The following is a 72,089-nucleotide window of genomic DNA, read 5'->3' as shown; positions in this document are numbered from 1 at the left end:
GAGAGAGAGAGAGAGAGAGAGAGAGAGAGAGAGAGAGAGAGAGAGAGAGAGAGAGAGAGAGAGAGAGACAGAGAGACAGAGAGACAGAGACAGAAAATACAGAGAGACAAAGAGACAGAAAGAAAAAGAGATGAATTCATTTAATAAAAAATAGCAATTGAAGTGCAGAAAGCCCCAGTCAAACATCAGGGGAAGCTCAAAGATTCCTGTGGGAGAATGGGGAGGAGGATTGAGTGAGCCAGAGGGGTCAAGGACACAGAGTCAGCAAACCTGGAAACATGGATCTCACAGAGACTAAACCACCAACCAAAGAACATGCAGGGGCTGGACCTAAGGGCCTATACATGTATAGCACATGTGTAGGTTGGTCATCATGAGGGTCCCTAACAATTGCAGCAGAGACTGTCTCTGACTCTGCTGCCTGCCATTGGATTCCATTCCCCTAAATGAACTGCCTGGTAGTCCTCAGTGGGAGAAGATGCATCTAGTACTGATAAGACTTGGTGTCCCAGGGAAGATACACTAGGAGGGGCTTCACCTACCAAGCAGAAAATGGAGGCAGTACTGGGAGAGGTATTTGCAAGGTTGGGACTGGGAGGAGAAGGTGAAGGGGTTGCTGTTAGCAAAAAAAATTAATGAAATTTTCAGTAGAAAAAAATCAAAAAAATACCCAAGAACAACCAAGATCCAAGTGTTCCTCAGTGTAAGAAGAGTAATAAAAAAGAAGATGGACATTAAAAAAATCACTCAATCAATACTGTGGCCTTCAGCACTACAAATTTTTATTTTTGCAACTGGAACCACAGAATACAGAAGACCTCAAAACCACAGGCACATGCATAGAAATGCACACCATACTCATTAAGCCAATATCAGATAATGATAATTAATATTTACTGTCCTGAGCACTTTGCCCACATTAGCTAATATCATTTATTCTACAATCCTGTGAGGGACAGCTCTGTCACGGGATACCAATACATGCCCCAGATAATAAATGATTCAATCAAGTTAATATAATAAATCCCTAACACAAAAAGGATCCAATATTTCACATAGCTCTAATGTTCAAGATCTACATCCCCTTTTAATTATTAAAACAAAACAATTACATTTTTTGTTTTAATTAAACAAAAATAAGATGCTACTGTGCCTGATGCTACTCAGCGTGCACCAACTGCAGACTCAAGGGGAGCCCTGATGGGGGATACTGTCAGTATTCCTGAGACCCATACCAATACGTCATGATGCTAAGTTGTTCCCTCATCTTTTTAGTTCCAATAAAACCTTTAATGTGCCATATTTACCATTAGATAGAAATATAGTCAGTATTAAAGAAAGCAGAAATATATCTTTTCTTTGAAGCCTATGCTTTGTCTTTGAAAATAATATAACTCAGGAGAATGATTCTTGTATAAGGCTATATTCTCAAAATGCAACCTGGAATTATTAAGATTTGAATGATTATTGTGATTCAGGTATTACCTTCTGGATTTTGGGTTGGTGGCCAAAGGGAGAATGGCTTAATGGAAGTGCACCTCCACAGCCCAGTTGGGCACCACACTGTTAGAGTCAAGACTGGGGACAGTTGTGGCCTTGGACAGGGGGGTGTCAATCTAAAAAGATAATTTAGATTAATAATTTTTTACATTTTCTCCAGGAGCAAAGACTAGACAGTGGAATTATACCATACTTACTAATATAATTAATAATGCTATGTTTTTAGGATTCTCACTCTCTGTATCAGCAAAATGACAACCCAATATAAAGACTAGAGTATATTTTTCTGCTAACCCTTTTGACAATTGGCTTCTTTGTGGGACTAATGGCAGTTGCATAAATTTAGAACCTATGGCCATGATTAAAGGAGGTGAAAACGGCGTTTCTAACTCCGGGCAAGATGGGTCGACTTAACACAGTGTGCCCACTCCTATGTGTGTGTCTATCCTCCTTTTGTGTTTATTGTGAGTAATGCTAGTCAGGTGTTTCAATGGTTCTTGTTATGCTCTGATAGTACCTGTTTTTACACACAATGCTGGGATGCAGAAGAGTTTAGTACTGCTGTGGTTGCTTGCATGCCCAGATGGGTGCCTGTCCCTGTGGATGCACCTTATGCTATGACCTTGTTTTGGCAGAAGAGGGATTTTGGCATTATTGCAGCTATTATTACTGCCATATCTCTTGCCACTGTGGGAGCTACCGCTGAAGCTATTGCCATGAGCCAATCTGTGCAGACCACAGCCCATGCCTTAAACAATTTATCATGTAATGTTGCTCAGACTCTTGATGTACAAGCAAGCATTAGTGCCCAACTTAAGGGAGGATTGATGGTGGTCAATAAAAGGATTCACTTTGTGCAAGAACAAATTGATACTTTGTGGCAGTTGGCCCAATTGGGATGCCAATGGAAATATTCTAGCTTGTGCATTACTAGCATTCAATATGAAAACTTTACAAGAGCTACAAATTTGTCTAAACAAATCTCCAAGGAAATGGGACTGGTGAGTTTGATTCCCTGATGAACCAGCTCTGCATAGCCATTGTGAGCATGAATTCCACCAGCGTAGATGCCTCCCTCTTAGAAGGACTGTCATCCTGGATCGTTTCTGCTATGAACCATCTGAAAGAGTGGGCGGAAATGGGGGTTCTTGTGGTTCTCTTATTGCTAGTAGCCTTTGTATGCCTCTGGTGCTTATGCTGATTAAGGTTTACCCAACATCGCCATGTGGCCATGGTAGTACAGGCATTTTCAGCCATTGAGGCTGGACAGTCCCCACAGGCTTGGCTGATGGTCTTGCAAGACAAATACCGGCCTTGGCACATTTGGCATAAAACATTGTCTCTGAGCTTTGAAGTGACCCTGCCCAGTGATGGGCACCTTCCCTTTCACCTAAGACAGGAGACGTGAGGAAAACATGGCTATCCAGAGACAGGTACAATAAAGGGATGATCCTAAGACGGGGGTGGGGGTGGTAGCCGCACTCAGCTTATGCTATTAAGGCCAATCACCGCACTCAGCTTATGCTATTAAGGCCAGCCTAATAAAACAAAAAGGGGGAACTGTAGGGAGCTGCACTGTGCCATGCCCCAAAGATGGCGCCGTCCTCCACCCTCCGCCTTCCCTATGGCGAGCACTCACTGTATATACACAACTCCTTATTTGGACGTACTTGCCTGGCTCCTTAACTTCCATATGGTTAAAACCTATCTGCATTGCTCACATGGCAGCTTATGGTTTGCCAGTCTAGAGTATTTAGCCTGCTCCCTTCCCTCCCCCGGGAGCAGAGACAAAGGCAGAAACAGAAGCAGAAGCTTGTTCAAGGATCCTGAATAAACTGCTCGAAGAAGATCTTTCCTGGGTCATGTCCTCCTTGCTGGTCAAGGTGGGGCACAACACCCACAAACCTTTAGACCCAAAGTATGATATGTGTACAAGAAATACAGGGACAAAGATGGAGCAGAGACTCAGGGAATGACCAGCCAATATACTGGTCCAACTTCAGACCAATTCTATGGGCAGGCATCAATTCCTTATGTTATTAATGATACTCTGTTAATCTTTCAGACAAGAGCCTAGTATGGCTATTCTCTGAGAAGATCCTCCAAGCTGCTTGTTGAGATGGATGTGGGATGCACTGCCAAACCATGGAAGAGACTCAGAGACTCTTAGGGGAAAACTGAGGAAATGATTGACGGACTTCGAATGGAATAGGCGCTCCACAGGAAATCCTATGTACTCAACTAACATAGACTCTAAGGTTTTCACTGAACCACCAACCTAAGAGCATAATTGGGCTGGACTGAACCTCCCAACCTCCATACATATATAAATAAATGTGAAACTCAGTCATCATATGGGTAGAAAAGGTTGTTGGAGAACCTGTTGCCTGTCAGTTGTGGGTAGTTTTATACCATACTCTACCTTTGGCTGGGAGCTTTTGCCACAGTCTGGCCTATCCCAACTCCCTTTTCTTCTATCTGTTTTCCCCTGGCATATGTCACAACTAACCCACTCCTGGATTCCTTTCTTCCCACTTTTACTCCTGGAGGAGTCCAGTAAACAGCCCCATTCTGAGACTTTTGAATCCGTGGATAAAATACATACACACTTTCCCTTTAAATTAAAAACCTGCCTCTAGGCATAATTTCCGAGATGATATATCTTGCTTGAAAATGCTTGCCCTTATTAATTTATTATCCTCATTTCCACTTCAGGTCTAAACTTAGTGTCTTGCATCAGCTAGTCCCTGCCAATATCCTTTGACCCCGATTGCAGCAGAGGGCACAGGAACTAGCTGTCCCAAGACCTTACATAACTTCTGCTTTCAACTCATTCCAAAGAAAGACAGAATAATGATCAATCTCTTTCCCTGAATACTCTTTTCCTCTTTGGACCTGAAAGTCCTACCAGTACCTTCCTTCCAGCAATTAGCCCCACAACCTTCTTTATTAAGAAGTCAAGAACCAACTGGGGAACAAGATCTTAGAGACAGGAATTCCTCTGTTCCCCTAACTGGTCTGCTTTTTTCTAACCTTATTAGTAGAATAGCACCTAGCCAGAAAAAAGACTTGATGTACCAGGATGAGGGTATGTAAAGCTCTATCTTCTCAGAAAAGAAGGGGACGAAAAAAGGAAAGTAACTATGGTAGCAGACCAGGATAAAAGCAGCAACCAGGATGCAAAAGGAATGTGAATATTAATTAAAGTAGAGAAAATGCATAAAAGGAATATAGGAGTACCACCAAGACTACCCAGAGGCTCATAGCTACTTTTAAACATTAGGTGCAATGGAGGATCGCTTTTCTGGCATCTTTACACACACATACACACACACACACACACACAAACACATAAACACACACACACACACACACACACACACACACACACACACACCACAAGAAACACACAGAGAATGAGTCTTTAAAAAAAAAGAAAAAGTCATGTCTTCTCAGAAGTCTGGAAATAAGTATGATAGTTAAGGAATGTTTGTGTAGAGAAATACTAAACTATTATATGTCATCAACCTAACAAAAAGGTTCACCAAAAATAAATGGAAACATTCTTTCTTTTACATTTTTTGAGAATGTTATATAAGAATGTTGTATTTCCATAATTTCAATCTTTTTCTACCCCCTCTAACTTCTCCTATTACCCTACCACCTCTCAACTTCATATACACATACATACACAAATATGTACACATGGCAAAGTCCATTGAGTGCTGAATGTGTGTACATCAGTTTAGGGATGACCATTTGAAGGCTGTCAATTCACAGCCCACAAGTCACCTGCACCCAGCATTATTCTGAATATAGCCCAACACAAAACCAGAAACTAATTTGAAACATTTAAAGTTCATGAGTTGGTAGAGAGATTCAAATTTCTTGTAACTCAATTTACTATCTATAGCATGAGTTTTTTAGATAGCAACACTTTGAAACAAGGTCAAACAGTTGACTCAACTGTCTGATAATTTTAACATTAGCACATCCAACTTTTTTCTCTGAAACTCCCCCATCACAAAACTTTACAAAACAGGCACATTATTTCAGAAGATGGTCCTTCCACTGACTTTTCACTGTTGACACATCTCTTTCTTTCGAAAGACCCACTTGTGCATCATGCAGTAATCAGGAGGCAAAGGTTGAAGATAACGTAGGAAAATAAATATTTGTTCGAAATCTCATTCAAGTCAAAAGATTTCAGGGGTATCAAGGGGAGGGGATATAAATATATGCAATGGTTCATTTGCCAGAATCAAGTGAGTCCGCAAGTTAGAGCTCTAGAACACTAACTGAGACAAGGGTTTCCTCAATCACAGAATGAATCTGCTTCTAGAACTCAGTAAACACTAATCACTTTGTGTTTTTTTCTATAAATTACATTTTTGTGTATTGGGATGGAACACCACAGTGTGTATGAGGCTGTCAGAGAACAATGTGGTAGAGCTAGTTCTTGATTTTCACTATGTGATTTTCAGGAACACACTTAAAGTCCTTATGTATGACAACAAGTATCTTTACCCTTAGAGACATTACCCCACCCTTTTGTTTGGTTGATTGATTGATTGATTGGGTTGGATTGGGTTGTTTTGGTTTGGAAATTTCTTTTATTTTTAAGATTTGTTTATTTTAACTATATGAGTACACTGATACTTTTCTTCAGTCACAACAGAAGAGAGCATAAGATCCACTTACAGGTGATTGTGATTCACCATGGAGTTGTTGGAAATTGAACTCAGAACATCTGTAAGAGCAACCACTCCTCTTAATCACTTAGCCTTATATCCAGAACCTGGTTTGTTTTTTCCAGACAAATTTTCTCTGTGTAACTTTGCTTATTCTAGAACACTGTCTGAGGACAAGGCTGGACTCGAACTCGAAGATCCTCCAGGCCCTGCCTCCAGTGAGCTGGAATTATAGGCATGTGGGTTGATGCTAAGGTGATACATGATTGGACAGTGTATATGTAGGGAGGGAAAGGGCTAAGAAAATAGAAGAGCAGGAGAGGAGGAGGAAATTTGGGGAAGAACAAAGATGGAGGCTGAGATGTTCATTGCATCTCTTCATAAATAAGGTTGCTATGAATATTTTATAAGGGATGGACTTGTACACGATCATCTGATATATCTAGGTTGGCAAATTATATCTACTGTATCAGAGTAGTTTAGTGTGTTCTTTAATATGACTACTTAATTCAGTTCAAAGGGTATAGTGGTGGAACAACCACAGTGTTAGGAGGTGTGTATCTAAGGCTTGGAAACAAAACGCCAAGGGCACGTGAGTGAAAACAACTCACAATTGCAGTCATATCTACCCAGGACAGAAACAACAGAGGCAGTAGAGTGAACCATGCCTGAGTTATTTGAGGTGGCATAGAGTACCAAGATAGAGATCCCCACAGTGTCAAATGGCTCCGGGTGGGAACCAGCAAAGATCCAAGAATATGATTGTTAGGAAGCCACTTGAATGATGAGAGTTTCCTCATGCTCAGTTGTCTAATTATAAAACAAGTGTTATAATGCTTATTCCTTTTTCTTCCAATGATACCAAAAACAGATCATTAACTGGTCTGTGACCTGTAATGGACCTTGGGAGTTAGATCCATAAGCCAGGCCATGCCACCTTTACTGGAAATACAGGTGAAACTACTGGTCCTTTAACCCTTGGGAAGCAAATTCATTAGGTAGTTCATAAAGGACAAGTTATCCAGTAACATTAAATTGCCTAATAGGTTTTATTTACCAACAAAAACAGATATGGAAGCTGAAGAGATGACTTGTGGGATTGAAGGTCCAGAGTGGAATTGTGAGAGGTTGAGTTCAGTCGAAGCCCTGAAGACAGGTAACTGTCAACTGGCAGATGCTTCCTGACTCCCGATTGCAAATCCACTTTGCCTGGATGCACCACAATGGGGCAGATGTACAAGGCTCTAGGCAAGCCCCAAACCCCAACTTCACAGGAGAGAGTGACATAGATTCTAGCCAAATCAGCCACTACCCAATTCCCTCCTATGCACGCATGCGCGCGAGCGCACACACACACACACACACACACACACACAGCATTAGAAAAACTATTATGGCCAATATCAGAGACAAATGTATGGGAATCTGGTGGTTGGATCTCGGGCTTTTTAAAAAGAACAGAACAGCGGGGAGAGGCGCGTGAAAATAAAGACACACGTTGAAACCTCCTTGGTTCTGGCTCCATTGTGGTCCTGACTCCTAAATCCTCTGTGAACGCTTTATTCCAAAGCCTTATCACCGGCTCTGCACTTTTCTAACATCAGGCAGGGCTATAATCTGAGCACTGGACTGAGTCTTGGCCTGCCAGCGTTTACAGGCCTGGCTGCATCCCGCTGGCATTCTTTCCCATGCTTTCAGCCCGAACTCTTCTGGGCCTAGCAGAGCGCACCAGAAGCAGCCTTCCCTAGGCCCTGCAGTGTGAGGAGCTACCTTCCCCCAGAGGAGCAGAGTGGGGAAAAGCCCTACCTGACCGATAAATACAACAACTAGAGTCTGACGTGGGGCAGGACAGCGACCCAAATGTTCAGCACCCAGATGTCTAAAGAATGAAGGGAAGCTCCCTGCAACTCCAGAGACTCTCCCTAGTAATCAAAGACAAAAAATCCAAAAACCCCAGGCAGAATAGCAGCTATAGACCATAAAAGACCATAAAAGGAAGCAGCTGTGAGCCTGCATTGAAGGGAAGGCTTAGTGCTTCTGGACCTCTGAGGAATCCCCTCAAAAAAGCCAAAAGCCTGAGGGAACTTTCCATATAGAGAAAGTGTGTCTTCTCTTTTCTATAATAGGCAGTTCACAATCATGTAAAAACGTTTCCCAAGCTGGGGGGATTCACACCTTACTAAAGTCACGTGGGATGAGCCTATCCAAAAAGCAGGCCTCTTTGTTCTGGGAAGAGGTACTCCGAATATCACCATTTATGGCCGATGAATGAATTTGCAGCCCCAAATCATGGGCCCAAGTAGCTTCTTAGTTAGAAACAGAGATAGCAAAGAAGAAAAACTACTTTTCCGTGAATTTTTACCAATTTTAGCTGCAATTGGACAATACATAAAATTGCCCAAAACAAATCAGCCTGAAAACAACGCAGCCTCTCAGCCCCCCCCCCCCAAGTTAGATGAGCAAACAGACCAGGATTCCCAAAATCACCCCAACTCGGATCTTGCAGTCATCAACCAGTTAATAGAAATTAAATCCATCTACCCATGCCTACCTCCTTACACTCCAGATGAGATAACAAATAAACCATAGGCTCCTCTGGTCCCTCCTCCCATCCAGCAAGAGATTGAGACCTCTCCTCCCCCTATCCTGAGTCATAATAATTTCCCCAGTCATAAAAATGACAAGAAGGCAGCAGATAATGCTCAACCAGACTTCCTAGTCCCCTGTATTCAACTATCTACCACCCAGCAACTTTGTAACTTTAGGGATTCTTTTGCAAAAATAAATACCATCTTCCAAGTTACTGAGGCGTATGATACAGAAACAGAACCAAATACTTGAGCTTTCCCTGTAAATGTCAATCCAAGTCAAGCTAGACCACTAAATTGGTATCCACTACAAGCTTCATATTTAAAAAAAATTTAGGCAAGTGGTGAAAGAGGATGGCATTCATGCACCCTGGACAAAATTCCTTCTGCAGAGCCATATGGCCAGCCTAAATACCCCTCAAGCCTGGAGAGATATTTGTCGCTCTTCCCTGCCTGGCCCCATGTTTATAGAATGGGAAACCTTATTTTGAGATGAATGCCTCCAGCAAGTCAGGCTAAATCAGGACAAAGGTGACACACCCTGGGGATTTAATGAACTCTTTGGCCAGGGAGACTTTTCTACAGGAGCCCAGCAAGGTAACCAACCTGCTTTTTATGACCAAGTAAGAATCTGTGCTATCCAAGCTTGGGATGGGCTTACCCCACCTTCAGGATCAAAGAACTCTGCCAACTCCCTACTATCTCTCCTACAAAAACCTGGAGAACCCTTATCTGATTTTATTCTCAGAACCAAAACAAGTCTAGAAAGAAAAATTTTCAGCTCCACTGCCAGGGACCTCCTCCTTAAAAATATTGTATGGGAAGGGATGACTTCTGAATCCAGACTAGCCTGCTAGGGTCTTCGAGAGAAACACCATGATAGGTGGATTGTGGCAACCAAGGACATGGGAACCACATCACACCAGACTATGTCAGTGGCTCAGACATTTGCAGCAGCAGTAAAGACAAAAGGAATATGCATTAAATGTGGAGAGCCAGGACACTGGAGAGACGAATGCCCACAAAATTCTTTCTTCACAAAAGATTTTAATCCCCTTAAAAAGTTTGTCCCTGCTATAGAAAAGGTTTCCATTGGAGGAGACAGTGTACTGTCACATATGATAAGGATGGTAAACCACTGGAGTCTTTAAACTTCAACCAGGGCAGCCCTCAGCTTTGGCAGTAAGTGTAGCAATCGCCTATCTTTGCCAGCAAGAAAGACTCGCCACAACAGGATCCTTCTACAGGCGTTTATTGCAGGTTTGATTGCAGTTGCGAAAGACCCTGAGCCCAGAAATCAACCCTCTTTATATATGCTTAGGAGGAATGTGTCGCTACCTGATTTGTGCATTCTGTGCATCCTAATTAGCATACTCGGGACTAGAGGATGACTCAGCATGAGTCAGCAAAACAGGCATATGTGCATGCGCACTTAGGTTGTTTATCTCAAAACTGGTCAACCTCCCTTTGGGCTGGCCACCATCTTGTAATAGCAAATGCGGTGGCTCCCTACATCTCCTCCTTTTTTCTTTTTTATGAGGCCTCTGGGGAGAAACTGGGCCGAGGAATACTTGACTGACCTGTTATTCAGGATGTAACCATCTCTGTCTTAGGATCGACCTCTTGAACCCAAGCCTTACCAGTAGTCAGTAGTCAGATTACCTTGTTTTCCTCAAGGCTCTGTGTCTTAGGTTGGTCAGGGGCTAGAAGAAGTTGCTCATCTTAAACATGGCTAATTTGGGTCATTTTTTTCATTTCTCCCAAGGACCCAGGTAGGAAGGGTAGGGCCTAGATGATATTACTTTAGGAGATTGAGGAAGTTGACCATTTTGGGAAATAAGATTCTTTAAGTAGGGATAGCCAGATGTCTTGGGAAGCACTACCTTCAATGGCCATAAGAGCCTGAGTAATAATGACCTTATCTTGTCTTTGCTGGGCTCTGAGTTTGCACAACAACCATAGAAGCAACACACCTCCATAGCATATTAGTGCACCAAAAATAACAACTCCCACCCACTCTTTAAAGTAAGAAAATGCAGAAGAAAGCCAAGAAGTAAAATCTCCAAGGATAGCTGGTTCTACTCAAGTGCCATTTAAGGTCAGGATCTGCATTTGAGTCTTTGTTGTAGATCTTCCAATTCTGCACACCATTCTCCTTTCAAATAATCTGAAATATTCTCACTAGAAAATCGAGAATCAGAGAGACTGGTGAGTGGGGGATTTGGGCAGCCAGGGAGCAGAGAGATCTCTGCGGAGTGCGCACGCGGAGCGCGCCCTCCAACCTGCCTGATCCAGGGACCAGGAACAGAACTTTGGAACTTCTGTTTCCACCTGGCAGCGACTTCAGAGTGCAGAACAGAGGCTGGCCCATCTGCCATGCGGACCGCCAGCCCCTAGGAGTTGAGAATCTGGTGAGTGGGAGATCTGGGCAGCCAGGGAGCAGAGAGATTGCTGCAGAGTGCGCACGCAGAGCACGCCCTCCAACCTGCCTGATCCAGGGACCAGGAGGAGAACTTTGGAACCTCTGTTCCAACTCTGAGGCATAGAACAGGACTGGGCCCATCTGCCACCTGGACCAGTGGAGATCCAGGGACACAGACCAGATACAAGGGAAAGGCGAGAACATATCACTGACAACAAAATGGCAAGAGGAAAGCGAAAGAGTATATCCCAAGGAAACCAAGACAACCTGGCAACACCAGAACCCAGCTCTCCCATAACAGCAAACATCAGAATTCCAAACACTCCAGAAAAGGAAGACGCAGACCTGAAATCATACCTCAAGATGTTGATAAAGATACTTAAAAAAGAACGGGAGGAAAAGCAAAAAGATTCAGAAGCTTTTAAAGAGGAACAAGAAAAACACTCAAAGAAGTCAAAGAACTAGAGGAAAACAGAACCAAAGAAATGAAGGAATGGAAGAGGGAAATTAAAACGGAAACTGACACAATAAAGAAAACACTAAAAGAGATAACCCTAGAGGCAGAACACCAAAAAAAGAAATCAGGAGTCACAGAAGCAAGCATTTCCAATAGATTACAAGAGATCGAAGAAAGAATCTCGGGGGCAGAAGACAACATTGTAAACATAGACAAAACAGCCAGAGAAGATGCAAAAAACAAAAAGCTCCTAACCTAAAATGTCCAGGAAATCCAAGACACAATGAGAAGACCGAACCTAAGGATAATAGGAATAGAAGAGGGAGAAGAGTATCAACTAAGAGGCACAGTAAATATCTTCAACAAAATCATAGAAGAAAACTTCCCTACCCTCAAGAATGAGATGACCACGAGCATAAAAGAAGCCTTCAGAACTCCAAATAGGTTGGACCAGAAAGGAAATACATCCTGACACATAATAGTCAAAACATCAAGTGCCCAAAGCAAAGAAAGAATACTAAAAGCAGTAAGGGATAAAGGTCAGGTAACATATAAAGGCAGGCCAATCAGACTCACACCCGATTTCTCAACAGAGACTATGAAAGCTAGAAGAGCCTGGACAGACATCATGCATACCTTAAGAGAGCACAAGTGCCAGCCCAAGCTGCTATACCCAGCAAAACTATCAATCACCATAGATGGAGAGATGAAGATATTTCAAGACAAATCAAAATTTACACAATATCTGACCACAAACCCAGCACTACAATGAATTATAGGTGGAAAACCCATTACAATGAGGGAAAATGCAGCCTAGTAAAAACAAAAAAACTCCTAAACAAGAAAACTAAAAGAAGAAAAAGACAGAGACACAACTCAACCCACAAAAGCAATAATGGCAGGAAACAGAAACACCTATTCCTTGATATCTGTTAACATAAATGGACTCAACTCACCAATAAAGAGACATAGGCTATCAGACTGGATACATAAACAAAATCCAGCCTTTTGCTGCATACAGGAAACTCATCTCAGAGACAAAGACAGACACTATCTCAGAGTAAAAGGGTGGGCAAAATTCTTCCAAGAAAACAGCCCCAAGAAGCAAACTGGAGTGGCTATTCTACTATGGAATAAAGTAAATTTCCAACCAAAAGTTATCAAAAACGATAAGGAAGGACACTTTTTACTCATTACCGGGGAAATCTGTCAGGAGGAACTCTCAATTCTTAACATATATGCTCCAAATAAAAAAGTACCCACATTCATAAAAGAAACCCTACTAAAGCTCAAAAAATACTTTTCACCCCACACAATAATAGTGGGAGACTTTAATACCCCACTCTCACCAATGGACAGATCATGGAAACAGAAACTAAACAAGGACACTGCAAAACTAGCAGAGACTTTGAACCAACTAGAATTAATAGATATATACAGAACATATCATCCTAAAGTAAAAGAATACTGGCTTTCAGCATGCAAAAGAATGAAAATAGACCCTTTCTTATCTCCTTGTACAAAGCTCAAGTGTAAGTGGATCAAAGATCTCCACATTAAACGAGATACACTGAAATTATTAGATGAGAAAGCAGGGAAAACTTTAGAACATATAGGCACAGGAGAATATTTTCTGAGCAAAACAACAATGGCTCAAGTTCTAATGTCAAAGATTAACAAATGGGACTTAATGAGATTGCAAAGTTTCTGTAAGGCTAAAGACATTGTCAAGAAAACAAACGGCAGCCAACAGAATGGGAAAAGATATTTACCAACTCCACATCAGATAGAGGCCTAATATCTAAGGTATACAAAGAACTCAAAAAGCTAGACACCAGAGAATCAAATAACCGTATCAAAAATTGGGTACAGAGCTAAACAAAACGTTCTCAATTGAGGAATATCGAATGGCTGAGAAATATCTAAGGAAGTGCTCGACATTCTTAGCCATCAGGGAAATGTAAATCAAAACAACCCTTAGATTCCACCTCAGACCAGTCAGATTGGCCAAGATCTAAATCTCACATGACAGCAGATGCTGGCAAGGTTGCAGAGAAAGAGGAACACTTCTCCACTGTTGGTGGGGTTGTAAACTGATACAACCACTCTGGAAATCAATCTGGCGATTCCTCAAAAAATTGGACATAGTACTACCTGAAGATCCAGCTATTCCACTTCTTGGCATATATCCCAGAGACACTCCAATATACAACAAAGATACATGCACCACAATGTTCACAGCTGCTCTATTTATAATAGCCAGAAGCTGGAAAGAACCCAGATGTCCTTCAGTAGATGAATGGATACAAAAATTGTGGTACATTTACACAATGGAGTACCTCTCAGCCATCAGAAACCATGACTTAACCAAATTCTTAAGAAAATGGTTGCATCTAGAGAATATCATCCTGAGTGAGATAACCCAGTCACAAAAGAACAGACATAATATGCAGTCACTGATAGTGGAATGCTAAGCCCAGAGTCTCGGACTGCCCCAGAAGCAACTTACAGACTTTGTGAAGTTCAAGAAAAAAATAAAATAAAACAAAGAAAAAAAAAAAAACATTATTCTCAATCCTTACACACCAAGGAAACATTGACTATTTCCGTGTTACATCCTGTTTTACATGTACTTTTTGCTCATTGTAACTAGTAAGACCTTCATGCAGAGTATCAAAATTTAAAAAAAAGAAAAAAAAAAAAAGCCAAGCACTGACACAATTGTATTTGTATACATTTATGCAAAAAGGTTTAATTTTTTTCTTTTATCTTTGTTCTTTAAAATAAAGTTAAAAAATTAATATTAATAAAAACCTTAAAAAAAAAGAATTCCCAATTGATAAATACAAAGTAGTTGAGAAGCACCTAAATAAAGTTCAACTACTTTAGTCTTCTAGGAAATCGAAATAGAAACAACCATAATATCCCACCTCAAACCAGTCAGAATACCTAAGATCAAAAACTCAGGTGTCAGCAGTTGCTGGTGAGTATGTGGAAACTAGGAACTGTTTGATCAAAAAAAAAAAAAAAAAAAAAAAAAAAAAAAAAAATCTGACAGGATCAGATCTGATGCAACACACAGCAGGGTCTTTATTCTATTCAAGCTATTTTCTACCTTTTGGCTCACCTCCAACACACAGGACAGTTTTGGTGGAGAGATGAGCCCCAAATATTCTTCAGGGCAGGGCTTTATAATAAGCAACAAGCAGGGACTACGTGTGCAAGCATCTAATTGAAAAACTACTGTGGCCTTTAACATAATTGGCTGTTGCTGGGAGATATCATACACTTAGTATCTGCTCTTCTCTGCATTGGTGGTCATTGGGCAAAGGGTTGGCTTATAACCAAGGGGCTAAAGATCTGATTCAGTGATAACCTGGAGATGCTGGTTTTGTTGGGAATGAGCTTAGAGACTAGAGCTAAGCTCAGGGTTTCTTGTGCAGGATAACTTGGAATCTAGTGCTAGATACTAGCCTGTTAATTTTATATGCGTTCAAAATTAGGACTCTGAATTTAAAATGTTTGGCTTCTCACCAAAATGTCCAAGAGACACTGTACTCAGATTAACTAGACATTAATATGTACACAACACTTCATTGCTTCTAAGTGTCTACAATTTCGTTGTGGTCCACATGGCCAGTCGCTGAGATAAATAGGCTATTCTTGTCCCCATGATGGAGCAGAAGCAAGGGGCTCAGCACTTAAGGAACTTCGTTGCTGTTGTATAAGATCTGGGTTCAATTCCCAGCACCCATATGGTTGCTCAAAACAATTTTTAACTCTTGCTCTATGTGGAGAACACTTTTGGGGCCTCTGGAAGGTTGGTGGCAGGGTAATATTAATATTAGTATTAATTTTCCAAGACATATTAAAGCTAGCCAAGGCAGGAATCTGGCTTCTGTGCTATGTCCTGCAAAAATTAGTATCAAGCACATTTGCATCTGTTGATCTAGGCAGAGCCCCTAAAATAAGGCTATAAGGAAGTACATCCACATCTGAACTTCAGGGCAGGGCTCTTCAGAAAGTGGCATAGGGAAGTACATTTGCATTTGAAGCTCCAGGAGATTACCTTAGGAATGTAGCACCTGACAGGACAGGAACTGGACAGATTCTGGTTGTAGGCTCCGCAGTCTCTTTGTCTTTTGAAACCCCCTTTTGTCCCTGATCTTCACACCTGGCCTCCAGAAAGATGTTTACAGGATCTTTGATTGTTAACTTGCTTGTTCCCGGTCTCAGAACTGATGTAATCTTTCTGCCTGTAATTAAAGTGATATAAAACGAGAAAAATAAACAAGGCCTCCCTTTGGTCACCAGGTTTCTGCCTCAAGTCGAGCAGAAGTCATGTTGCAACTTTAAGTTGTATTTTTTCTTTCAATCCTCAATCTAGCCCTGGGGGATGCCTGTTAATTGTCCAAACTGGTCTTGAACAGCTTCAGGGTATTTGTCCCCATATTCTGGTCTCAACAGACACCCAGGCATACACATTGTGCACAGATATACACGAAAGCAAGATACCAATACACAAAGATTTTTATTTCTCTTTTCCCTATGAATACAAGCTTTATTAGTAATGTACCACCCAAAGACATAAATACCAATAGCCCCCTGCCCCAACAAAGAAGTTGAAAAGTCAGAAATCCTGTGACATGCCATCTCTGCTTTGGTACCCAGAAGAGAGTGTAAGACTCTTCAAGGCTTTCAAAGCTTTACACAGTCCAGGGTCATTTTGAGAGGACTCATTGGGTTTCTGCCTGATGATTCCTCTTGATGTACAGTTGTGACAGCAAATTTTCCAATTCTTACCGGGCTTAATGGGCTTGTAGGTCTTAGAAAAATGCTTAAGAAATATCTCATGCCTTTTCTCTAAGAACCAGTACCTGATCTGCTTTTTTGCAGTTAAAGTGCATCAACCAAGACCGCTAGAGTCTCTTGGTTAGGGCAGAAGTCCTTATTCATGTACGTTTTTAGCACCTGGAACAGATTACAGTTAAACACAGTGGTGATATCCATGCAGGAAAAACTTGGAGTTGTCTTCACTGTAGTTGCTTCCATCATGACCTCAGCACATCTCAGTTTTCTTCTTCAGCTTCTGAAGGTTTTTTTAAAAATATCTAATCCTCCCTGTTAAAAAAAAGTGGAGTCCCACAACCAAGGAATAAACTTGCCTAATGTGACCGTTGTTGAGTTTTTGTCTTTAGGACAAAAGTTAAAAAAATTCAAAATGCCACTGTAACTCAAGGTTTTAATTAGGAGGCTTTTTCTAAGTAGACTCTCACTGGAAAATAACAAAGAAATATATATGCCTTTCTTGTGAGAATCATCACAAAAAAAGCTAAACTAATGCTAAATAGTAGCAAACAAAATCCAGTGAGTGTGGGCACAGGAGGAAACTTCAGGAAAACCTGGATTCAACCCAAACTCAAGATTCCTAGCACAGTAATTGAAAGGAAATTAAATTCTAGGACTGAGAACATTGTAAAACAAGTCCAGGCATGCCCAGCTAAGCCCACTGTTACCTTAAAGATAAGAATGCAGAAGCTGGTCCAGGCTGTCTTTTACAACTTAGTCATCAGTCAAATGTAAATTAGACGTTAACCACAAGTATCCAGACTTAGATAAGCATCTGCCCCACCAGCCTCTTGACTTCCTAACTGCACATTGGCTATGGGTGTTGGGTAAACTTTGTGAACTTTGTACTTCCCAGCACCCAACCCTCTCTCCCAACCCCGACCCTATAAAATCCCCCAGCTTTCGAGCCTCGTGGTCAGTACCCCTATCTCCTGCATGAGATAATTATTGGCCCGGAGCTCTGCCATTAAACTACCTCTTGCTTTTGCAGCAAGAAGGTCTCTCATGTTTCATTGGGTAACCCCGTGTCCTGAGATTCGAATGGGGGTCTCTGAAAGGGGGGGTCCTACATTTTGGGGGCTCGTCCGGGATACGAAGGGTCCCCAGAAACTTGAAGACCCCCCTTGGAGGCACGTTAGTGTATAGTAGGTATGTTTGTGTGTGTGCGGCCGCTGAGTCTTTATCTTGGTTTCTGGTATTCTGGCAGCTGCCACTGAAGGTCGTAAGGACCCAGCGGCTGTGAAGGGAGACGTCCTAAGGCCCACAGGCTGCAACCCTGGAAGACGTTCCACGGGTCACCCTGGAAGAAGTGCCCAGGGTAAGAGACAGTCAGGAGAGTCTGGCTGTCGTCTGGCAGAACAAGGGAGACAGGGTGCTCTTTCTGTCAGAAAGGTAGTGGAAATGGTACTCTACCCTGTCAGAGGTAGCGTTTGGGTGGTTGTATAGGTCTAGAATTGGACAAGTGTGTTTGGAAGTGCTAGTGTCTTTTGTTTTTGTCTCTGTTCCTAGTTTTTACTATGGGGAAAACTGTGTCGACCCCTTTGTCTCTGACCAAGGACCATTGGACAGACATTAGGGCAAGATGACAAAATTTACCATTGGATGGACATTAGGGCAAGAGGATAAAATTTATCAGTGATAGTTAAGAAAAAGCTTTGGCTAACTTTCTGCTCCTCGGAGTAGCCTGCCTTTGGAGTAGGCTGGCCACCCTAGGCAACCTTTTGATCTATCCACCAACAGGGCCGTGAAGGCCGTTGTTTTTCAGGAAGGACCAGGATCACACCCGGACCAGCAACCATACATCATGCTATGGGAGGACTTGGCACGATTCCCGTGGGTTTGCCCGTTTATCCTGCCCCTCTGCCCTGGTACCAAGATCCTAGCAGTCCGAGAAAATGCTGAACAAGAAGAAAATGGAGGCGGTGAACACAGTACACCATCGGCACGCCTCCCCCAATGCTCCACAACCTCCACCCTATCCCCAAGTTCCCCAACCTGTGCCCAAACCCTTAGATCCCCTGGCTCCACCTCCAGCAACTGGAATATGGAGCCAGCGGCGAACCACTACTCCTGAGGGGCCAGCCGACTCAACTGTGGCACTTCCCCTCAGGGCTGTTGGGCACACCCAGCTGACTAGAACGATTTACAGCTCCTACAGTATTGACCTTTTTCTTCCTCTGATCTTTATAATTGAAAAGTTAATCAGCCTTCCTCTTCAGAAAATCCCGCCAGCCTGACGGTGGAGTCTTTGATGTTTTCCCACCAACCTACCTGGGATGATTGTCAGTAGCCTTTGCAGGTCCTCTTCACTGCCGAAAGAAAAGAGAGGACCCTATAGGAGGCCCAGAAAAAAAGTCTCCAGAGCAAATGGGGCACCAACCCACCTTCCGAATGAAATAGATGCTGGGTTCCCCCTTTAACTGAACTGATTGGGATTTCAATATGGCAGCAGGTAAGGAGCAGCTGACAGTCTATTGCCAGGCTCTTGTGGCAGGTCTCAGGGGCCCCTAGGCACCACACTAATTTGGCTAAGGTAAGAGAGGTTTTTCAGGGACCTGTTGAACTGCCATATATGTTTCTTGAATGTTTAATGGAGGTTTACAGGGGTTATACTTTGACCCAACCTCTGAGGGTCAGCAGGCAGTGGTGGCTATGGCCCTTATATGGCAGCCAGCATCAGATATTAAGAAAAAGGTTACAACGTCTAGAGGGGTTGTAAAACTATACCTTGCAGGATTTAGTAAAATCAAAAAAGGAGTTTCATAAGCAGGAGACTGAGGAAGAGAAGCGAAAAAGAGAGAAGCAGAAGGCAGAGGAAAGAGAGGACCAGAGGGTAGTAGACAAGAAAGGAATTTATAGAATTTTGGCCACAGTAGTCGAGGGACAGGGAGTTAGGAATCAAGTCTGGCACTAGGAGGGAGCCACTTGACAAAGATCATTATGCGTACTGCAAAGAAAAAGGTCACTGGGACAAGAATTGCCCCAACAAGAAGAAAAGGGGACACCAGCAACAAGACCCCTGAACTTTTAGCTTCAATGTTTTAAATATTTAAGGACTACCTGAAGATCTGTGGATCTCGGAGTGTGCTGGGTATCTCACTTACTCATAGTAATGCCAGACTGTCCCTGCCCTCTGTTGGGGAGAGACCTCCTGACTAAGATGGAGAGGGCCAGAAAAAGAGCCTGTGCAGGTTCCAACCATCTGGTTGGAGGACAAGTACCAACTCTAAACTGCCTGCCTCAGATCAGATGGACTGGTGGCTGCAGGCATACCCACAGGCCTGGTTGGAGACTGCAGAAATGAGGAAGGCTAAAAACTAGCCCCTGCCTTTATGGAGCTGAAAGTCCAGGCCAGCAGTGAGCCAGTACCCCATATCCAAGGAAGCACGAGACAAGATCAAGACACTCATCATTCAGTTACTCCAACAGCTTCGTAAGTGTCCATCAACCTGAAGTGTGCCTCTTCTACTGGTGCAGAAACATGGAACCAATGACTGCTAGACAGTTCAAGATCTCTGAGATGTATACAAATTGGTGGCAGAACTCCACCTCATGGTACTTAGCCCCTATAACCTTTTGAGCTCATTGCCCTATCCAGAACCTGGTGTACAGTACTGGACTTGAAGAAAATTCATCAGTGGACTCATCTAGAGGTAGACAGACTTGTAAAGACTGTCATGAGGTCAAATTCTTTTGTGCCAGATTTGAGTAGATAACTGTGTGCCATGCCAGAAAGCAAATGTAAGTAGAAGGCTGAGAGGAGAGAAGATATACTTGAGGTTTACTGAGAAGTAGATTTTACAGAAACTGAGCCAAAAAGATATAGATATAAGTATCTATTAGTCTTTATAGATACCTTTTCTGGGTGGGTAAAAGCCTCCCCACAAAGAGAGGAATGGCAGCAATGGTCATAGCTAAGATTCCAGAAGAGATCTTCCCTAGGTTTGGCACCCCTAAGATAATTAGATCAGACAATGGGCCATCTGAGTTGCCCAGGTAAGTTAGATATTAGCTTGTTTATTAGGGACCAATTAGAAGTTACATTGTGCTTATGACCCCAGAGCTCAGGTCAGGTAAAAAGGATAACTAAAACCCTAAAAGAGACCAAAATTGGCCTTAGAGACTGGCAGGAATGACTGGACAGCCCTCCTTCCCTTTGCCCTGTTCCAAGTTTGGAACACCCCTGGATGATTCAAACTCACCCCTTATGAAATTCTAGTTGGGGGGCCCCTACCACTTACTGTGCAGGGAGGAGTGCATGATCCTGATACTGTTCTTTCTAAACCCCTGTTTGCCCACCTAAAAGCTCTTAAAATAGTAAAAAAAAAAAAAAAGGTCTGGGAACAGTTAAAAGAAACCTATGTTGCTGGTGATACGCAGGTGCCACGTCAGTTTGAAGGAAGAGACGCTGTTCTGGTGAGGAGACACGTCTCACATCAAAAAGAACCCCCTGGAACTGATCAGAATGAGTGGACATTGGATATGATGGGTACTTTGAGTATGAATGTAGCAGGCTCTATCTCAGAGGTGCTGCTCTTGCAGGTGACCTGGTTGCATAGTTAAAATTAGTAATTTCTACTGCTTTCTGGTCATTTAAAGAGCCCTTCAGTTTTGATGATATTTTTAAAATAGAACTTTTAATAAACTCTTCCAGATTTCATAGATTCATAGGAAATAAAGCCAAAAGTAGATCAGACTCTTTATAAAGTGTTAGGTAAATAAAAAAGACCACTCCATCATTAAAGTGTTGGCATGTAAATACATTCCAGAGCATAGCCTTTTGTAACTTTCGGTAGTTATCAAGCCGTTTCCACGTTCAAGCTTTTTCCTCCAGGACCTTGGGTAAAACGGTCATTTGTAAGGCAAATTTCAAAGACAGGGTTTTAGCTTAGAAGGCTTTAAGATTCACATGGCACAGAAGGCTTATCTCCTGTTTATAGCCTGCAACGATTCTGTCCCATAGTGTCTTGGCTATGTGACCTAAAAACCAGCCTTTCCTCCACAAAGCTTTGAGACACATCCAGAAATGAGGTAGTATCATAGATCTGTCTGTCCTTCTACACCAAAGACACAGTGGTGCTGCTGCTGCTGGTGGTGGTGAGGTTTGTTTCTAAGTCAGGGGCCAGCTTAGTACTCCAGCATGTCTACCAAAGGACTGTTCCTAAACCCTACCTTTGAAAGACCCCAGCTTAGCAACAATAAATGTCATTTCTGTAAGGCTGTGCACACACGGGGCAGGCTAGGTCAGGGTCCCAGGTGGCCAAGCAAGATACCGGTGGGCGGCCAGCTTGCAATAGACAAAGAAAGGAAGACACTCAGACAAGCCCAGCTTTCAGATAAGCTGCAGCCCCCAACTGGTACCAGGAGTTGTGTCCTTGGAACCATATTTCTGCCATATTTCCCACACTTAGATAAGCCCAACACAACTATTCTTGGAAGCTGTAACCCCAGCTGGTACCAGGAGTTGTGTCCTTAGAGCCATATTTTTGGGCTCACTCCCTGGCCACATTTAAACTAGCCAATTAGAACCCGGTTACTATGCTTCTGCTTCTGTACTTTGCTTCTGCCCCCCAAACCTTATAAAAAGAAACTGTCCCTTGGTCTGGCGCGCCAGTCCTCTGAATAGGCTGTCGCCCACGGACGTCTGTGACCAATAAAACCCTCTTGCGACTTGCATCCAGTCTCGGCTGATTCTTGGGTCCTGGGGGCTCCTCAGCTAAAGGTCCTCTCAACAAGGGTCTTTCACCTTTACCCTTCCCTTTTAAAGCATCTGAATTTTACAGTCTGTTTTCAAATGAAATATTCTACTTTCATTCATTCAGAAAGCAAATTGAGTGCCTATAAATGAGACACTGTGCTATACTGGCCAAAGACTTAATGTCATTCCTTTAGGTGATTGTGACCCTTGTTGTTAGGAGCTGTCTTTACTAAGGCTATATCAGGCCTAAGCAGGAGTTGGCCCTGTTGCAGGGTAGGATGTACTGATTCAAGATGAGAAAAGTATGTGTTTGTTTTTAACATGATGTTTTACATCTCTCCCCTAAAACTAGTTAGAAAACAGTCTTATCAGCAAATTGCTGTAGCAACTCTTAGAGCTAGATATTTTCCAAAGGGCATTGGCCTCTCAGGTAAACTTGCAGACTTGGACAAATTTGCTTTCTCTTTCCCCTGGGGCAGTTGCCTCATATGGGGTCATTTGCAAGACCCTTTGGGGGTGCTGCTTTGTGCTGCCTTCAAGAATAAAAGACTCTATGATCCAGAGTTGCTATGCACAAAATTTTGATGCCTTTAAATACCTTGATGCCTGTAGCATTAGAAATGCTTTCCTATTTAAAACAGGTTTGATTTTAAAATAGAGCTTTATATTCTATATAATGGTTTTGTATTAGCTTTATATAAGCTTTCCTGTAAGTCATGTTAACCTTAACTAAAGTATCTTAAAAACAATCCTGGTCTCTGCATAGGGACGCCTCCCCCCTCCCATCAACACTTATGTGCCAGAAGTTATTCTGTATCTAAGACTGATACTAATTATTACCTTATACCAATCCCAGTTGGATGGTGGGCCTGCAATACTGGGCTCACCCCGTGTGTGTCAACTAGTGTTTTTAATCCTTCCTGAGATTCTTGTATTATGATTCAGCTTTTGCCTAGTGTATATATTACCACCCTGCTGCTAGCTTAGAAAAAAGAATACACCAGTGCAAGAATTAAAAGAGAGGCCATCGCCCTCACTTTAGCCATGTTTATGGGTGTTAATATGGAAGTAGGAGTGGGGACAGGAGTGACAGCGTTAGTTGAGAGAAGGCAGGGAATCCAGTCCTTAAGAGATGGTGTCAATGAGGACCTAGAGATGCTAGAAAATTCTATTAATGCTTTTAAAAAATCTTTAACTTACTTCAGAGGTAGTGTTACAAAATAGGAGAGGCCTTGATTTGTTGTTTTTAAAAGAAAGAGGACTGTGTGCCGCCCTTAAAGAGGAGTGCTGTTTTTATGCAGACCACACAGGAGTAGTTAGAGATTCTATGCAAAAGTTGAGAAAAAGGCTGGAATGGAGAAGGTGAGATTGAGAAGCCAGGCAGGGATGGTTTGAGTCATGGTATTCTCAGTCCCCATGGATGACCACCTTGTTTTCCACTTTAGCTGGACCAATCCTCATTGTGTTCTTAGTTTTAGTTTTTCGTCCCTGCATAATAAACAGAGGGTTGCTTTCATTCAGAGTAGAATAGATGCCGTAAAGCTTATGTTTCTTCAAAGACAATATCAACCTATAGTTCAGATAGAAGCAGAATTAGGGAACTCTGACCTCTAAATTCAACCATTAGAATTAGTATACACAGAAGAAGAAGGGAATGAAAGGAAATTAAGTTCTAGGACTGAGCACATTGCAAAACAAGTCATGATGTGCCCAGCTAAGCCCACTGTTACCTTAAAGATAAGAATGCAGAAGCTGGTCCAGGCTGTCTTTTACAACTTAGTCCTCAGTCAAATGTAAATTAGACGTTAACCACAAGTATCCTGACTTAGATAAGCATCTGCCCCACCAGCCTCCTGACTTCCTAACTGCAGGTAGGCTATGGGTGTTGGGTAAACTTTGTAAACTTTGTACTACCCAGCCCCCAACCCTCTCTCCCAACCCAGACCCTATAAAATCCCCCAGCTTTGGAGCCGAGCGGTAGGTACCCCTATCTCCTGCATGAGATACTTATCAGCCTGGAGCTCCGCCATTAAACTACCTCTTGCTTTTGCAGCAAAAAGGTCTCTTGTGTTCCATTGGGTAACCCCATGTCCTGAGACTTGATGGGGGTCCCTGAAGAGGGGGTCCTACAAAATCAATGTGGACATCAGCTGTCACACACTAACAATGAAAGAAAAAGATATAAGCTCTCAAGGTATCTGAGAGAACAAAGTCACCTGTCTCCAAGCCTGATGACCTGAGTTCAAGTCAAACATTCTATGTAATCGAACAGGAGAATGAATTTCCACAGGTTGTCTTCTGGTCTTCACAGGCAGCACACATTTACACTCATATGTAAACAAGTAAATATGAAACAATTACTTTATTCTGCTTTGGTTTATGTGACACTGGGTTTCACTGTGTATTCCTGGCTGTCCTAGAACTCACTCTGGAGATCGACTGTACAGGAACATTCAGAGATCTACCTATCTCTGCCTCTGGAGTGTTGGGATTAAAGTTATCACCACCATCACCCATCTCTGAAAAAATACTTATTTAAAAAGCAGAAGGGAGGTAGAGAGATGGTACAGTACATACGAGCACCTGATGGCCATACAGAAGACAAGTTGGGCTTCCAGCACCATGTCATGTGGCTCACAGCTACGTTTAACAACAGTTCCAGGGGATCCAATGCCATTTTCTTCCATCTGTAGGCACTACACACACACACACACACACACACACACACACTTACACACAAAAATACACACACCTGCAGGCACTTGACACACACACACACACACACACACACACACACACACACACACACACAGAGAGAGACATTAAAATGACAATATAAAAAGGATTAAGTCACATTGGGAGCCATTTTGAGTGCTTCTCTGACAGCCTGCCTGCCAGGCAGAGTCAAATCAGGACAGGGTCTGCTGGAAGATTTCTTGGCCTACTGACACACTGAAGGATAAGAAGGCTGAAAGGCAGGTATTGAAGGTTCTGTTAATCTTGGAAGGAAGGAACAAAGAGGAATAGGGAGGCCTCCAGATGATTACAGATGTTGAATGGATATCAGCCATTTTCTCTCCTGGCTTGTAAGTCAGTTTGTAAAGTATATAAAGCCTAAGAGAATTAAACTTAGGGCTGCAGATAACTGCTAAGACCCACAGAGCAGAGACTTGGGACCTTCCAGCTACATATGAACTTTGTTGCCAACGCCAAACAGCTGCTAAACATGGGGAAATTACAGGATAGCAAGGAAAAAATGATGTCTAGCCATATAAATCAAATATTGTTTAATACCAATGTTGATTTGTATAACCTATGAAATAATTGCTTTGTTCAAAGATCATTTGTCCTCCCAACCTTTTTCTCTTGGTCCTCTAACCCCTTGGTAACTTGGCTTCTCCCCTAGCACTCTGCCTCATCCAGTTTCTGAAGCAGCAAATGAGCAACATGCAAAGGCCACCATCACCCAGGTTTTACTTCAGTACCAAACTGTTCCCAATGTACGAAGCCACTATTTTGATGACACCTCTTCTTTATAAAAAGGAAACAATAAATTGTGGGGCAGACTGGTGATGCTGGGAGAACAAACGGGTTGAGTTTAGTTGAAACCCTGAAAGTGACTGTGAAAGCAAACTCAAAACAGTAGGTGCTTTCTGAAATCCTGGATTTGGGAACACACTCTGTCTTAATGCTACCACAGTTGCAAAGCAATAGAAATCTCTAGCCATGCCCCAAGTCCCGCCTCACCAGGAGAAGGTGATGTAGACTTTAGCCAGATCAGCTACAATCTAAATCCCAACAGCTCTGGCAAATCTCAGAGGCAACCCAATGGAAAGCAGGTGATTTGATTCCTAACTGTTTAAAAAGACAGAACAAAGGGAGAAGCATGCAAAAATAAGGCACACATGTTGAAATCTCCTCCTCCATCTGGGTTGCTTTGTTACCATGGAAGCTTAGGGGAAGTCTGCTTAGGTGCTTTTTGCTGCCTCTGCATTTCTTTTGAGAGCCAGACCAGGGTTAACACACCTCACCAGTATGGCTTAAATTTCAGCACCCCACTGACGATTGATGTGCCAGAGTTCACAGGCCCTGACTCTATATTGGTGCCCAGCTGGGATTTGCTCCCATTCTTCCCAGCTTAAGTTCCTACACACTGGCCTGAAATTGGCAGAAGGTGAATTCCCTTGGACAGACTGTGTGAAGCTGCACACCCTCAGACAGGCTGTGTGGGATTAAGCATGGTCCCGAAGTCTTCCAGTCATGTCCCTTGAGGGGCTGATTAAGGGTTGACTCCAACACGATGGAAAATAAACCTCTTGCATTTAAATTAAACTCTGTTCTCATGGTTCACTTGGTGGGGGAGGGTTGCCTGGTCATTAGACTTACTTCAAATCTTACAGTATCTAACAGTTCCCTTGCTGGTCTTGTGCTTCAAACACAGGGCATTGAAAGCATATCCTTTTATATCTTCCCCTTGCCCTACAACCTGTCTTGGTCCTGCCTGAAGAGGTGACAACGGAGTAACACTAGGATTTAAAGTAAGAGGTTTATCCTCATTTCTGTTACACTTCAAAGTCACTAGAGAAATCAACATTTCTTGTCACTATTATCTGTATAGCATCCTCAGAACCTGAACTTTGCTACTATTTTGTTCTCCAAGAAGTTGCTCAAATCCTTCTTTTTCTTTTTGGAGGGGATATTTGCCATGTATACACGATACTTTAATTTCTGTTCCAAATGTTTGGAAATATAAAAGACAATTATAATAGGTGATCTCTACCAAAATATGTCATTAAATATGACAAACAATTAACTTCCTCCAATGATTTGATGAAGAAGAGATGAAACAGGATGCTTTTCTTAAAATTGTAGACTACTTTTATGTAGTCTATAACAAGTCATTTATGTGGATAGGGTTTTTTGCTTGTATACATATTTTTTATTTCCTGACATCAAGACGATGTAAAATGCTTTAAAATATGCACACAGCTAAAGACATGGCCAAGCACTTAAGGAAATTTTATTACCAGGAACAAGGTCAGGGTTTGACATCTTTCTATATTTCCTGCTATTAAGAAGACACAATAGCTTAATTTTTATAGAGTTCAGCATCCATATGAACCTGCTCACACAAAGACACAGAAAAATCTAATTAAAATTAAAAGATGTTGAACAAATATTTTCTTCTGATGTACTTCTAATATTCATCACTATAACTCAGTGGTGGAGGCATCTGGCAGTTTATCCACAGAGTTTTTCTTTATTATGAACTGGCTCATGTAGCAGAAAGCAATCATATAGGCTTGCTCAAAAACCTGTTTGCAGTGTGTCCCACACATATGTTAAAGAAAGCCTTCCCCCAGATGGTTCTGATTGGAAAATAAAGTTACCAGCACCAATTGGATGGAAGGAGATGGAGTAGGGACTTGTTATGTTCTGTGGAAAGAAACACAACAGAAAGGGAAGAGGCCCCCCCCCCATGAGAAGTGCATAGGACTAACCACCCTGGGAAGGTACAAGAGGAAGAAATAGCCAAAATTTTTGAACAAAAGGAAAATCAACACCAGAAGGAGACCCCTACAGATGGATTCTGGAAAAGTAGCAAATATAAAATATAAATTCAATAAGTATTAACATAGGAATATTGGAAGGAAATGTGTTAGCCAGATGTAGGTACAGGAGTGGTCAAACATTGCACTAGTTAAAGCATACTAAAAATAATGATGAGCTTTATGTCTTTTATTCAGAGACTCTAGAGCTTTGTGTGGGTGCAAACAGGCCACTCCACTTAATGAATAAAGAGAGAATTAACAGTTTCCTTCTATACTAGAGGAGACAGGGTCAGTTTTTCTTTAGTAGTGTAGCACCAGATAGTTATGTCTGCTCCAGTGGATGGCACGCAACTATGTAGATAAGGGCAGCACTAATTAGACTTAGTGTTTTGTAAACAGAAAAGAAGGAATGAAGTTAGGGGGGGATACATTTGGCAAGGCATTGAAAGGTATTTGAGGGGAATGTATGAGTATATATGAAAAAAATGCATTCACATGAAACTATCAAAGAGTAAAAATTTTTACTAAATTTTTAAAACTATTTTTATCTGGAATTCAGTCAGGAGGTAAATTAAATGAATCAATGTTATTATACACCACCATTCTGAAGAGCCCAGTAGAATTACTTGAGGGAAAGTCATGCCCCAGTTACCACTGCATCCCGTGGCACAACCTTTATAAAAATGGGTTTTTCTGGTTGAAGAATTGCTTGTCTGCTCAATATCACAGGTATCTGTAATAGGCCAAGAAAAATAATAAGAAGCAACAAGTGAACCAGCAAAAGCCATGGAAGAAAATAAATAAATAAATAAATAAATAAATAAATAGTGTTTTAGATAATAATGCTCTGCAGAACAAAAAAACTGCATCTAATATTGTGTGATGTGACATTAATTTTCCCTTATTCTAAGGGTTATATTAATTAGATGTTGAGAGATTTCATCTAAATATGCATTTGGTAAAATGGTGATTGAGAAACTACTGTATTCATGGTCTGAGTCAAATGTATGCTGGTTTATACTGTGCTGATGTAAAGTATTCTGTGCTGATGTAGAATAAATTATGAGTTTAAGGTTTTAACCTTGTTCTTAGTTTTAGTGTCATATTTTTTTTTAACTCATGAAAAGTTATATCTGCAAGATAACCATGAAAAGATACATCTAAACTTTATTAACAATCCTTAGCCTTCAGATTGTATCTCACCACTACACTTCAACATATTCAGGGCAAGTCTTCAGGAGCACAGACTGTTTGCTTTATTTTCAAGCATCTATTCTTGGCTTTCAAGGATGTGATGAATGGGAAACTCTAATTCTACAGGATTTTTCAGTAATGATTTAGACTCATGCTCTTCAGTGAAAAATGGGGAAAGCCTCTGAGGGAGAAATCTTGTAGTCACAGGAAAAGGAAGGAGAACCAACTTGTCATGGAGAGAGGGAAGTGTCAAATTTTAAATGACTGGAAGTTCAAAGAGCACCAGTCTCAAACTAGAACCTTGTTTTTTTTTTTTTTTTTTTTTTTTTTTTTTTTTGTATAAATCCTTGTACATAATTTAAATGCTTTAGTCATAAAGTACCATATTAAGTAAAGATGAGTAGGGATAAAGTTATACAACTGCCTTAATGAACAGATCAAATAATAAACATACCTGTGTCTCTGTCCAGAAAAGAACCCATTAATATAAAGAAGACAAATACTAAAAACTCAAGTCCTGCACAACTCACACATCTCTTTACATAAAACAAAAATAATTTATTCAGAAAATGCAATGTAAATGCTTTTTGTAAATGTCTTATTTTGCTCTTTTATAATTTTAAGTACTGTACACATGATTTTGATGGAGGCATACAAAAAGATGTACATATAAAAGTTTACAGAATGATATCTTAATTTGTAATTAATGTTTTATGAATAAAAATAATAATTGTAAGTCATATTTTCAGGGATTTATGAAAGATTTTCAATGTGAAATCTCTCCTCATAAAACAATTTAGAGTTTTTGGAAAGAATAATATGAGGTGATGTACAAAAAAAAGATGAGCTGTTCTTCAATACATAGAGAAAAAACAGTTTTAAAAAACTGAAGGTTTTAATGACACATGCATGTTGAAAATAACCTGCAGGAGCCAAAACAAGAACATGGAATAAATAAAAAAATAAACCTAAGAGGAAGATTCATTTGGAATGTGAACAGGAACTTGCAGTATGAGTGTAGAATAAGAGGAAGAATTAAGATACATAGTTTATGGAAATATGAAAACTACCTATTTTCTAGAGCAGAGCTCCTGAGAAATGACCTGGAATCACCAAGATGTCCCATAAGGTAAAAATTCATCATTAGATGAAACTTTTTAAAGACTTAAAATTTACATATAAGAGGGTTTTGCCTGCACGTTACGTATATGCCAAAGTGGGAAATCTAAAGGGAAGCCAGAGTGGGACAACAGAGATGCTGGAACTAAACTTACAAATGGTTGTGAGCTACCATGTGGGTACTGGAAACAAAGCTCAAGTCCTTTCAAAGAGTAGCAAGTGCTCTTAACGACTCAGACATTTCATGAGACCCAGCAACCGACTTTTAAACTAATGATTCCCAATTCAGCATGATGTGGAATGTGAGAGATGAGCTTTTAAAGCCACACTATGGGTAAGTTGTATTAGGATATCAAAAAAGACCAGGAGTTTTACATTTCTGATTAGATTTTGAGACACAAAGTCCATGTTGGCTTCAAATTCACTAAGTGGCCAAGAATTTTTTGAAATTATGATGCTCTAGTCTCTAACTCCTAGCAAAAATTACAGGTCTGTGCCAACACATCTTTTTCATGCAGTTCTGGGAATTAGAACCAGAGATTTGTGTATGATATGTAAGCATTTTGCCAGCTGAGAAACATCTAGACATCATTTATGTGTTTTAAATATCTTCTCTAATGCTAATCTACATTCACTGGTTGAAATGCCTGTGGAAGTGGAATTCTGTGAGCTCTGAAAGAAGAGTACAACATACAAAAAAAAAAAGACTGAAGACATGACCAATGCACATATCGATGGAAAATGATATATAAATCTCCAATGAACAAGACTAGAATTTCAAACAAAATGCATGGAATCCTGTCGCACTATTCTATAATATAGAAAAAAATGCTCCTTAATTAATACCTAGATACAAATAACTTATTTAGCCAGGAAACAAATTATTACACCTCAAACATGGATAATCACTTTATATACACCACCTCCCACTGGAAAAATGCTTCCCATAAAACACTATTTATAAAGAGTTTTCTCCCTCACCTGTGTTTCCTTACAAGGCTGGAAGGAGAAGTTCTGCAGAACTTTGGTGAGAGCAAGTTTAATATTCATGAGAGCAAACCTCATGCCAATGCAGTTCCTGGGTCCATTTCCAAAGGGCAGGTACAGATAAGGATCAATGCTGACCTTGTTCTCTTTGCTGAACCTGGAGACACAACAATAGATGACAAGTTCACAGAGAATAAAATCATAAGAGCTACACATGTAAAGTTGCCTTTTAACATCTAACCAATATACAAAGAGAGTTTGTGAAAGGTTCTTTGAACTTCTGCTTGTAGAAATTTGCTCTGAGAATCTTACACTAAAAGTCCATTACATCCCCTTCAACTTATAAGATTTTCCATATGGCTGAGATAAGAAAAATGCTGTTTTAAAAATGAATCCTTGTGTGGGCACACAGTAGTGTAATAGTGGTGTTATGGTGTAGGGGAAAACAACCATTTTCTGATTGGATAGAGGGCCAATTCACTGGGGTAATTAATGCCTAAAACTAAAACTTTGGTCAATATCTCATGGATGTAGACATCATAGACAAGAATGTAGTACTCATGTTTTGCTAAGTGGACATAGTACCAAAATGCCTTCTAAATATTTATCTTTACACACAAAAATTAGTGCTGATCTCAGCCTTTGTCAGGAAACCTTTAGTTTGCAGTTGCAACAATAAAAAAAGAAACTCATGTCTGGTAATTGTGCTAAAAAAGAGATGATGGAGACTCTCCAAAGCTCAGGAAGCATTGCAAAAGAAGGGGAAGTTGGTTGTGTTGCTACACACCTGTAGGATTTGCTGAAGGGGTCAGAGACATGAGGATCACAAAATAAGGAGCAGAAAATAATGTTGAAATCAAGGAATGAACTAAGTGCTGTCAATTATTATATTCTAGACATGATGTACCCATTGCACTCATGAACTGACAGTAGCTGTTAATACCTACATAAGACTAGACACATCATCAATCCATCCTGGAGCAAAAGGGAGCCCATGAGATGCAAACTCCCTAAAGAGATGCTGATAATAAATGTTTGGTGCACAGGAGAATCATTTCTTCAGTGGCATATCTGACCATTCTCCAGTCTTTAACTCACACACCTATACTTATGCAAGCAACCATAATAAAACTCACAAGTCACAAAAAATTTAAAAACATACAACAGGAGGAAGACTGAATGAAGATAGACAGAGATGCCACATGATTGGGAGAAAAAAAGAGTCAGGGCAATGTGAGGTAAAAATGACAGAATGCATTATCCATTCATGTGTCAAAAAATAAAAAGGAACTACAAAGCAAGTACATCTTTAAACACTATAAAACTATCCAATATAATACTATGTTCCAACTCTAAAAGCACATTTCATTTAGGCTACAGGAAAAGTGGGTTCCTGACTCACACTTGAGTGTTTCATTAACTATTTGAGAAGGAGGAATTTATTCTGTGTTTAAATAGTCTTATTTTCTTCCCCCTCTCACTTCATATCTTTTCTCTTTTCTTCCCTTTCTATGTCATTCTTCTCACAAAGTGGGAATGAATGCAAAGCATACTGAAATCATCTTCTTATAAGAGAGTAATAGCATACACAGGTCTGCATAGTGAGACCCATTTCCTGCTCCTGGGGTTCTGGTACCTTTCAGGGCAGAATTCCTCAGGTTCAGGCCAGTGTTGTGGGTCATGGTGAAGAGCATAAGATGGAATCATCACTATTGACCCTTTGGGGATAAACACACCATTGATTTCAACATCTTTTTTACAGGATCTCTCAAGTCTATTAGCAATTGGATACAATCTGAGGGTTTCATTCACCACCATATCCAGGTACTCCATCTCCATCACAATATCATAGGTGAGAGGAGCCTGGGAAGAAATAGAAAGATTTCTGCTGAGAGTTTAGATTAACTTTCAACTGTGTCTAGTATTGAATTCTCAGAATCCACAAACCCAAGTATATACATACATAAATACATCCATAAATACATACATACAAAAATGTAAAAAAACAAAACAAAACAAAACCTGATTTGAAAGAAGGCTCAGTGATGTGTATACTTGTGCATAGTCAAACACAAATTTACAAACACACGCATTTACCCTAAAATATATACATACCTAAACACACAACATGCATACACTAACCCTCAATCACATACTCTCTCTGTCTCTGTCTCTCTCTTTCTGTCTCTCTCTCCTCTCTCACACCTCTCTCACTCTTCACCCACCTCTCACTCCCTTTCTCTCTCTCTCTTCTCTCTCTCTCTCTCTCTCTCTCTCTCTCTCTCTCTTTCTCTCTCTCTCTCTCTCTCACACACACACACACACACTCAAACACACACACACACACACACACAAACACCACTATGGCTGACATAATTATGTCTTTGTTGAGGAATTTTTCTTGTTCCTCCTACACTATCCACTCACCTTATTGGGCAGAGCCCTGTCAATCTCCTCCTGCAGTTTCTTCTGGATGTCAGGGTGAGTAGCCAGGGAATACAGGACAAAGGAAAGTGTAATGCTGGTGGTTTCATAGCCAGCAAAAATAAAGATAATTGACTGGGCTGTGATCTCTATGTCAGTCAGGGCTGGAAGTAAGAAAACATCTCAGGTAAAAATAGTCAGGATGGACCATCAAAGAGGAGATGAGGAAAAAATCCAATGAACCCCTATGTTTCTAGAGAGGCTATGGAGATGTCATTCAGTCACTCTGAGACTGTCTTCACTGTGACAGCCTCATGAAATATCCAGAAAAGGAGAATGCTTCAGCCAGGTTGTCCCAAAGTTTCTGCTACTCCTCATCATACCAGTGGGCAGCTACAAGACATGGCCTTTCTTGTTTGTAAAATTTATTTTTATTTATGAGTATTTCTGTATCTGGGAGTCAGTGCTGTGTGTGTAGGGTCCCATGTGTGTGTCAATGGAGGCAAGCAGATGGCACTGTAGGCCACAGAGATAAAGTTACAGTCAGTTGTACATCATCTACCATGAAGGGTGTGATTATGTTGCTGATAAACTCTTTCTCCCTACTAGTGTAAGTTCTTTCTACTAAACTGAAACTGGACTATAAACCCAAAATCAGTGGTTATTTTTGAAAATAGTGTTTATTTTAGCAATCAGAAATGAAAACAAAGGCCTGAAGATATAAAGCTCAGTAGCTGGGGGTGGGGGATGTGAAGCCTTGGGTCCAGTCCCCAGCACTTTTTACACCAGACATGGTTATGTTTGTGTTCTGTGTTACACTAGAAGATTGACAGGAGACAAGAGAGCCAGTGATAGAAGAATTTGGATCTAGGCAACAGGCAGATCAGTCCCTTAAGGACTGAACAAGGACAGCTCCCTAGAAGCTCACTTATTGTTACAAACAAGGTACCCTTAGTAGGTCAATTTCCACATAGCAAAAATTCATATCTGACAGAGGACTTGTCTTCAAAGACCTACCACTTAGGCAATTCTATGTCATAGGAAGCTTCCTTTTGTGAAGCATTTTTTCACACTAAGTTATAAAAGGCTCTAAGAATACATCCAAAGAACACAATAAAATCTAATATGATAATCAATGACAGAAGGCTACTTCAAAGCTGAGGTGCCATCACTCCACATTTAGGCAGATACAACAGTTCTGTGAAAACTATGCCACATGATAACACACACCTGTAGTCTCAGAAGTTAAAGGTCATTCTCAGGAACATTGTGAATTTGGGTAAACCTGGACTACATGGTCTTGTGGCAAAAGGGTGAGGAGTTCTAGTAGAATTTGAAGTTAGATGATGCCATGAAATGGTTTCAAGTGGGCAAACAGGAGAGGACTTGAAACACAGAGTACTTTTGACTTTAAACAGTAAACAGAAGAATCCAAAAGATCATACTGCTACACATAACAAAGTGTGTGTGGGAGGGAATAATTGATTAGGTAAGAATAAAATACTCTTTTTCCATTAGCTACTGATGCACACGTGTGTGGAGCTGACATGCAGTGCTTGGGTCAGGAATCTGTTGAGATCAGTTCAAGCCCCGTTACTGATTATGAAAGTACTCATGAAATGGTAGGTGTTTTATGAAGTCCTGAATTGTGAGCCCACTCTGCCAGAACACCACCCCAGTGTGGCACCGTAGAAAACTCTAACCATGTCCCAAGTCCTGCCTCCACAGGAGAAGATGACTAGACTCTAGCCAGTTTAGCCACTCTTTAAGTCCCTCCCCTGCACACACACTTAGCACTAGAAAAACAACTATGGCCATTCTCAGAGGCAAACAAATACTAAGCAGGTGTTTGGATCTCAGGCTGTTTAAAAAGGACATAACAATAAAAAGAGAAGGGAAAAAATAAAGCACACATGTTGAAACCTTCTCTTTGGTCTTGGCTTCCTTTGTACTCAGTGAACACTCTAATCAAGAGCATTATCACTGGCTCTACATTGTTTCTGAGAGTCCCCTTGAAAAAAGCCAGGTGGGGCAGCACACCCATATAATCAAAACATTGTGGATTGCTGGGACCTCCTGGCAGCAGGCTTAGCTCCTGTAATAAAAAGACTTTGTCTCAAAAAAAGAAGGCAGACAGGAATTGATCAAGTCACTGTGTGCCTTTATCTGTTATCTGTACATACACCTGGGTTACAGGTGTAAACATACTCCAGCACATGTGTGTACGACAAAAAGTTTAAAAAAAATCTTTAAGTGTTTTTTGATGATTTTTGAAGACAGGGTTGCTCTGTGTAGCCCTGCCTGTTCTGGCATACATGATGTAGACTGGGCTGCCATTGAACTCACAGAAATCCACCTATTTCTGCCTTGCAAGGGCTAGGATTAAAGGCATGCTCCAGCACTGTTGAACTATGAGTGATTCTTAAGTATATAAAAGCATGAAAAGGACCAGTGCATTTATTCAAATATGTTTTTCCCATAAGTTAATTACACAACACACAAAGAAAAGTAAATCTTTAGTATGAATTAGAATACAGAAAACTGTTCACTAGGGGGTCCCCTGACTCCTTGTTTAGATACAGATGTCTAGGCAAAGCTCTGAGACTGTGCTGGGAAAATCACAAACAGCACCTGTGCTCACCCAGGTAACAAAGAGACAAGGGGAGAGGTCCATCATGGCCACCCTTCATGTTAGGAGTAAACATTTGCTCATGGTACAAGACCTGAAACAAGATCAAGACTCTCAAAACTTCCAGCACAGATGGGCCAGACTCTCTCTGAGCTCTTTTCTTTGCTAAGGAACAATTGGCAGGTAATAGGTATGGAGGGAGGGTGTGGACACTGGTACGCTCCTCGTGTGGCAGTGGGTGGACCCACAGCCATTCTTATATGGTCATCATCAGCTTGACTCTATGGGGGAGTCCAGAAAATTCTATGATTATGAGAGCCATATCTGTCTTTCTACAATGTAGCAGAGGTATCTTTCTCCTAGAAATGCCTGACTATATATATTATCATCAACCCACCCCCTCCCAGAGAGCTTCCTTGTCCATAGACAAGGAAAGGTTTGCTTACCTTTATGAGACTCTTTGTCTTTGGGATTACTATGAGTGTTCATCATCAGCTGAAGAAGATCTACTCGGTGCTGAAAGCAGAAAGAAAAGATGCAAAAAATGGAAGGTCAATGGTAAGGTCAGAGGTTAGAAAGGGATCAGGAGTACAGAACCTTAACTTTCTTATTATGAGGAAGTGGTTCCCTTAAATTCAAAACTGTGGATATAATTGTTTGAGTCAAGAAACAAAAGCAAGAGCAGATAAATTAGAAAGAACTGGCTTCTGAATTAACCACATTTACAGTGGATTACAATAGATAGAATATTAAACAATCAGTTTTATACTTTGAAATCATTTTTGAGTGGGAGGAAAATAGTATTTCCTTTTTACTAATTTGTATTTGGTATTTGAAAGTTTTATTTTTAAAAGCAATCAAATATGGTCATTTCAACCACACAGTTTTCTCCATCCAATTACTTCTGTATCATCTGAAACATTTTTTCCTTCACACTCCATGCCAACTTCTTCATTGCCCACAGAGTCCAGTTAATGATGACCACAAATGCATGGCTGTCGGGCCATCCACTGACACATGAAAAGCCTACCAGTGTCCACACTTTCCCTACACAGCTATCAACTGCTAATTGTTCTTCAACCATGTACAGAGCTTGGAGATGTCCTTTCCCATCTGTGCTGGAGTTTTGACAGTCTTGATTTGTGCAGGTCTTTTATCATGTCAATTTTTTTCAGTCCTTATGCATGATATTCTAGTTTTCATTCTTGTTACTTAGTGTTGATGCCTCGCTCATTACCAATCAATTATTAAAAGTTCAACTTCTCCATCCCAAGAAAATATAAATATCCTTTCTCTCTGTGTATAAATTTAGACTTTTCTATCTACCATTAGCATGAAGCTCAAATGTTCACAGCACAACAGCTTATCAAACTGTGAAGTTATGATGAAATCAACACTTATTACCTTCTGCTTAGAATCCAGGCGGTTTTCCTTCATTTTGTACACAAATTTTTTGAAAAATTCTATTGAATCTTTTGGGAAAATGCTGATATTTAAAATCTCATATATTGATGTGAGGAATGGAAAAAGTACTGAAAAAGGAAAAATAAGTTTTAATGAAAATGCAAGTGTTAACTTAAAAAAAACATAAAGCAATCCCAAGAATAAGTCACCAGTGTCACAACATTAAGCCACCTCCCTCTCTCTCTCTCTCTCTCTCTCTCTCTCTCTCTCTCTCTCTCTCTCTCTCTCTCTCGGATGTTGCTCACTCTGGGTCAGTACTATACTGCTGCTTCTACACTTTGGAGTAAGCAAAGTTGCAACCTGACTATTAAGTTTGACTTTGCTCCAGTAGTCTATGTGAATTCACAAAGAAAATACTAGGGCCATTAGATGGATCAACAGCTAAACATTCTGCAGTTGAGCCTACAAACCTGAGTATGATCCTTGGATCCCACTGTGAAAGGAAATTTGTGCTCTGATCAACAGATGCCACACAAACACCAAATCATACAGGCACACAAAGATCAGCCAAGGCTATACAGAGAAATACTGTCTCAAAGCCTCTCCCCCAAAATAAACAAAACCCAAGCATAAAAACAAGTGGACAAAAAGCAGGTAGAAGCTTGGGCACATTCCAATGACTCAGACTGAAACACTGCTTTGGGACAATGGAAGGACTACCCCTGATATGGACTTTGGAATGCAGAGACAGAGTTGGGTCACAGCCATCAGGACTCAGGGACTGTTCACAGACTGCTAAGCACACAGAAGAGCCTCAGAAGCTCTCTACCACCTGAGCACGGGTGAACCTCCACTTCCTCTCCATTGACAATCTGGGGAGAGACTTCCAGGAACTCATAGGGCACAGGTAGTGTGCTGTACTGACTCAGAACTGTCTGATTTACCCCAGAGACAGAGCTGGGCCACAGCAACCAGGACTCATTGCTGGCCCTCAGAAAGCTGAACACTCAGGAGCAATTTCCCTATCAAGTCCACAGACCCACTGAAGAGACAAGCTCCAGTCAGAGACATCAAGATCACCTAACATCACAGATAACAAGATGGCAAGAGGCAAGCACAAGAACCTAAGCAATGGAAACCAAGACAACCAGCCAACATCAGAACCCAGTTCTCCCACCACAGCAAGTAGTAGAAAACCCCACACACCAGACAAAAACAAGATATAAACTTAAAATCATACTTTATGCAAATGATGTAGAGCTTCAAGAAGCACATAAATAACTCCCTTAAACAAATAGAGCAGAAAACACATAAACAAGTCAAAGCCCTTAAAAAAACACACACAATAAGAATTTAAAGAGTTAAACTGCTGAAGGAATTGAAAACATAAATTTAAACAATAAGAAATCAGAAAAGGGAACAACCCTGGAGATTAAAAAACCTAAAAATGAGATCAGGAGTCAAAGATAAAAGCATCACCAAAAGAATACAAGAGATGAAATAGGATCTCTGGGGCAAAAAATAACATAGAAAACATTGCCTCATCTGACTAAATACAAATATCAAAAAGCTTCTAGACCAAAACATCCAGGATATCCAGGACACAATGGGGAGACCAATCCTAAGGGAGAGAGAAGATTCCCAACTAAAAGACCCACTAAATATCTTCAACAAATTAATAAAAGAAAACTTTCTTAACCTTAAGAACAAAATGACAATGAAAATACAAGAAGCCTACAGAACTCCAAATAGATTAGACCAAAAAAGGAACTCCTTCTGACACATAATAGTTAAAACACTGAATGTTGAAAACAAAGAAAGAATACTAAGGGTAGTGAGGCAAAAAGAACAAGTAACATATAAAGGCAGACCAATCATAATTACACCAGACTTCTCAGCAGAGACTATGAAAGCTAGAAGATCTTGGACAGCCTTCATGAAGAGCCTAAAGGAACACAAATGCCAGCCCAGGGTATTTTATTGACAAAAGCTCTCAATTAGCATAGATGGAGAAACAAAGTATTCCAGAACAAAACCAAATTTACACAGTACACAAACACAGCCCTACAAAGGATAATAGACAGAAAATTCCAACATAAGGAGGGAAACTACACCGTAGGAAAACCAAGAAAATAATCTTTTTGCAACAAAATGAAAAGGAAAACACAAAAACATAATTATACCTTAACAGCAAAATAAGAGGAAACAACAATACTTATTTCTTAATATCTTTTAACATCAATGGACTCAATTGCCTAATAAAAAGATATTAGACTATCAGAATGGATACATAAAAAGGATCTAGCATTATGATGCATACGGGAAATTCATCTCAGCAAAAAGGACAGACACAACCTCAGAGTAAAAGGCTAGGAAAAAAAGTTCTCAAGAAAATGGTCCCTACAAACAAGCTGGAGTAGCAATTCTAATATTAAATAAAATAGATTATTCAACCAAAAGTGATAAAAAAGATAAAAATGACACTAATTACTCATCAAATGAAAAGTATATCAGGATGAACTCTCTATCCTGAACATATATGCTCCAAATATAAGGGCACCCACATTCATAAAAAAAAAATTAATAGAGCTCAAAGCATATATTGCACCACTCACAATAATAGTTGGAGACTTAAACACCCCATTCTCATAAATGTACAGATTATGGAAGCTGAAACTGAACAGAGACTCAGTGGAACTAAGATAGATTATGAACCAAATGGGTTTAAAGACATCTATAGAACAAAGAATGTATATCTTTTTCAACACCTCATGGTAGCTTCTCCAAAATTGACACTATAATCAGTCATAAAACAGGCCTCAACAGATACAAGAAGATCAAAATACTCCCATGCATTCTATCAAATAACCATGGACTAAGGCTGGTCTTCAATAACACCAAAATCAACAAAAAACCCGCATACCTATAATGCTCTACTTAATGAAAATTTGGTCAATGAAAAAATAAAGAAAAAAATTAAGCATGTTTTACAGTTTAGCAAAATTGAAGGAACAACATACCCAAACTTGTGGAATGCAATGAGAGTAATATCAAGAGGAAAACTCAGATCTCTCAGTGCCTCCAAAGTGAAACTGGAGAGAGCATACACTAACAGATAGACAGAACAAGTGAAGCTCTAGAACAAAAAAGAAGTAGATACACACAAGAGGAGAAGAAGGCAGGAAATAAACTCTGAACTGATATCAAACAAGTACAAGCAAAAAGAACTATACAAAGAATCAACAAAGCCAGGAGCTGGTTCTTTGAGAAAATCAACAAGATTGATAAACCCTTAGCCAGAGTAACGAGAGGGCATAGAGAGAGAGTATCCAAATTAACAAAAATCAGAAATGAAAGAGAAGACATAAGAACAGAAACAGAAAATTCAAGAAACCTTCAAATCCTACTACAAAAGCCTATACTCAACAAATTGGAAAATCTAGAGGAAATGGACAACTTTCTGGACAGGTACAAGGTACAAAAGTTAAATCAGGGTAAGATAAACCATCAAAACTGTCCCATAACCCCTAAAGAAATGGAAGCAGTCATCAAAAGCCTCCCAACCAAATAAAAAAAAAAAAGTCACAGGACTAGATGGGTTAAGTGCAGAATTCTACTAGACTTTCAAAGACCTATTACAAATAGTCTACAAAATAGTCTACAAAATAGAAACAGAAGGAACTCTATACCCAACTTGTTCTTCAAAGACACAATTATGCACACACCTAAACAGCACAAAGGCTCTACAAAGAAAGAGAACTTCAGACCAATTGCTCTCATGCACATTGATGCAAAAATACTCAATAAAATTCTTGCAAACAGAATCCAAGAACACATCAAAACAATCATTCCCGATGATCAAGTAGGCTTTATCTCAAAAAATACAGGGATGGTCTATTATATGGAAATCCATCAACATAATCCACTATATAAACAAACTCAAAGGAAAAAACATGGTAATATCATTAGATAAGATTAGATCATTAGCTGAGAAAGAATTTGACATAATTAACTCTCCTTCATGTTAAAAGTCTTGAAAAGATCAGGATTTCAAGGCACATACCTAAACATAGTAAAAGCAGTATACAGCAAATTAGTAGCCAACATGAAATTAAATACTGAGAAACTTGAAGCAATCCCACTAAACTCAGGGATGAGACAAGGCTGCCCACTATCTCTCAACATATCTAGTATAGCACTAGAAGTCCTGGCCAGAGCAATTAGAAATCAAAAAGAAGTCAAAGTGATACAAATCAGAAAGAAAGATGTCAAAATATCACTATTTGCAGATCATATGATAGATCTCAAAAATTTCACCAGAGAACTCCTACAGCTCATAAACAACTTTAGCACGGTGGCTGGATATAAAATTAACTCAAATAAATTAGTAGCCTACCATGACTCAAAGGATAAATATGCTGAGAAAGAACTTAGGGAATCAATACCCTTCACAGTAGTCACAATTTATATGAAATATCTTGGTGTGGTCCTAACTAAGCAAGTAAAAGATCTCTATGACAAGTACTTCAAGTCTCTGATGAAGGAAATTGATAATCACAAAAGATGGAAAAATCTCCTATGCTCATGGATTGGAAAAATTAACATTGTAAAAAATGGCCATCTTGCCAAAAGCAATCTACAGATTCAATGCAATCCCCATCAAAATTCCAACTCAATTCTTCATAGAGTTAAAAAGAACAATTTGCAAATTCATTTGGAATAACAAAAACCCAGGATGCTGATAACAGAGATCAGAGTTCTGAGCATAAGGGATTGTTGTGTGCTGAGTTCTAAATGGAGCTATTCTTCTTTTTTTTTTCTTTTTCTTTTTTTTTTTTTAATCAGTTTCCCACACATCAAGACTCAAGTGAAATCATGTAAGAGGCTGTGGAAATGAAGTCAGGGGCTGGAATGGGCATGTAAAATACCATGTCCCAGACATGGCATTGCCATCTCCTGAACTGACCGTCTGCATCAGACCAAAACAATAATATTAGTCAGCATCCTAGGAGGTACCACTGATTGGGCTCAACTGGCAACTGAAGAAGATAATGGGACAGGGAATGGGAGGAAGATGTATCTCAGTTTCTAAGCACTGTGAGACATTAGAGTTAGGGCTAAGTGTAGTCAATATCATACCTGTATGATCTTGCTACCATGGAGAGTTCTGGATTTACAGAAAGCCAAATTTGTAATAACACAAATGAAAGGATTCTAAAATAAAACCAGGACTTTACAGAGAGGAACACTGTAATTCTAGTCCTCAAGAGGCAGAGGTAGAAAGATCACTGTAAGTTCAAGGCTACTCTGGTATATACAACAATTTCCAGGTCAGCTGGAGCTACACAGTGAGACCCTGTCTCAAAGAAAAGCAAAGTTTAATAACATAAGTAGTCTGGCTACATGTCTGTGAATGCTCTGAAACACTAAACTGTTCCTTATATGGCAGGTGAAGTACACAACACTAGAGCCATTCATTTGGGGGGAATGAGGAAGAGAAAGGCAGAACCAACAAACATGGCCACAGACAAGAGCAGTGGAGCACAAGGAAGAAGAATCATCTACACACCTACTGAAAATAACAATGGATCAAAAAAATCTAATCTTAAGAGCTTCTTGGTTTTCTCCACAAAAGGATCTTTCGGGTTGTTGAGGGAATCAACATCCACTCCAAATGAAGTGCTGGTGATCACATCAATACTGTAGGCACCTAACACCCTAAGAAGAGAGAAGTGTGGGAATTTAACACATGCATCAGGTAGCAGAAAAGTATTCATATTTTTGGGAGACAAGCAATGGCACCTCAGTGTGAACCAAGCTCTTCCCAGCCTACCCACACTTTATCACTGCAAACTTCATGCTGTCACATTTATTCTTTTTAAAGTATATTTAATGCCATCTAATGACTTAAGGAGTAAGGACAAGCAGTTGTCTCATGTAAACTACAATAGAAAGATGGCCCTGCACCCCAGTTTCCCCTCCTCTCCCAGGACCACAGTGAAGGACCAGCACTCACTCTTTCATATGGACAGGCTTGCCTTTCTCTGCCTCTTTCCTCAAGTACTTTACCAAAATGTCTCCATACTGTTCGATGATGGGGAACATCTAAACAAAACAGAAAAGCATCCACAGTTAGGATGGGGACTCCAGTCACAAAGGCTGCAGTAAAAAGAATTTCACTCACCTCCTTGAGTTTTCCACTGGTGAATGTGGGGGACAGCAAGGCTCGGTATCTCTTCCAATCCTCATCCTTAGATATGGAGATGGATTTTCTCATAATCCCCACTGGGCCAAAATCCTGGAGTCAAAAAAAATAGTTTAAACAAACAAACAAAAAAAAAGCCTTTGAAAAATCAGGTGCAAGCTCACCTGCTGATTGTAGTTCCAACTCTTTATATTCCAGAATACTTTGAAATGTAAATATCTCTGTGGTTGGAAAAGTAGGTCCAGGGGTGGAGGAGAAGATGAAAACAAGACTTAGTTGATCTCAAGAGGGGTGCAGATGTTATTTGCTTAGAGATATATAGAAAGTAATCTTTGAATGTGGCCAGATCTTCAGGTCTGTATGTCCCGTATTTACATGAGCAATGTGAAAAAGATGTCTTCACATGTTCTGTGTCTTTCTGTCTGTTTATCTGTCTGTCTGTGTGTCTGTGTATGTCTGTCTCTCTGTGTGGGTCTCTCTCTTTCTCTCTCTCTCTCTTTCTCTCTCTCTCTCTCTCTCTCTGTGTGTGTGTTTGTGTTTGTGTGTGTGTACTCGAATACTCATACACATACCCATGTGTGCTCATTTGGGAACAGAGGTTAGGCTTCATTTTCTGTAACTCTATATGTAATTTTATAGACAAGGTCTCTCTGAGAATCTAGAAGGCTGTAGTGTGGCTTGGGTTGTTACTAAACAAGCACCTGTGACCTTCCCGTTACCACAAGAAGATCTAGAAGCACATATGAATGCTTTAGTGTTTTTTAAAGATTATTTCACTATGTTATGAGTTTAGCCTATTGTTCCTTGTGTTTCAAAGTTAATTTTAATGCATAAAATGGCTTACAGGAGTGTCTGCACATAAGAAACCGAGGAACCCTGCTCCCAGTTGGTAAATAAAGATGGCAACAGCCAATGCCTGAGCAGGACAGACTGAAGCGGGACTATTAGGATTCAGGGGCTTGGAAGAGAGATGAGGAAGAAGCAGAATCACCATGAGAGGGACATAGGACAGACTAGCTGACACGCCTAGTAACTGTGGACATTGAGACTGAAGTGGCCACTTCCTATGGGGAGGCCGGACTTCGAGAGGATGGAGAGGACACATCAATCCACATGTAAAACCATCCACCCACAAACTGTCTTGCTAAAAGATGTGCAGAGATAAAGATGAGTAAATGACCAACTAATCGCTGACCAAATGTGCAACCCATTCAATGAGAGACACTATAAATGATACTCTGCCATGCTTTCAGAAATAGCATAACTGAGTCATGAGAGGCTTCATACAGCAGCAGAGTGAAACAGGTGCAAAGACTCTCAACCAAATCTTGGGCAGAACTTGGGGAGTCATGGAGAAGTTAGAGGCAGATTCAAGCACACCACAAGAAGATACACAGCATCAACTACAGGGGACCATGCAGGTTCACAGTGTCTGGGCCACCAACCAAAATGATTACAGGGATGGAACATAGCCTCCCTGCACATTTGTAGCAGAAGTACAGCTTGGTCTTCATGTGGAGCCACTAAGAGTTGAAGCTGGGGCTGTTTCTGAGTTGGCTGCCTGACATATTATCTCATCTCCCTAGCTAGACTGCCTGGTTGAGTCTCAGTGGGAGAGGAGGCTCTTCATCCTGATGCTCCTAGATGTCCCAGGGCAAGGAGATACACAAGAGGGAACTTCTGCTTCTCTGAGTAGAAGGGGAGGGGGCTATGGAAGAGGAATTAGCAAGGGTGAGACTGGGAGGAAAAAAAACAGGGGGAGCTGCAATCAGGATGTAAAGTTAATAATTAATTAATTAACTAATTAATCAATTAGTGAAAAAGCAGTAGGACCTACCCGCCGGTTTGTGAAGACAGAAAAGCATTCCTTCACTAGCACATTCTTAATCATCTCTGTTTCTGTGATGGCAAACACAGGCGTTGGACCATCAAACACCCTGTGTGGGGAAGACAGATAATAAACCAGGTTCTGAAGTGACATCCACACCCAGACTTTGATCCTAATGCTGCAGGACCCTCACTCGGCTTATACAGTATGCAGTCACAGGAATTCCCAGTTAGGCTTAGGGATTCTGATCACAGATACAGTGGAGTCTTTGTAAAATGATAGGTAACGACATTCAACATAAAATGAGAAGCTAAAAACAAAACATCTGTGAAAGGTACCACAGTGAGAAATAACAAGGTGCAATTTTCTCATCCTACATGTGTATATGTAGAAATTTCCTGTACCATTTTCTATGATTTTGCATATTTGAAATATTGCTAGAAACTGGAGAGATAGCTCAAGAGTTAAGAGTACATAGTGCTCTTCCAGAGGACACAAGTTTGGTTCCTAACATGGCTCGTGACCAACTGTAACACCAGCTCCAGAGAAATCTGATACCTCTGGTTTCCATGATCATTTATAATCATATACAGAATGACATAAATATATATATGAAGAGAATTAAAAGTATAGATTTAGAAATAAAATATTAAAGTAAAAGTTAATAATTACATCTTTAAAAAGAAATACTAATCTCAAATATTATAATGTAAAAATAATAAATAATAACTCCTTTAAAAAATTGAAATGTAAACATTGTTCTACCTAGGGACTAGGTGCTGACGTGTTTTAATCGTCTCACTCAAAAGTCAGATGCAGGTGGATCTCTGTAAATTCGAGGCCAGTCTGATCTATAATATGAGTCAAGGACAACCAGGGCTACATAGAGAGAAAGCCTAACTTGAAAATAAAACAAAGATTTTAATCTTAAGAATAAGAGAATATGTCATTATCTGATGTTGGAAATGTAGCTCAGTCTTACGATGCCTGCCCTGGTTTTTATACATTGAGATGAAAACCCAGAATTTAACTGAAGTGCCTGTATCTAGTTCAGCCAGGTCAGGTAGTCTGAAATTCAGGACAGAACGAGCATGAAAGCATGGAGAGGGGAGGCTGCACAGGCTGTCTTCTGTACTCCTGAATTCACTGCAGCAGGGATTCCATCACATGCCCTGTGCATGACTGTCAGCATTCCAGCAGGAGGACTGAGCTCCTGACACTGCCTGAGGATATGAACACAGCTAGTTCCTGGAGGGGGGAAGCAAAATGGACCAAAGGTAGAGGCACCTGAAGATGTCAGCTCATGCCTGGGGATCTACTAGGAGGAAAGAAAACTGACTGGAACAAGATGTTATCTGATACACGCTTTAACCAAAAACCTTGGTAGGAGCTAAGGAGAAGGCTGAGCAAATGAAGGCACCTGTACCAAGCCTGATGACCTGAATTCAGTTCCCTAGAAGTAGAGAACTAACTTTGACAAAATATCTTCTGACTTACATATATGCACTAGGACACAGGTCCCCATTCCCTGAAAATGTTGATCTAAAATAAAATACAAATAACAATAAAGTCTGTACATGCACTGAGGAAGCTGTTTTCTTTTAATGCTATGCATGAACCATTTACTGAGCCCTTAGCTGGCTCATTGCCACCAGACCCCTGCTATCAAATGACATACTAAGTACACATTAAAGTGTAGAAAAGTGGGCTTCTCTGGGGAAATGAGGCAGGGTGGAAAGGACATGGGACAAAACATTTGCCCAAGCAGATTAGTGGGAACTAAAACAATGCATTGTGTATCAGGCAAAAGAGTTTTCAGAGGAGAAACAAATTAGAAGGTCACACTGGGTGAACGTCAAGGCATGGGAAGAAACCCAGAGATCACAAACTCTCAGACAGTGGAGGAGGGGAGGGAGACTGTATGAAGGGCATGGGAGGTAGTGACCAGGTTGTAACCTGAACACATAAATAATTAACAGAGAAAAGAAGAACTCAATTCCATGGAACATAAAACCTTTCAAAAGCTACAGTGTGCAAAGTTTTCATGTCAATTAGAACTTTGAACCCTGACACTTCATGACATGAGGTATCACCTTTACACAGAGAGGTGCATGGCTTCATTTTGTAGTCCTTGCACAAGTGGAGTTCCTGCTCCTAAAGAAGGTCAACTCCATAGACCTTTCAGAATACTCACCCCCATATTTTTCCATACTTTTTAAAGCATTCCATGTCAAATTTCCATAAACCCTGGAAAGAGAAATAGCATGAAATCCATTGTTGTCCTGTGTGTACTGACACTTCTGTAGCCAGAGCATCGAACCCTCAGATCCCAAGAAGTCAGATTTATGTCTCTGACACATAAAAGCTCTTATTCAGAAATGTTTGACATGTGATGAGGAAGATGGGTGGGTGGGAAAAGAGTGAGAGAACAGGACACGTGACACCTTCCTGTGGCCTCTGCATGCCACACACATGTATACAGACATAACATAACTAACAAACATACATATACACAAACATACCATACATATTACATAAACACACAAGCAATGATGATGATGATAACAACAAACAGAATTGTTTTAAAGAATTTCCAAGGTAAGCACAGATCCTGTAGGAAGAAAATCCTGAGCAGACAGAAGCACAAACTCTGCCACTCGCTCTCTGTACTGAGCTTGGGAATGTCTGTCTGGGGGAAGGACCATGGCCAGGTATCAAAGCAGGTTAGTCACAAATGGTTCACCTAGACTTAGAGCCTATATGGCACATTGCATTCTCATTACTCAGTTTTTTAGTAACTTTGTTAAATCGTTATTTCCCTAGTCTTCTACCTTTTAACAAACATTTATAAGAAAAAGAAGATAAAAAAAAAATCCACATCACACAGGTGACTGACAACCACCATCCTATCTCAGATGTTCTCACTTGCCACTCAAGAGTCATAAATAAGACTGCTGTCCTTAAAAAAAGATTGTACTGTAGGTACAATTCATTACCTACAGTAGAGCAATTTGCCTAACATATAATGTCATGCGTCTCAGTCTCAGCACCAAAATAGAAAGAAAAAACCAAAACCAAAACCAAAACCAAAAAAAAAAAAAGAACGTAAAAAATGTCATTAGGCCTAGAGCAGTGATTGACTTTGCAGAGGGTTTAAGTTTCATTGCCAGAACCCATATCCTCCATCTTACATCCATCTCTAACTCTAGCTCCAGGGAATCCATCTCCGTCTTGTGTCCTCCATAGGTCCTGCATTCATATGCACCAACACACACATACAACTTTACATAAATAAAATTTTTCTAAACAAATGAATCACTAACCAGGACCCCAGTCTCTAAAGAAAGAGAGAAAGTAAATCCTCTAGTTCTAGAGAACCTAAATATGCCATAAGAGTACAAGCAGAGTCTAGGATCAAAGGAAAAGCATTCAGCAAAGAATTTAAGTATATAAAATGGAAACTAGGAAGATGTGTCAGTGGGAAAAGCACCCTGAGAAAACAGGATTTTGATTTCCCAGGATCTGTATAAATGTCTATCAGTAGATAATAGAACCAGATCACAAGACTCATAGAAAAGAGACCCAGAGGGGAAGTTGACTAGATAAACTAGTCAAGACAGAGAAAGCCAGGTCAAAGTGAGACACTCTGTCTCAAAGGTCAAAGTGCAAAGCTATCAGGAACATACTTAGTATTATACTTGACTTCCACAACCACATACACACATGTACACATGCATATGCCCCTGCATACACATGTGGGCACACACACACATACAATTGCCTGGATACACTCTATAAAAAATATATACATACACACAAACATTATGTAAAATTTTAAGTTGGCAATACAGCCCCCAAGGTCCTCACAAATATTCTCAGGAATCAAGAGAACACACAGTATGGGGCCTGACATCTCAGAGTTTCATCATATGGAGCATTTAATAGAAAATTATTGGCCACAAACAGAAGCCATATAAAAAAAATTCAGTCAATACTCACCTTGTAGTAATTCAGCACAGTGCCTAAAAATGGCAGAGGTGTGGGCCCAGGAATTCCTTGTTTCTTAAAAATTCCATGTGTATGGGTCCCATATCTATAAAGGGAAATAGAAAGATTTGTGGACAAAACAAATGCAGAAGACGAGAGTGAAGCAAGACCATCATCAAAAATTGAAACAAACCAGCAACGTGGCTGACCCTCCATTTCCCAGAGAGCTTGGGAATGGTGGAAGGCCAGTGTGCATATCTGCCCATTTCTGGCATCCATGTCTGCTGAGTTCTCATAGATATAGAGAGAAACAAACTAAGTCAAGTCATACTTAGTCTAAGTCTTATCAGTAAACTACTGTGAGATGATTTTGTGCTGTGTGTATTCAATTGCTGATTTCTTACCCACAGATCTAGCTACAGAACTCTGAATCAGACTTTTGTATTTTTGTAATTATGAAGCATCTTCTGAGTCAGTATTTTTAAAAATATTGCTCTCCACCATCTTCTGATTGGCTAAATCAAGGGTAGAACAACCCATAGCTGAATGGGAGGGGAAAAGGTGGGACTTCTGTGACAAGAGAGAGGGAGAGAGTCTTGGGTAGGACCTGGGGACACAATGAAAAAGGAGGTGCTAGAGCAAGGCTACAATGGCATGTAATAGATGACGTGATTGGGACATAGGCCAGACGAGCATAGTCAGGTTAGAAGAGATAAGAATATGTCAGCTTAGTGACTGAAGCTTTTAAAAAATATAAAGTTCTCTGTGTCATTATACAAACCAAGGTTGGATATAGAAAACCCCATACTTTTAAAATAAACCTCAAAAAAGTAAGTAGAAGTAGGGGGAGGTTGAGGTGCCCAGCAAATCATTATAACCTCAGTATGAAATGTAATAAGTTAGTACTACTGGGGCTATAACTAAGAAGAAGTTTGTCTAGCATATATAGTCTCTACCATGAGCCCCAATATTTCAAAAATATTAATATATAATATTAACTCTGTCATCATTTCATTTTGAGCCTTCCAGATGATTCCACAAGTAGTGGCTCTGGCTGCTAATGTTAATAATCTGAGTTTTGTCTTCAGGACCCACATGATAGGAAAGAACTGACTCTGAAAAGTTGTCCTCTGATCTGCATACACACACACTCACACACACACACACACACACACACACACACACACACAAACACACATACACACACATAAATGCACATACATAAAAAACTTCTGACGAGAGTTAATGTCACTTTCTGCCATGTCTTGGAGAAGGTTCTTATGCCCTTTGTGTTCAAATGCTGGTTTCTGAACCCTGAGACATTGATACAAGCCAGACATCGGCAATATCATCAGTATTGAAGACTCTCCTGTATCAATGTGGTGTAAAATACGCTCATGTGTTATCTCTGATTGGTTCATTAAAGATTGAACAGAAAATGACTGGACAAGGCAACAGAGTTGTTGGCCACAATGCAAGTGAGGGTTCAGGAGAAGAAAAGCCACTAGGAAGGTAGAGGAAGAAGGTCACCTCTAGGTGAGTCATGAGAAGGAGTCACCAATGGAGCTCACAATGAAGATACACATGGAAAAGAGCAGGCCAAAAAAAAAATCTGCAAGTAATATGAGGCTATGGCTGGGATGTAGATATCTTTATGGGTTAGAAGAGCTAAGTTCCAACACAACCATAGTCTTAAAAGCTTGATAATAAATTCAACGGTTCTCTGTCTCGATTATTTAGGAGTTAACCAGGTTACAAAACCGCCACTTTTAATGTCATCTCCTAGCTATGCCTGTGGAAGGCATCAGATAACATGGAGCTATAGCTACAGATAATTGTGAGTTCTAGGTACAGGTGGGGTACGTACTTGTGACCACTGAAAGAGCAGCCTGTCCTTGACCACAGAGCCATCATCTCTATAGCCCTGTTCTGTTATCATTTTGATTCTCCCAATAATAACAGAATAGAGTTCTGATTATCACCCCAATCCTCAAGACATGGTAGAGGAATAACCTGTGCAGGACACTCACCGGTAAAGGAGCACCAGGATGATTGACAGGAAGAACCAGGTTTCCAGTGACAGAGCTGAAACCAGATCCATTCCTGCTTGTCTATCAGCACTTTACTATTCTGTGTTATCCCTCCAGCTGTGCATGTGACCTTCTGCTTGGCTTTCCTCTGCCAACTCTGCTGCACTGAAGCCAGCCTGAAGTACTTATATGCTAGGAAGATGGGTGGGACCAGGGATCCAGCCAGTAGATGGATTACATCTGTATGACCTGGACTTTTGTACTCTCTTCCCCTAGAGAGTTGACAAAGTTCATTCACAGCCTATTTTGAACTATTTTGAAATAATCCTCTGTGTGGCATCGGTAAACAACAGTGCCACATGGAGAAGACCAAAGGTTCTTAGTTCCTATCAAAATTTCAAGCAAAATCAACAGCATAAAAAGCCCTCTAACCAGGACAGGTTTCATTTAAAAATACATGAAATGAAGACAAAATTACATCATCTGCACAGCTTTACAGAATGTCTTACTCATTTGATGAAAAATTCTGGAGCTCCCCAAGGACCTGTAAATCCCATGTGACATCTGTGAACCAAACACTAGTCCTCCAGAAGAGCAGCAAGGTGGCTTATCCCTTGTGGCATCTCTTCAGCCCCATGATGAATGTTTGTTAGTTTGTGAAAAACTAAAATGAAACACTAGGAATAATTAGTTGGTAGAAAGAAAGCCAGTTCTGATTCTGTCCCCAGTGTGCTATCATGGGTAATAGACTTGTACAGCCCTCCAATCAGAGATGAGAGTAAGAAGAATTAATGTTCAGAGACAAGTTCAAAGATACATAGCATATTTGAGACCAGCCAGGAATGCAGGAGACATTTACTCAAAAAAAAAATTACTCTGCTAGGTCTTTCTACCAAAATTCAAGAATTGTCACCTTTGCCTATTGGTGCCAGTGAGGAAGAGACAGGTTCTGCCAGTCATTGCTGAAAGCAAGAAATTGTACTCAGTTGTGAACCCACTGGTGACTGTTAACACATAGGACTTAATGGATGGTTCCAAACACACAGTCATACACATTGCACATATAAAGTCATCAGGAAACAAAACAAGTCATGAAAGTGGGAAGAAACTTTGTAGGGAACAACTGAAGGTGACAGGGTTGGGGTAATAGAAAGGTGGGGGAGATTTAACCAGAATTCAATACACACACAGATGTGGAGGGAGACAGAGAGACAGAGAGAAGACAGACAGGCAGACAGAAACAGAGATAAATTCATTTAACAAAATAATTAAAATAGCAATTGAAATGAAGAAAGCCCCACTCAAACATCAGGGGAAGCTCAAAGAGTCCTGCAGGAGAATGTGGAGGAGGATTGAGTGAGCCAGAGGGGTCAAGAACACCACAAGGAGATCTACAGAGTCAACAATCCTGGAGACATGGGACTCACAGAGACTGAACCACCAACAGAAGAGCATGTGCTGGATGGACCTAAGGGCCTACACATGTATAGCACATGTGTAGCACACATGCAGTTTGGTCATCATGAGGGTCCCCAACAATTGCAGAATGGATTGTCTGTGACTCTGCTGCTTGCCATTGGATCCCCTTCCCCTAACTGGGATGCCCAGTAGTTCTCAGTGGGAGAGGATGCATCTAGTCCTGATAAGACTTGGTGCTCAAAGAAGATATCCCATGAGGGGCTTCCCCTACAAAGAGAAAAAGTGAGGAGGTACTGGAAGAGGTACTTGTGAGGTTGGGACTGGGAGGAGAAGAAGGTGGGGCTGTTGTTACCAAAATTTTTTATTAAAATTTAAGTAAAAAAATACTAAATCCCTGAAGTTCAGTCAAGATACTAGGGATCCTGAGTGTAGGTGGAAGTACTAAAAAAGAAGATAGACCTTAGAAAAATCACCCAATCAACACATTGGCATTGAAGTCTAAAAATTCATTGTTTTCTCAACTGGAACCCCAGAGTGAAGGGAGCCAAATGACTACAAACACATGCATACACATGAAACCCGTACCCACCAAACTAATATCAGACAATGGTCACTAATATTTACTGTCCTGAGCACTTTGCTCACATTAGCTAATATTATCTATTCTACAACCCTGTGGGAGATAGATCTGGTACAGGTTAGTAAAACATGCCTCAAATGATAATAGATTCAATTGAGGTTATATAATAAATCACTACCATGACCAGGAATTAAGAGATCACTTAGCTCCAAAGTTCAAGATTGCCATTCTTTTTATGGTTTTATTTATTTATTTATTTATTTATTTATTTATTTATTCATTCATTCATTCATTCATTTAATGTGCATGAGTATACCATCACTGTCTTCAGACACACTAGAAGAGGGCAACATATTCTATTACAGATGTTTGTGAGGCACCATATGATTGAGGGAATTTAAACTCATGACCTCTGGAAAAACAGTCAATGTTCTTATCGTCTGAGCTGTCTCTCCAGCACTTTGTTTTAATTATTAATTAAAATAAATTTAGATCATTTCCTTCATCTATTATCTCCAGTTTCTTCCATCCCCCAAAACCCACTCTAATTAATAGCTTCCTTTTGATTTGTGTTGTTGTTCCACATCTATAAATATAAATACATAATACAACCTGCTGAGTCCATTTAGTGTGTCTTGTACATATATGTTTTCAGGGCTGAATTCTTGATGCAGACAATCAATTAAGGGAATAATCCCTAGGGAATATCGAGTCTCCCACTCAAAGAAGTCATTAATTTCTTGTTTCTTCATCTAGCTTAAGAGTCCTATGAGATTTTCCCGTTCACCTCAGATTGTCTATTTGAGATGTCATAGTTCAGATGTTGTTTACATTGTTGACATTTAACAGGTCTGGCTCCCCCATCATTTCTGGGACACACAATCTGCCAACAGATTTCAGAGTTCTCTGACTCTTGAAATCACATTGTCCCCTTACTTTGTGTTCCCTGAGACTTAGTTATAGAGGTTGTGTTGTAGATGTCAATATCTTCACCTTTAATAAACTAACCCTGACCTGATGCCATATGAGATTAGTGAAGGAAACAGCACCTCATTCCAATTGAGATGCTCCCCCAGTGAGTAATAAGCACCCAGCACTCATCCCTCAAGAAGACAAGGAAACGGGGCAGCAAGCTAAAAATGATGGCTGGGAAGGTGAGGAAGGAATTACAAGCTGCCCATCTTTCCTGAAAGCTAAGTCTTGCTGTTGATTTTATACCAAAGAAAACTGACAAGGATCTCCACAGGATGGTCACTTTCAAATCCTTCCAAGAGACTGTCTTGAGGTTAGCATGTTATTAACAAACACACAGCAATCACAGCATATGGGCCTTTACACTCTCTTTGTGGTCCTCATGATAAGTCCCTGAGTTAAGTAAGCCATTGTCTCCATGATGGAACTGAAGCTCTGGCTCAGAAGATAAGTTCATTTTCTGCCACTGTAAAGGAGCTATATTCAATTCCCAGTACCCTTCTAGTGGTTCACAGTGGTCTTTATCTCTACCTTCTGAGTATTTTTAGCCATATATTCTCCTCCACAAGTGCCCAGGCATACCATAGTGCACAGATATACATGCCAACAAGATTCTCATACACATAAAGATCTCTTCTGAAATCTTTAAGCCCATGTTACAATCAGGGAAACCCACAACTAAGGAATGAATTGGCATGAAGGGGTTGCTATTGGGGTTTTGTATTTGTATACTTTTAAGTTAAAATTTCAAAGCTTTTACAAAAATACTCATATTAACCCAGAGGATTAGTAAGTAGGGCACAATGCCCAACATATTTATAAATTTATACAAATCAAACTCAAAGAAGAAATTAACAAAGTAATATACGTGTGCATTTCTTTTTTTGATTCAATCATTTTTTATTTAATTATGTTTTGAAATTTTAGTGATTTAATATTCAGTTTTGTAACTTTCTTTCTTTAATTTTTTAAAACTTTTTTTTAGAAAACAAAAATAAAAGAAAAAAAATTAAACATTTTTGCATAAATGTATACAAATACAATTGTGTCAGTGCTTGGCTTTTTTTTTTTCTCTTTTTTTTAAGGTTTGATACTCTGCATTAAGGTCTTACTAGTTACAATGAGCAAAATGTACATGTTAAACAGGATGTAACCCAGAATTAGTCAACGTTTTCTTGGTGTGTAAGGATTGAGCATGACTTTTTTCTTCTTTGTTTTCTTTTCTTTTTTTCTTGAACTTCAAACAGTCTGTGAGTTGTTTCTGGGGCAGTCCGAGCAGCTGGGGTTAGCATCCCACTATTAGTGACTGCATATTATGTTTGTTCTTTTGTGACTGGGTTATCTCACTCAGGATGATATTCTCTAGATGCAACCATTTTCTTAAAATTTGGTTAAATCATTGTTTCTGATAGCTGAGTAGTAGTACTCCATTGTGTAAATGTACCACAATTTTTGTATCCATTCATCTACTGGAGGGCATCTTGGCTCTTTCCAGCTTCTGGCTATTATAAATTGAGCTGCAGTGAACATGGTTGCAGGTATCTTTGTTGTATATTGGAGTGTCTCTGGGGTATATGCCCAAAGATGGAATAGCTAGATCTTCAGGTAGTACTATGTCCAATTTTCTGAGGAATCACCAGACTGATTGCCAGAGTGGTTGTATCAGTTTACAACCCCACCAACAGTGGAGAAGTGTTCCTCTTTATCCACAACCTCGCCAGCATATGCTGTCATCTGAGTTTTGGATCTTGGCCAATCTGACTGGTGTGAGGTGGAATCTCAGGGTTGTTTTGAATTACATTTCTCTGATGGCTAAGGATGTTGAGCACTTCCTTAGATGTTTCTCAGCCATTTGATATTCCCCAATTGAGCATGTTTTGTTTAGTTCTGTACCCCATTTTTTAATAGGGTTGTTTGATTCTCTGGTGTCTATCTTTTTGAGTTCTTTGTATACCTTCGATTTTAAGCCTCTATCTGATGTGGTGTTGGCAAAGATCTTTTCCCATTCTGTTGGCTGATATTTTGTTTTCTTGACAATGTCCTTAGCCTTACAGAAACTTTGCAATCTCATTAAGTCTCATTTGTTAATCTTTGACCTTAGAGCTTGAGTCATTGGTGTTTTGTTCAGGGAATTTTCTCATGTGCCTATGAGGTCTAAGGTTTTCCCTACTTTCTCATCTAATAGTTTCAGTGAATCTGGTTTAATGTGGAGATCTTTGATCCACTTACACCTGAGCTTTGTACAAGGAGATAAGAAAGGGTCTATTTTCATTCTTCTGTATGCTAAGTACTAGTTGGACCAACACTATTTGTTGAATAGTCTGTCCTTTTCTTATTGAATGTTTACAGGCTCTTTGTCAAAAATCAGTTGACTATATCCGTGAGGGCTCATTTCTGGATCTTCTATTCTATTCCATTGATCCACGTGTCTATTTCTGTACCAGTACCATGCACTTTTTAGCACAATTGCCTTGTAATATAGCTTGAGGTCAGGGACAGTGATTCCTGCAGATGTTTTCTTCTTGTTGAGGATGGTTTTTGCTATTTTAGTTCTTTTGTTATTCCAGATGAAATTGCACATTGATCTTTCCAACTCAATGAAGAACTGGGCTGGAATTTTGATGGGGATTGCATTGAATCTGTAGATTGCTTTTGGTAGGATGGCCATTTTTAAAATGTTGATCCTTACAATCCATGAGCATGGGAGATTTTTCCATTTTTTGAGATCTTCCTCAAATTCCTTCTTTAGAGGTTTGAAGTTCTTATCATACAGGTCCTTCACTTGCTTAGTTAGAGTCACACCAAGGTATTTCATAATTTTTGTGACTATTGTGAAGGGTATCTTTTCCCTAATTGTGATTTTGTACTCCTTATATTAATAATACAAAATAATAATCTTAATCTTTACTTCAATTTAATACACATTTAATGTGCATTTTTTCCCGGCTTTCCCTGACTCCATAAAACTTGTATTTTTAATTGATACTATTTAGCTTAATATTTTGAAGTATTGTTTTTTCATTTCTTCTTTTGAAATTATTGTCATATTAGTATGCTCTTTATTTATAAATATATGGCCTTTCACTTTCAGATACTTAATCAGAATTTTTGTGCTTAGCTTTTGCAAATGCTGTTGTCTTTCATAGTTGGCAACATAGTGCAAGAAATTTAGACACAAAAGACAGCGGAACATATATCTTTATTTCTCCAGTTCTACTCTAAAACAATTGGAATATATTGATTTACATACCAAAATATAACAATTACTAATTTGAATTTGTAGTAAGTGATGATCAAGTTTATAGAAGGTCAAGTTTGCTTACTAATATTTCATATTGATCTAAAATACAATCAAATCATTTTCTTACTAAAATAAAGAGAGCAGCTGAAAGTTGTACTTACTAATCAGGACTGCAGGTTTAAACTGTACTTGTAGTTTTTTATTCTTATTGTAGAACAATTAGTTTCAGAAAAAATAATGATGCATTTCATGACCAGGTGAGATTGAATTTGTTTTTCCTTGTGTTAGAATTTTTAAAGTTTTTTGGAAATATTGTTTATCCATTCCTTATTGTCTTAACTGTATCTGTATCATTTAATTCATATCACATAAATGGTACAATCAACTAAGTGCACATTCTTGTAGAATTGATAGGCTTTTATTTATTAAAGAAACCTTATTTAGTTCTAGTCAAGTATTTCATGTGAGTACACCACTATCAAGAAATTAAAAGCATTACAAATACTTTTTATTAGACAAAAACTTTCAAATGATGTTTTATTCAAATAGGGAATGCTGAAACAATTGAAAATTATGATCATGTACTTTCAGTAATGAAAAAAATAAAAGGAAGTAAATAAAATGCAACAAAATATAGTAGGATCTAAAACTCCCACACAATATGCAAACAAGACATAAAGAGCCTTTTTGACACTTATGAATCATTTGTTCTTCTGTAAATGTATCTATGTTTAAGGGCAAAATATATCAAGCACTCATCACTCCAAATTTTTACTTTACCTTATTTTTTAAAATTGGTTGAAAGAGACACTTTTCTACTGACAAACATATATTCATATAGTTTTATTCGAAAACGCTCTTTAAAATCTGTACATATATCTCTCTTTTTAAAAATAATGTAGTAAGAAAATAAGAGACACTTTTATTTTACATTCATGCCATTCCAGTTATTCATTTTCTTTGCTAGGTTTTAAAATTTCTCATAAAGGTAAATTAGGACACAGAATCTGACAGAAAATAAGTAATTAGAATAAAGAATATACTTTCAGTTGTGAACATATCCAAAGAATTGCTTTTCATGCACAGCTTAAAAAATTTCTTTGTGTGGTGGCATGAAGCAATTGTTGCAAGTTCAGGAAATAGAATATTCTTTATAGGTTCTGTACAATAACACGGTAGAGAAAAATTTCCATGTGCTTGCTATAACTCGCATTTCTTACATAGAACATCTATTACTCAACATTATGTAGCATTAATTCTATTTTTATAACTATTCAAATGGTCTTCAGTTACTCTTATTTCTGATTATGTTGGTAAAGAGGAAGACAATGAGAAAGATGATGTCATTGATGATGGCAATTTCAAAGAAAGGAAGTTGGTGGTTATACTTTAACAATATTACACTTTATAATGATAAATTATTGACCAAAGTTCATAGTAAAAATCACTTAGTAAGCAAAAGTATAAATAAATAAAAATGAAGAAATATATCAAGAAAAGCATGGTCTGTACATATTTAGATGTGTTAGATTACAATTTTACTGCTCTGTAAACCAGAAGTTACCCACATAACACAGCTTGACACATTTTAGATTCCTGTGTCACTTTTGTTTTATATATGTTTTTACTCTGATAAATGGCTAATTAATAGTTAATCTAGATATGAAATGCATTGATAACATCTGTTATACTCCACTGACTGACATATGAGCATCTCTTATTTAGTTTTTAAACAGCCAAAGAACACCATTTACTCTTTTATTGGTTTGTCTAACTTATCTTATTATTTTCTCTTTGCAGAGGGAGAGAAAATTTAGATATTCTTATACAAATCCAATTGAACTAAAAATATAGAATGACCCACATAAGACAACTTAAATACAAAAGAATTGTCTCCTCGGTAAGGACTCTGGTTCTTCTGGCTGTGATAGATCAAAAAACTTGCCCCATTGCCTTTATTTGTGGCATTAATATGATTATAAATAAGCAAACAAGAAAATATATTTGCTTTAGTAATAAAACCCACAGGTTTTTATGTCATAATTTTAGTGATTTATTTTTTAATAGCAAGGTTTGAAATAATAAAAATGGCTAGTTACAGAAAATATAGTTGTATCCATGGTTATAGGCTCCAAGCTAAAATATGATGAACAAGAACAGATTTTTCCTCCAGGGGCTAGAGAGATTGCTGAGAGATTCACCTGTTGCTCTTGTACAGAATCTGGGTTTGGATACCTTTGTCCACACAGCAGCTCACTATCCCCACAGGTCCAATTTAAGGGCATCCAATGCACTATTTTCTTCTGTGGATACTAGGCATGCAAACACAAGTATTCAGGACTCTTTTTGAGTGTTCTACAGCTATAAAGAGACCTCAGGGCAATGCTAATTCTTGTAAAGGATAATACTGAATAAAGGCTAGCTTACAATTTCAGAGGCTTAGTTTATTTTTATCATGGCTTGCGACATGGTGTTTGGTAGGTAGATATAGGGCTAAAGAAGGAGCTGAAAGTCCCAATCTGTATTTTTACGTAGCAAGAATGAAGAGACACTGGAACAGGCTTTGTTCTTTGCAAATCCCTAGGGCCACATCCAAGGAAAAATAGCCTCTACAGGGTAATATGTACTCCAATAAAGTCACATTCTAATCTCTTTCAAGTGTTACCAATCTCTGATGACCAAACATTCATATATATGAGACCATGGGGGAAGGGATTCTTATTCAAACAACCGCAGCAGGAAAAGAAATTAAGCACATAACACTTTACAGCCCAATGTTTAAGACATTAATATTTTATTTTATGTTCTAAGTAATATATTATCCAAACTTATAAATGGCTATTCTAGGACAGTGGGAATCTTTGAAGTAAAAGGCCTCATCTTGTGTTCTTTTTCCCACATCTTGAGATACCAAGAAGTGCCCATGTGAGAGAAGTCACAAAGATTAAAATCTCAGTTTTTGATTCTTCTATTTCTCCCACTGGCTGGTTGAGGTATAGAGACCTCTTTCTCGAGTGCAGCTAAAATACTTACTACTATTAAACATTTTTATGTAATTGTTCTTTATGCCTTTTATCATTTCTATCAATTGCTGAGCCATGTCATATGTCTGTATGGGATACTCATCTTTGTGAAAACCAAGTAAAGTAATTCCTTTGGTCAGTGATAACTGTTAAAAACAGAAAAAGGACTCTGTGCAATGTCTTGACATTTTTGCATTGGGTACCTGGTGTGTGAGTATCATAGTCACTGTTTCTCCAATAGAAAGGAATAACTGAGAAAAGAGAGATAAGAGTAATCTGGAAGCCTTATGGAGATGAGGATGCTGAGTTATACCACAGGCTGAATATAGTTAGAATACTGTATGGCCTTCCTTTTACATGATGTCAAAAGAAGCAGGTTGACTCCTTTCATGTGTGTGCATATCCTACAAACTACAAATCTTATTCTGTGAGGTTGGAGAACATGAAACACAATCACTGGTCAGCCTCTGTTCCAAACTCCCAGAACTCTCATACTGACCAGAAAGTGTGGTGACCACAGTGCATTACATCTTTGTCCTACACTGACTGAACATCAAAATAATGAGCCGACAAATTGGGTAGATGGTGTCAATAAAGATCAAGTAATTTATATGTACAATTTAAGCAAATATTTGCTCTGCCTTACATTGTAATTTTTTTGTGGTTTGTTTATCAGAAAAAAATCTTATTTATATTCATATTATTGGATGATCTCTCCATTTTAGCTTAGTTAATATTAAATTCTTATTTTTAAGCTTCCATTCCTGTAGTCATGAATTCAGCAGGACAGAATATGCTGTAACCATGAAAGTGGATCTTGCAGTGAAATCACAGAGGATATCTTTCTGATTCCTAAATATACATGAAGGAGAAAAGGCTTAGTTATGATGACAATGAACTAAAGTTATTGGGAAACTCTTAGTGAAGATTTATGTAGGTGACCAGTAAAATGCTCATGTGAACAATGACTGCTATTCAATAAAATACAGTTTGAATAGTAAAAAGAAACCAACAAACATAAAACCAACAAACAACCACAACAACAAACTATTTAATTCAATTTGGGGAATTATATACCTAAAGGATATCACTGTGCACTTTGTAAAGCATCATTTATTGAGACTGAACTATTTATTAGACAATCTTTTACAGTTTTCCACTTAAATGACAAATACAAACATAAGTTTTTTTAATATTTCAATACAAAATTGTTATATTAAAAATATAAATAAATGAGCTCTTTGGAGTCTCCTTAGTAAATTTTATTATAAGCTATAATGGATATAATGTAGAAAACTGGAGTCATCAGTTCCATATATTATAGGGTTGAATTTCACCACAGGCCCTTATTAAATGTTTTTAGGATAACAGGTGGGATACACTAAAGGTCAGAGTCTTTTCCATTGACAGGTGAAGCATATAAATGAACAATATTATTAACATTTTAAATCGTGAGAATATGTAATATAGCGAACAGCATAATGGGTATCTTAATTTTAGTTGTCTATGTGACTGCAAGTGTGTGAGTGTGTGTGTGTGTGTGTGTGTTGTGTGTATGTGTGGGTGGGTGGGTGTGTCTGTGTGTGTGCACAGATTAGAGGTGTGACTGTCACTGAAGTAGCACATGTGGAATAAGCTATGATGGCTTGCTATCAAGCTCCCAACCCTTGGTTTCTTCATTCTCAGAATTCTGGAATTATATAAACATGTTTGAACTCAGGTATTTGTGCTTGCAAACTGTACTTTATTCATAAACATATTACCCAAGAAAAAAGATAGTTTTCTTTTCAGTTTTGATCTAATGATGCAGAATTTATACTGTGTATACAAGACAAAAGGCTCCATGTTACTGGAGAATAAGAGGACTAACTGATTCTTTTATTTTTACCTTCTAAAAACAAATCAAGACATAATGCTTAAATCAAAATTCTAAATTCTTTACTTATTTACTTTAAAATGAATAATACAAATTTAAATTTAGAAATATGTTTAGAAATCTGTATTTTAAATTTTCTTATATTTTTTAAATTATTTCTATGTAGTATTTGCAGGTAACAGATTTTTCTTAGTATACTAAAATAAACCAAAGGAAAATAATTCTACAATGTATAAAATTGTTGATGTGAAGAATTGTTTGCTGACAGGAGCCTGATATTGATGTCTCCTAAAGGACTCTGCCAGAGCCTTACTGATATGGATGAGGATTCTTGCAGCTCACCATAAAACCAAGCATGGGATTCCCAATGGAGAATCTAGAGAAAGGACTGAAGGAGCTGCAAGTGTTTACAAATGCATGGAAAGAACAAAAATATCAACCAGCCAACACCCCTAAGGTATTAAACCCCAGGTATTAAACCAACAACAAATGAGTACACAATAGGGACTCATAGCTCCTGTTCATATAAGGAGGGAATTCCATTGTCTGACATCAATAGGAGGAAAAGCCCTTGGTCCCGTGAAGACTCATTTTTTATTTTAGGAGATTGCCAGCTCATTGAGGTGGGATTGGGTGGGTGGTAGTGGAAAAATCTTCATAGAAGGAGGGGTAGACAGAATTGGGTAAAGGGGATAGTATTTGAAATGTAAATACATAAAAATATACAATAAAAAAGAAAAAAATTATTCATGCCATTTTCATCCCATTCCAAAAATATCAGATATATACCTAAGAGGGTGTTGTGGCATTTAGAGATGTAATTTTAGCTTTTGGGAAACATTTCATGTGAGTTCTGAGAAAAAGCAGCTCTGTAGTCTAAAAGAGCTGAAATCACATTTGAACTGTCAGAGATCTCTCTAGCCTCTCAGAAGTTTGCATAAGAAAATCATGTGACTGTTGATTATTCAGATGATCAATAAAACAAAGTAAAAAAATCATACTCTGCACAGTGAACATCGATAATGAATACCTGAGATCAGAATAAAGCAGTGCATTTTATGCATTGTGTAACTGCTGCAGAGGAGACATTGAAGGACATTCTGCCTGAAAGAAAAATGAGCTAATGTCTGTAATTGCCGGTCAATCAATCAATTCTCCAAATTAAAAAAATAAATAAATAAGTTGGTTTGGGGTGCATTTCCCTGAAATAAATTGACTTTTTGCAGTAGGACATTTTATTTTAGTGAAATAAAAGGGGAAAAAGTTAATGAATTAAAAACGGTGAAGTAAGTAGGTAAGTATAGTAATCAACAATTTGTGGTCATTACCGACATAGAAGTAGCTTGAAATATAAGTAGAAACCTCAGAAAACAACAACAAAAAATAAATGAAGAAAATCTCTTCAAAGACAGAATGAGGCCAGGAAGCTTATCTAAGTTTATCCTGTGGAAATAATTGTCCCCTTGGTTATTTTGTAGATTCGAAGTTTGGTAGAAACCAGAATAGCAGAGATTACTTCCAAAAGAATAGTACTGTCAATGAATAGACTCGTTAGCACTAGGGAATCATTACCACATCTAGAAGTTTTAAGAGAAATAGATTTGAACTACACGTTCTGTGAATTGTTTCTCAATCTTCTGTTAGTTAACAGAAGATTGAGAAACAATTCACAGAGCGTGTAGTTCAAATCTTATTTTTCCTTGACCTGCACACAGGCACACACACAGACACACACAGATACACACACACACACACACACACACACACACAGGCACACACAGGCACACACAGGCATACATACACACACACACACACCTGTATTACATAATAGGAAATACCTATTATAGCAATATGTAACTCATACTCTTGACAAATAAATAGTGTCAACCCAAACTGAAAGTTTTGAGTGTGGCTACTGCAACAAATGACTCGATTTTCACAAGCTATGTTTAGATTAGTAGGATATAATTTGCAGACTATTTAGAATAATTTAGACTATTACTCCTCTAAAATCATTAGCAGTTAAATTCCTTTGAGAAATAAGATTGTTTGCCACTGAACTTCAAAAAGTAATGAACACTAACCTCCAGAGGTTCTTGTAATAAATTATTGTCTCATCCTCTAAAGCACAATGTTGCCCATGTATAGAAATGTTTTAGTAATGAGTATATATGGAAAGCTGAGAAGATAAAGTATGATATCACGCATGCTGGTGAAAATCCCATAGTGTCTATTCTTACTCTGATGGTTTCTCTCTCTCTCTCTCTCAATCTGCAAATACGACATCATGGAAAACTCCCTGAAATCAACCAAAAGAAAAGGACAAGGGTAAGATTTGATTGAAAGATGCTTCTGTCATATGTCACATATTACCAGATAGTAGAAAAAATACTCTTGAGACTCACTGATATAATCATGGAGAAAAACATTTAAAATAAATCTAGTAAGCAGACAGAAATCCAGAGTGCCCAGGCTGTTCACTTTTATTGTAAAGACAATTGTTTAGACTCTCATTAAATTTGTGCCTATAGAGTTACAATTTGTTGTCATTCATTTAGCTAGATGTTCAGATGCTTAAAAAAGAGTATCACTGAAAAAATTTGTCTGATCTATCATTTTGCTTGATGTCTTACCTAGATTTTTATTTAAACAGGAATAAATCACCCAACCTCACAAAAACTTGAAGTTCCAGGATGAGTGTATGGGGAACCAAGAGGCAGAGGGAAGAAAGAAAGAAAGAGTCAAGGAATTAAGAGTCCAATTTAAAGGAAAGACACACATGGCAAGAACATATATATCCACAGAACCATATTAATAAAACAGACAACCTTTTGAAATACGGAATCAAATAGATGGAACCAGAAGTTCTTAGTGAGGTAAGCCAGTCAAGAAACACACATAGTATGCATTCACTGATAAGCAGATATTAGTCCCCCAAAGCTCGGAATACTCAAGAACAATTCCCAGACATAATGAAGCTCAAAACAAAGAAGGACAGAATGTGAACACCTCAGTCCTTAGAAAGAAGAATGAAACTACTCACAGGAGGAAATACAGGGACAAATAGAGGTGAAGGAATTGAAGAAAAATATCATTATTCAGTATTGCCTCACCAGGGGATCCACCCTATATATGGCCACCAAATCCAAGCACTATTGCTGATGCCAAGTAGTTCTTACTGGCAGAAGCAGATATGGATGCCTCCTCAGAGGCACTGCCAGAGTCATACAGATTCAGTTGAGGATGCTTGCAGCTACCATCATACTGAACACAGGGACCCCAATGAAAAAGCTAGAGAAATGACTGAAGCAGCTGAACAGGTTTGCAAACCTATGTGAATCAACCAAACAAACCCTCCTGAAATCCCAGAGACTAAAACACTAACCACTGAGAACACAAGGTTCTAGTTGCACATGTATCAGAAGATAGCATTGTCTGATATCAATGGAATAAGAGGCCTTTGATCCACTGAAGATGGGTTTTCCTAGTGTAGGGGAGGCAAATGTACTGAGGTGGGAGGGTGGTTACCAGATGAAGCACCTTTAAGTGAATCAAGTGGAATGGCAGGATTTTGAAATTGGGGAAATAGTATCTGAAATGTAAATACCATTAGTAGTCAATAAAAATTAATTAAATATAACAATAGCTGAAGTAATTCACACCAATCAACTACCCCTTGTTGAGCACAAAAACATCTTCCAAGAACAATTTTGTGCTTGAAGAAACAGAGGCTACATGGTTTATGTCCTGCTATCTTGGAGTATCTCCCAAGCATTCAGAATTCTGACTAACTCCATTCTTAAACTATGGTCTGACAAAGTTGCATAAGTGTTTCTATTTGCAGAGCTTACAGATCTTCACACAGAGTAAACATCCTCACTTTACTTCACATTGTTCAAGAGGAATGAAATTATTCTGAAATCATTGAGAAGTACATTACATTCAAATTCATAATTGCTAATAGAGAAATAATGCTTAAAGACATAGTTTTTCTTCATCATTTAGTTAAGTTCTTGTAGTAAGGAAGATAGTAGAAAATAATTGAGAAAAGAGAAAAGTATGCATGCTCACAATCACCATTAATTGAAATACTGAAACCCACATTGAACACAAACTTTATTCATAAATCTGTCAGATTTCAACTTAAAATCTAAAAACGCTCTGGTTTTCTGAAATTTTTTTTTGGTTTCTACATCTGGTATGTATGTTTAAGAAATTTTTAAATAGTTAAATGTTTATTCAGTTAGAATGAAATAATTTTCCAAGCATGCTAATTTACTTTTGAATTTTTGAATAATTAAAAATGAGTTGGAATTGTTTTGTAAAATATCTTCATTGCTTGATACATGTGATGATAACCATGGGCTTCTGTTCCTCCTGACTCTTTGAATCGCATAGGCCTTATATGCTTTCTACATAAAAACTCATCTCTTTCTCTACATATTCTTTGAAAGATCTATCATGTTTTGAACAGAGTAATATTCACATAATATATGTTTCAATATTCTAATTGCATGAACAAGGTAAAGAAACCACCAATAGAGTAGCTATCACTCTGTCTGTCTATTGATCTATTATCCATCTGTGTCTAAATTCTATTGCCTATAAAAGATAACTTTGATGTACATGTATATGGTTGTGAAAATGTTTTTTCTTACAAGATTTATGCTTCAACAATTATTATAAAAATAAATTTTGAAAGTCACTATGTATAAGGAGAGGCAATGCATGTGCCACCGTGTCACAAGGCATGAACCTCAGCCTAGTGACATCACAATAGACCTGTTTCCTGATAACCACTGAGGCCTCAGAGCTCAGTGGTTTGTCCGACAACTGCAGTCACCAGTTTGGCTTGCAGTAGTAGGAAAGCAAAAACAAATTCAAGTCCATAGAAAGTTGGTTCATTCCAGGCTTCATGGAAAAGGTAATAGTATAAGTCATTTGATTCTCATGATAGACAAATGGCATCAGAAAGTGTTCTGTCTTGATAACTTAAAATCTTGTGAACTAACTCTCAACAAAGCAGTGGTTCCTTTAAAGGGTAATCACTATAGGCATAATCAATACAAATCTTCTCTAGATTTTCTAGCAAGTAGAAAGTCTCCAGATTTCTTCAAATTAATGTATTCTAAATACATATTGAGGTGCTTGAGATCTGAACATTAAATCAGATTATACAGGAATTAACTTCCAGACATGCTTACTTTCTTTTATAACTAAAATGAGTTACTTTTTTCAACATATATTTACATTGTTTTGAAGTATTTGACAACAACCATTTGTGGCTTTGTGTGAAAGGCTGAAGTTGGAAATGTGAGAGGACAAGTTCGATCAAAGCCCTGGGGACAGGTAACGGTCAACCAGCAGGTGCTTCCTGAACTCCCAAATTCAAATCCACTTTATCTGGATGCACCAGAATGGGGCAGGTATTCAAGGCTCTAGGCAAGCCCCAAACCCCACCTCCACAGGAGTGAGTGACTAGACGCGAGCGCACACACACACACACACACACACACACACACACACACACACACACACACACACGTAGCATTAGAAAAACAATTATGACCAAACTTAGAGGCAAATGGATGGAAATCTGGTGCTTGGATCCTGGGCTGTTTAAAAAGAACAGAACAAAGGAGAGAGGAGCATGAAAAAAAAGACACATGTGGAAACCTTCTCCCGGGTCCTGACTCCTTTGTTGTCCATGCTTTGACCAGAGTCTTATGGCAGACTCTGCACTTTTCTAACAGGTAGGCAGAGGTTTATGGCCATGGCCAGCAGGGCCATAATCTGAGCACAGGGCTGAGTTTTGGCCCTGCAAGTTCACAGTTCTGGTAGCACCCTGCTGAGACTCTTTCCAAAGCCTCCAAGCCTCAACTCCTCTGGGCCAGGCAGAGAGCACCAGAAGCAGCCTTCCCTGAGACCTGCAGTGTGAGGAGCTACCTTCCCACAGAGGAGCAGAGTGAGCCCCTTCCCAGCAAAATATTAGGTAATAAAACTGTTCACTAATATTCCTCCTGACTCTTGGATTCTAATGGGTTTTTAATGCTTTCTACATAAATACTCGTTTCTCTTTACATATTCTTTGAATTACCTATCATAGGTTTAGGACAGAGTAATATTCACTTAGCATATGTTTCAATAATCTGATTGTATGAGCAGGTAAAGAAACCACCAACAGAGTAGAAATTACTCTGTCTGTCTATTGATCTATCATCCATCTGTCTCTAAATTTGGTTGCCTAAAAATATAACTTTGATGTACATGTATATGGTTATAAAAATGTTACTTTCCAAATTTACAGTTCAACAATTATTATTAAAGTAATTTTTGAAAGTCACCAGGTACAAGGAGAGGCAGTGCATGTGTAACCATGTCACAAAGGCATGAACCTCAGCGTAGTGATATCACAATAGACCTGTTTCCTGACAACCACTGAGGCATCAGACTTCAGTGTTTGTCTGACAACTGCAGTCACCAGTTTGAAGTGCAGTAGTAGGAAAAAAAATTAAATTCAAGTCAATTTAAATCTTCCCCATTTCAGGATCCACATAAAAGGTAATAGAACAACTCATTTGATTCTCATGATAGACAAATGGTATCAGAACGTTGTCTGTCTTGATTCCTTCAGATCATATGATCTCCCAACTCAGTAGTGGGTTCATGTAAAGGCAATCATGTCTGCATATTCACTACAAATATTCTTTAGAAAAAATATTATTATGTGGGGAGATACATGCTTTGAGCATACAGGAGAATATTTTCTTAAACCTTAAAAAATCTGTTCTATTTATAAGTGAACATTATTTTATATTCAACCCAATTGTTTTTACCAACACAAATTCAAAATTTTTTGAAATCATTTGGTCAGATCATTTGGTAAAATCCACATCTCAGAAATCTCCAATTTTCTTTAAATTGTTATATTTTCCAACACATATTGTGCTGTTTCAAATATATTTACAAGTATTTGAACATTAATTCAGATTATAAAGGAACTACTTTCCAGGCATATTTATTTGCTTTCAAATTTGTTTACTGACAAAATAAGTGTGTATTATTTTGAACATATATTTATATTATTATGTTGAAGCATGCTATGACAATATTGGCTGCTATTTCTCCTGACTCTGATTCACAGTGAAACTAAATGCTTTCTATGTAAAAATACTGTGCCTCTCTCTTTATTCTTTAACGGTTTGATAAATTTTGGGCAGAATTATATTTATTTAGAGGAAATATTTCATAAGACATTTATTTTTATGAGCAGGTCACATTAAAGAAACCAACAGAAGATTAGTCACTTCATTATTACAAGGGAAGATTTTTATTTTGGAGAAAAGAGTAAACATGCTCAGACTCAGGTAGAAGAGTTCAGAGTAGAGATAAAGAAACAGATTTGACCCTAGGAGTTTAGGTGTGGTTGGGAAAGAGGAGTGGGGACATCCTAGTGTAAATAGGGGTTCTGGGAAGATGTATGGGAACTAAGAGTAGGAAGATGGACCAGAATGGGGCTAAATGTGAAGTGTAGTAATAAAGAAACAGACTTGTTATAGCCAATGCTGTGCAATACAGATGGAAGAATATCAGGAGATAAAAATGGGGAGAACTTGAGTAGCAGTAACTCAGCATTCATAATAATGGATAGGGTCTTTTATAGTGAGCATAGTACAGTGGAATGAGAGGGTTGGAGAGTACTGGAATCTCGGTGGAGACTTTTAAATGCACAAGCATTTTTACTTCCCTGAATCAATTTTGATATCCTTATAGGCATCACAGGCAAAAGGCAAAGAAAATGACCATTTTTTTCAGGATAAAACCAACCTCATAAATATTTATTTAAAGCTGGAGTGGTTTTTTTTGTTAGTTCTTTTTTGTTTGTTTTTATGATTTGACATTATGTATTGTAACAGTTTTGAAAGTTCTGTTGAATATCAGGATCATGAAAGCAGAGGTGTTTGGTTTGAGTTGTTTAGATTAATACAACTACATCTTTAGAAGACAATATATACCAGCTCTTAAGACCTAGGTTTTTTAGGATTACAGACATTTTGAGGAAAGGACAATCATATTAAAAAGACATTTCTAAAGGAAACAGATGTAGGCCAATAAAGGTAATGGCAAGTTGTTCACATGTACAAAAGTCAGTCTAAAAATTTTAACTATGGTTATTTTTTAATTTCTTAACATCTTTCCAATATGCTTATCATTTATGTTTAGTTACAATTATCTTAATTTCCCACATTCCTTTTTGAATTTCACAAATTTATACCCTATGTTAACTTTTATCATTATAAACATTGATATAATAATCTTCAGATCTTCTCTTTCAAATTTATTTACTATGTTTTAATATCATGATCCCCTTAAAATTTAGTATAAACACTACTGCTCTTAAAAGTTATGCAGTGAGTATTTGATTCAACAGGTGGTGGCCTGTGCCAGGAGTATTCTTATTTTGTATATCTGGAAAACCTTCAGAAGGAAGAAATGGGAGAGAATCACTGAATCTTGCTGTGCCAAGGCCCAGTGGAACTCACACGTGGGACAAAAAGAAAGAACAAACATCTCTCCTTATTTAATGATGTTTTGGTTGTGTCTAGTAACCTGTGAGTAAGTGCAACATGCATTTGTCAATATTAGAGCCTACACTTTAATTAGGTCTTTTTGTATAAAAATAAAATATGTTCTTTTATTTCTTTTTCATTTTTTGAGAAGCTATTTCATTCAATATAGAAATTTTGTTATTCAGCCATGTTATAAAACATAGATACTTCTTTTTTCAATTGAAAATTACTATTCATTACATGGCTATGCTCTATTTGATTTATTTAACACGTTGCTGTTTTCTCTCTCCTATCCATCTTATTTAAGGTCAAAATCTTGCTGTGTATCATAGGCTATCTATAGTCTCTTTGCACACTCATTACCTCACGAGTGCTAATAGCATAGGTGTGGACCACAATACTTACTTATAATTTTGATGAGTAAGAACAGAACATAAACAAAAATAAATTTGAATCCAGAGTTTGCATTTATATGTCTTATCATTTTCTAGAATACTCAAAGAGAAATCAAGTTGGCAGGCCCTACTCAATCTCTAGCTGTGATTATCAAAGCGATTTTCTATTCCACTGCCCACCAGTTATCACAGATATTGGGAGACCACATTTCATTGTGAGTTTGAGTGATGTTTTTCCCTATTTTTTGTTTTTAATGGATATTCTCTGTTTTCACATTTCAAATGTGATCTGCCTTTCATATACTCACATTGACCCTCCCCCTCCACTTGTTTCCATGAAAGTGCTCCCTCTCCCAAACACCTCCCTAGCTCAGTACATTGGAATTCCCCTACACTGGGAAACTCACCCTCACTGAACCAAAGGCCTCTTTTCCCATTGATTCCAACAAT

General features: G+C 39.0%; 1 protein-coding gene across 1 annotated transcript; it reads right to left on the bottom strand.

Moving 5' to 3' along the window:
* Positions 1–28,393: 28,393 nt before the first annotated feature.
* On the bottom strand, positions 28,394–51,634 carry LOC308439039 (cytochrome P450 3A11-like; the record flags this gene model as incomplete). The annotated part of the gene is made up of 13 exons (XM_080940618.1): positions 28,394–28,489; positions 31,051–31,213; positions 32,693–32,919; positions 33,484–33,644; positions 36,556–36,625; positions 37,514–37,641; positions 43,083–43,231; positions 43,530–43,618; positions 43,698–43,811; positions 45,556–45,655; positions 47,741–47,793; positions 49,546–49,639; positions 51,564–51,634. 13 exons carry the CDS (start codon positions 51,632–51,634, stop codon positions 28,394–28,396), a joined length of 1,515 nt encoding a protein of 504 aa, XP_080796744.1.
* Between the last annotated feature and the right edge of the window lie 20,455 nt (positions 51,635–72,089).

The sequence above is a fragment of the Micromys minutus genome (assembly GCF_963924665.1).
Source record: "Micromys minutus genome assembly, chromosome: 29".
Taxonomy (NCBI): domain Eukaryota; kingdom Metazoa; phylum Chordata; class Mammalia; order Rodentia; family Muridae; genus Micromys; species Micromys minutus.
The sequence above is the reverse complement of the archived record's forward strand: the minus strand, read 5'-3'. Positions and strand labels throughout refer to the sequence as shown.